General features: G+C 41.9%; 1 protein-coding gene across 4 annotated transcripts; it reads right to left on the bottom strand.

Moving 5' to 3' along the window:
* Positions 1-33349: 33349 nt before the first annotated feature.
* LOC148034550 (peptidoglycan-binding LysM domain-containing protein) lies at positions 33350-57287 on the bottom strand. 4 transcript variants are annotated; one of them, XM_087679492.1, is made up of 4 exons: positions 57042-57286; positions 56742-56801; positions 55775-56119; positions 33350-33804 (listed from the first exon to the last, which is right to left on the bottom strand). In XM_087679492.1, the coding sequence occupies exons 3-4, from the start codon at positions 56102-56104 to the stop codon at positions 33406-33408; spliced, it is 729 nt and encodes a 242-aa protein (XP_087535618.1). In that variant the 5' UTR covers positions 56105-56119; positions 56742-56801; positions 57042-57286; the 3' UTR covers positions 33350-33405. The 4 variants fall into 4 exon arrangements, with proteins under 4 accessions (XP_087535618.1, XP_087535617.1, XP_087535615.1 ...); XM_087679491.1 differs by having other exon boundaries at positions 55775-56116; positions 56742-57287; XM_087679489.1 differs by having other exon boundaries at positions 56742-57286.
* Positions 57288-72089: the final 14802 nt, after the last annotated feature.

The following is a 72089-nucleotide window of genomic DNA, read 5'->3' as shown; positions in this document are numbered from 1 at the left end:
TTGTCCATCTGTCTTTTTTATGAAAAATCTCCTAATTGGCTGAAAAAGCAACTAGCTTTTTCAATGCCATCCTAATCTAGAAGCTTTTTCTAACTTTTTCAAATTTTTACAATAAGTAATGTCAAAAATAGATTAAAATTATCCAAAAATCTAGTATTTTCGGATAATCCATGCAACTCACACTAGTACTAATGTTTCAGATCACATTGACTCTCTAGATCAATAGAGAAGTCGGATGATGATGCATTCCATACTTTTTCACATTGTGTCCTCATAACATCACGACATCCATCCCCTCTGAACCTGCACATTCTCCGGTATGTGCCAACATCCTAGTTGTCACCGGATTCTGAGTCCTCCTCATCCTCTGCAACCATATCCTTTGTTTCTTCATCTTCCATATCTTCCTAGCTAGCCCCTATATCATGGCCACTATTTTCTTCCAATTCTGGCAACTCATAGGCAGTAGATTTCCGCCTTTTGAATAATTTGATTCTTTTCCTTGCTATCGGAAGTTTTATGGCTGTCCCCTCCAGCTCATTTAATGTATAAGTAGCATTATCAAACACCTGTCTCACCACATAGGGTCCAAACCATCTTTTGGAAACTTTACGCATGGCACTATACTGGTTATCTAAACTGCTATCATAAACCAATACCCAATCCCCATCTTGTATGGTTCTTGGTCTTAGTCTATGTCTTTTGTCAAACCATTTCTTGTTCTGTATCCTTGTTGTCCTTAACTTTGTAGTTGCTGCCTCTATGTCTTCTGACTTTCTTTCCAACTGTCTAATGTGTAAGGCCAACAACTCCTCTCGATTCAACTCCTCCTCCCAAGGTAACACACTCCATGTGACTATCATCTCTTCTATCGGCATGATAGGTTTTTGACCATACATCAATTCTGTAGGCATATATCTTGTAACATCACTAGAGTTGTTCTGTTAGCCCACAAAGCATAAGGGAGCAATCGTGGCCACTCTTTTATCTTCTATCCACATGCTTTTTCCAATGCCTTCATAATAGGTGGATGACCTCTTTCACTTTTGCCATTTCCTTTAGGGTTATAGGTTGAAGTTAAAGCAACCTTTATCCCCAACCGTGCAAAGAAATCATGAGCTTCATCTACATCCAGCTCACCTCTATTTGCTGTAATTTTTCGCACATAGCCATATCGACAAAAGATCTCTTCTAAGAGAAAAGTACATACGGCATTTGTCATCTTAGCACGTAGAGCTCTCTCTTCCACTTGATTAGTCAAGTCTTCACAAGCAAGCACAAGATACCTCATTTGCCAAAGACCTGTAGGCATTGTGACCAAACCCACCACCCACTTAAAATGAAGAGATAATGGATATGTGGGTTGCAATCCATCCTGATGTCTCACAGTTGAATACATTTGGCATATCATACATGTTTCCACAAAGTGAGCAACATCCTTATACATTCCTTGCCACCAATATCTTTCTTTGATTTTTGTAAAAGTACCCCAAACACCTCTATGACCAGCCCATAAGCTTTCATGAAATTCTTGCATTACTTTTACTTATGAAGCTCTGTCACCCAAAACTTGCAATGGCATACCCTGTTTCTTTTTAGCATGTTTCCATAAGTATCCATCTTTTAAGAAAAATCCATAGGCTTTCCTCTTGATCTTCTTAAACTTCTCATCTGACCATTCATCTCTCTTTGTTAATGTACTGAGATATTGACCAATTCTCAGCCACTCTCCTGCATATTTGTATTCCAAAAACACTTCTACACAATATGAAAAAAATCTAAAGTGTCTTCTCTTTGCTGTCCAAGCTTCTGTTAATGCTGTAGCAACACCTTGCATTACTAAATTCACTCTTGCAACATCATTTTCAGCCATAAGAAAGTCATCTTCTTCCTTCTCATCCATCATTCCATCTTCATTCTCATAACGTGCTCGAGATAACATGTCTGCCACCCTGCAATATGCTGAAATTCAGGATTCAAAGATTTAATGTATGCAATCCACTAGAGCATAGCAATGTCCAGGGTAGCACAACTAGTAATCATACCCAATACCGGCAAACAATCAGTGTCAATGACTACATGAGCACCCATAAAATATTCCTTATCCATTTAAGGGTTGTCACAATTTCCCATAATTCTCTTTTAACATGTGGATATCTTCTCTGTCGTTCAGTCAATACTTTAGCACCAAAGCGAATTGCATATCTTTGTCCTTCCTCATCATCTTGCCCAATTGCCCATCCAATCCTGATTGGGCTTGTATCAACACTAATAATGATAGGCTTTCCATGTGAATAGTCAGCCTTTCTCAATGTAGGAGCAAATTTTAAGAGTTGCTTCAATTTCTTCATTGCTTTTTTATGCTTCCTTTCCCAATGAAAAATTTGACCTTTCCTTAGAAGCTGATAAAGAGCATCGACTACATGCGCAAAGTGAAAAATCGATATCAAATAGAACACACATGCACCCAAGAATCTATGCACCTCTGATACATTTGTGCATACATCTCGCATTCTATCAATCCCATCTATTTTTGCTAGTGATGGCCTTCGCCCATAAGGCCCGCACATATGCCCAACAATCAAAACCTCTTCAACTCCAAAGACAGACTTTTGTCCAGAAAGAATTAAATGCACCTCTTCTAGACGTGTCAAAATCCTCTCACAATCCACAATATGATCTGCAACAAACTGTCTGTATCCATGAGCATCCATCTCTTCATTCTTTTCATCCACTGCACACCCTTTGATTGGAACATCATCCAAGAAGGGCATAGTCAATTGTGGTATGAAATCCCTAAGTACCCTATTCATAGCATTTATCATGTGTGCCACTGAGTTTGTTGCACCCTGTGGGAGAGTACGCATCCATACTAACCCAAAGGAGTCTTCATGGTTGTGATATCCCTGCTTTCAATTGCAAGATGAAACTGATCATACCCTGAGTAAAGATCACCCAAAGAATAGATTGCTCTGCCTGCAAAAGCCTCTGCAAATTCATCAACCACAGGACCTGCACCCACATTTCTTATGGTCACTTTATTGATCGGTTGCATGCCTTGAATAAATCTCAAAGACCCATTCTTTTTGGGCACAGTAAACCAACGATTTGAGTATGGGGCTGAAGAAGGCTCCAAGATCTTTATGTGAATCTTTTCATTTAGCAAATCCATCAGCTTTGGCAAGTAAGCTTTAGGCACTAGAATAGGCCTCAAGTTCCATGGTACATGTGGCACAGTAAATATGACCATAGGAGAGACAACATTTGGATCCACACAACCTATTTCACTTGGTTGAAATGCAAATGCCTTCCCATGTCTAGCCAACATCTGAATAAAATAGTTTCTCTCAGCAGGCAAAAGAAACTCTTCTGCACCAACTTTCAATTCCTGTAATGTTTCAGATGTAAACTGATGACCTATATCTTTAGGATCCCGTAAGCTTGGCTGCCTTGGCACTTTTTCATACATACCCTCACTCTCTGGTGGAAGTGGCAAAGCAATTGGTTTCACATTTTTGTCAACTGTCTTATACTTTGTCTCCACAAGTTCTTCAGCCCATTGTAATCCTTCCTGCTGAGCAAACAATGCTATAACATCATACATATCCAAAGAACATACTGACAACACTCTGTTTTCAGCCCCATTTTCTACATGTATAGTTGCTGAAATTTCAGCCATAGTGTCAGTAATATTCAGCCCATAAAAGATGCCTGAAATGCCATCATTTTCAACTAACAGGCCCAATGATCTTAGTTTCTTAATAGCCCGTTTCATAGATATGTGTTCAACCCTACACATAGCTTCCATAGGCTTAATCCAACATGAACTGCTTGCTGTAAGCTGAGAATTACCAATAGTAAATACATGCTTCATTTTATCAAGAGGCAAGTACACACTCTGAACAGCACTACTGTAGCCTCGTATTATAGTAGTGCTTAATGAAAATCCATGTCTTTGAATTTCCTTGCATTTGGAACCAAAGGAGACTCTCAAAGCATATCACGATTTCTAGGATGATTAACAGAAACAGTAAGAAATTGGACTGCTTTTCTCCCATCCTTGCTTCTGACTCTTGCATAAGCAGAACCATCATCAAGCACCTTTGTTTCCATATGCACACCTATAATATAGGGCTGTCCCAAAATCATTGCATATGAGGAATTATCTTGCACAAAGAAGTGTTGCTCTTCCTGTACATCACCAATTGTCACTTTTACATTAGGACATGCAGCATAGAGCTCCCTTGAAGAATTATTTGCAGCCCTCATATGCCAACCATGATCAATGTCCACAGGCCATGCACCATTTTCATACAATCCCCGCTCAATGACATTTATCTCAGACCCATGGTCAAGTAAAGCAACACAAGGAGTTTCACACTCCCCTATTTTCACTACCATTTCAGTGGTAGCTCTAGCCCAATGATTTCTTGTGTAGTGACTTCGAGGAATAAATCCTAGAGTCTCTTCTCCATATTGTTGCATTCGCCTTACTCCACCATGCATATAGCTACAAGACAATGCATTTTCAGCCACTTTTTCTCTTTTCCACATGCTGTCCATTGATTAGTAGCATCCTGCATAGATAATCCAGTACTTACTTCATGCTCATATTCAGCCCGAATTCCCAACAAACCAGTTTCCTCTTCAAATTGCAGCAATGCACTAGTGGTATCACCAAGAAACTGATGCTTCCTTTTAATTATGTCAATGATGTGCTGCCCGTCCCTAAGCCTGGAAAAAGATGTATGTATGTGCTGCAAACTGTCACACCACATACATCTTTTTCCAAGCTTAGGGACTGCTGCCCGTCCCCTTTCCTCTTATTCTTTTTCATCCAATTTTGCAATGTTCAATTGAAGATCCCGCATCCCTTTGACCAATTCAAATAAGACATCTTCCCTAACAGAGGAAACAATAGCAGGTATAGCCATAGGGTTAGCCATAGAAGTAGGTGGCTTACTGGATACATCAACTGTCTTGCCCGTAACAGTGGGCAAGCTAGAGACATGCAATCTTTCTCTTCTTCTATGCTTCTTCACAAGCGCAGTAACAGCTTCCTTGACATGTCTCCACTCTACTTTCAAACCTATCTCTGTAGTCTGATCCTCCAGTAAATCATCAAGCTTCTCTTGAAGCTCAGGATCAGTTGCCTGTAGAAACAATTCAATTTTCTGACTTGCAAGAGCTTGCTGTTCTGCAAGATCCAACTACTCAAATCTACTTTCTAATTCTCTTAATAATTCTGTAGCCACAAGACCCTTATTGGGTTGTATAACTGACTCCTGAAAAGTCTTGCACGTAATGAAACTGGTGTCCTCAATGTAAAATTCTTCCATGAGTGTCTTCTTGAAGGCTACCCAGTCTGCATCCTGCGTATAATTTAGTAATATGTGCTTTCAGCTCATGAACAGTAACACATACAAAATACCGGCTCCATGCAGATTGAGCCACTCCAAAGAATTCCATCTTCTGAGCATAGGTATGTACATATGCAGATACATTCCTGCCATTGAATAACTTCACCTCACGCTCAACTACTTGTAAAGCATTCATCACAACACTTTTTGTTTGAGATGAAGCTTGCATCACTTGTTGTTGCTGTTGTACCTGCATAAGCATATTCATATTTTAAACCAACTGTTGCAAAACATCACTGGAGATTGTATTCAAAGGTTCTCTCATATTATCTTTCCTTCTTCTGTGATGACCTTTCATGTCACGTTCACCAATGTCAGAGGGGGTTTTGTCAAAAGGTAAAATCCACCGGGGATTAGAAGTAGAAGGAAGTAGGGATAGGAGATGGAAGAGAAGATAGAGAATACCCAAGTGGTAAACACGACAAAAACAAATCACAATGAATTGAATCAATATGTATTGAAAGAACCTGGAATCTTTACACTACTCAGAAGCAATCTCCAAGCATTAGTTCTCCTGGAGCTCCTTCGTAGACCAAAAACGTGAAATCTGATGGCTCCATTGGCTTCGAAAGGGGGGTAAAACCCCCGGACACTTGCTTATAGATCTTCCAGATCACTCCTTCTTCTTCTTTCAGTTCAATCTGCAGTTTTCAGCATGCTTACAGCGTTCGCGACGCGTGCGATTTCGTCCATATGTCTTTTTTATGAAAAATCTCCTAATTGGTTGAAAAAGCAACTAGCTTTTTGCATGCCATCCTAATCTAGAAGCTTTTTCTAACTTTTTCAGATTTTTACAATAAATAATATCAAAACTAGACTAAAATAATCCAAAATTCTAGTATTTTTGGATAATCCATGCAACTCACACTAGTACTAATGGCTCAGATCACATTGACTCTCTAGATCAATAGAGAAGTCAGATGATGATGCATTCCATACTTTTTCACACTGTGTCCTCATAACATCACGACAACGCTAGTAATCTCATCATCTCCTACAATTTGTCTATGTCCATCTTCATCTCTGTTAGCTCTTGCCTTGAATCAGTGCCCTTCCCTTTATCCTCAACACTCAAGCCTAATCTCTTGGTTGGTGTTGAAGCTCTCTCAAAATTCCTAGCATTGGACTCTTCTTGATCAGAGCTCTTGGAGCTTCTCTCCTTGAGCTGGTCATCCACTCTAATAGCTTCCTCAAAGACCCTTGCTAGTGCGTCTTGCTACAGGCTTGAGTTGCCTACCAAGGCTTTATAGAGCTCTTCACTTCGTATTCCGTACTGTGGACACCACTCTTTCGATTGGTCTCTCACCCATCGAAATTCTCTTGAAGAGGCTCCTCACATGGGTCACGTAATCTCGAATGTCCTCTCTCTCTCTCTCTCTCTCTCTCTCTCTCTCTCTCTCTCTCTCTCTCTCTCTCTCTCTCTCTCTCTATATATATGCTTGACGTTCATAAGTTGCACTAGCAGGTTATTAGAGTATCCACGTTTAGAAAATCTCTTAATGAAGAGATTTTTCGGGCCATTGAAATTGGCATGCTCTGCAATATCTAGACTCATGTACCAGGTTCTGACCCTTGTCACCTAAACACGGACCAAAAGCTTGTGAGCATTGACTGGGATCAGTGAGGCCATTCACCTCATAGACCTGCTTGAACTGCTCCACAAAGTTGTATGGGTCATTGTTTGCTTGGTATTTATCCAGTTGCTTTGCTACCACGGGAAATTTTTATTGGCTCTTAGAGCCTTGGCTGACTCCTAACCCTGCCAGTAGCGATGTTGCTAACACTACAGCATTTTCCTGCGTTGTTGTGTTATCTAGTAGCCGCTTCGTCAGAAGCTCACTTAGCGTGTGATTTTTGCCTGCTAGGGCTAGCACTCTCTGGATCTCTCGCATTTCCATGCTCTAGCATAAGCTCCTAGTTTGTTGATCCTGGTTATACACAACTATGCCTTGTAGAGCCTTGCGTGCCAGCTTGCTCTCTTCCTCAAGATCCGCTATGATGTCCTCCACATGTCTGCCATGGTGTTCCAACCGGGTTTGAGCATCATATTTGCTCACTAATTGTTGGATTGCCTCAAAAAAGTCTCCAAGGTTAAGTTCTCCATTGCTCCCATGGCCTGAGCTACCCTCTTCCATGTCTAAGACTTCCTGTTCTGGTAGATCCACTTTCCCAATAGTGTCGGTCCTTGCTACGTTTGGCTTTTTAGTTGACGAGGTCAGGTAGATCCACTTCCTCGATAGTGTCAGTCCTTGCTGCATCTGGATTTTTAGTGGTGTCTTGGTGCTACTTTTTGGGGATTCGGTCACCTGTCTAAATCTTGGGATCTTCTCTTAATGGTGGGTTCCTTCAAGTTTTTGTGTCTGAGTGAGTTCCTTGTTAGTTACAAACAATCCTCAACTTACCCTCACTCTGTGCGTGTGTGTGTGACTTCTTTTTCATGCACTATGTGCAATCAGGATTTTAGCATTTCTTAAGTGCATTTCCAATGCTCGAAATCAGAGCAAGTAACAAAACCAATTGTCTAAGCAGCTCTTGCACTCTCGTTTATGGGTTTGGCTTGATAGGCTTGTATGTTCGATTTTTGGCAGTCCTCGCCAGTTTATAAGATTTTCGCTGCACCTCCTACTCAATCAAGATTCGTTTGGGGTCTACGACTCCACTTGATGCCGCTAATAGGCTGGGTTGCTACATAGTTAACTAGTGTCGCCTTTACATTTGTATTTCACTGGTTTCTCTATTCCTTACATCAAAAACGTGTTTCAAGTGTTTGCGTGGCCTTTGGAGGTTCGCACGGCCAGTGTCTAGGTAGGTCTGGTCCAAATTTTAAAAATTTTGGAAAAAATTAAATTTGGCCCAATAGGTCCGAATTGCAAGGGCCAAGTAATTGACTCGGATGGGCCTAGCGGTCGAGGGCAGAGTACCTAATCTAGCCGAGTGGATGACTTGGAGGGCAGGCCGAGTTTGAGTGGGTCGAGTGACTGACTTGGATAGGCTGAGTGATCCGAGGGTCGAATGAAACTGGGCCAAATGGCCGAGGGCCAAGTATCTAATATGGCCGAGTGGATGACTCGGAAGGGCCAAACAGTTTAGGACAAGTGGGCCGAGGGCCGATTTTGGGACTCAGCCCAAGGTCAAACTACTCGGACAAGCCGAGCATGATGCATTTTTTCTAAAATGACAAAAAATTCATCACGTTGAGTGATTTTGAGCTTCACACCTACAAGCCTCTCTATGCATGAAGGAGAAGGTGTGGGTATACTTGTAGTGGGCAACAAACTTGTCGTTGGCAAGATTGAAGTGGATCCATGGAATGGAGCTTTCTCTCTCTCTCTCTCTCTCTCTCTCCCTCTCTCAACCAGGGTTTCAAATGAGCTGTCCCTTGGCCTCTTGGCTATTAGACCCCTTTTCAGCCAAGGTCTTGCCACTCCTAATCCCTCACTTATCGACCTTAATCCTATTGAGCACTCTTTCTTCTCGTTTTTCTTGAATTGTGCCTTGTTCAGGCTTATTTTACAACAGCAAACCCTATGCGTTTCCAATTGATTCCTTAACTTTAACCTACTCTAAATACAACAAGAATTGAAAGTAAAGTACTGAACTGATGTCTCTACTCTCCTATTCATCAAACCATCAAAATAACCAAAATACTTGTTGTGAAGATTGAAAACCCCAAATTTCCTACCTATGTCAAGCTCTAGTTCAGGGATGAAACCCTTACTTCGATGCTCAATTTGAAGCATGCAAGCACCTTGAATTCATTTGTCCCAGCAATGGAACCAAAATATAGAGGCAACCACCAAGACCCATGGACCGCTTATTCTTTTAAGCGTTTCAAGTGAGCACTAATGGCTACCTCTCTAATAGCCGACGCGCTATCCCTCTCTACAAGTGTAGTGAGCTTATTACCTTGATGCCCAATTGAGATGCCTTTTCTCTTAAGTACACTAGTAGCTCTATGATTCTTGATGCAAGCTCAAGAATCCTCAAGCCTCTTCCCCCAAGCTCCATCCTCCATAGCCGTGTGCAAGACAAGAGAAGAGAAGAGAAGAAAAAGAGAGGAGATGGTGGAGAGCTTTATCTCCTTGATCCCTCACCCTCATGCACTCACTCCCTCATACTCTCACACTCCCTCTCTTAAGCACACACAAGCAAGCAAAGAGGAGAGAAGAAGAGAAGAAGAAGAGTCTCTTGTTGCCACACACCAAAGAATGAGCTCTCATTCACTTTTTATATACATGCCCTAAAATCCCATGGGCACCCATCCCCTTTTTTACATGACCGGCCATTGTGGCAAGTTCCTTCTTCCCATTCCCTTTTACTTGGCCTATTTCTTTAGTTTATGCATGTCTACCCTTTGACAATTTGCAGAGGAGGGAGTTTGGTGCTCTTTTACAAAAAATTGGGGAGCCTTTCACTTAAAAATGCACTTTTGCCTTTAACTTAAATTTAGAGGCTTAGAGGCCGTCCTTGCGCCTTTGCATGTTCTTCAACCTCCTTCTTCCCTCTCGAGCTAGGGTGAACACTTCTCATTGTAGTCCTTACTTGAAGCTAGAAGTAGGTGGCCTTACAATCCTCATGGTAGCCCTTCGCAAGCCAAGCCTTCAATCCAATGCCTTTGAGCGTCCTTCCAAGCCTGAGCAATATCCATTACAAGAAGAAGAAGAAGAAGATAAGGATAGATGCAATAGAGTGATTCGCTCTATTTGTCCCTCACACACACACACACACATCTCTCTCTCTCTCTCTCTCTCTCTCTCTCTCTCTCTCTCTCTCTCTCTCTCTCTCTCTCTCTCTCTCTCTCTCTCTCTCTCTCTCTCTCTCTCTCTCTCTCTCTCTCTCTCTCTCTCTCAATGGAGAAGTAAAGAATGACGAAACCTAGAACTCACAAAATGGTACACACAAGAACGAGCTCTTCCATTCACTTTTTGGTTTTCAAAATTAGGTTTTTTTACCAAAAGCTGGGAACCTTATGCACTTTTAAAGCTTTTGATTGGTCCTTTCTAATATTGCATGCATATCACTTAGGTTAATCTAAAATAATCCAAATTGAGGTAAATAGAATTACCGAATGTATCATTTGTAGGTGTTACAATTTGCATAGGAGTGAGCATGGCTCTCACATAATGTATATACAAAGTAATAACCATATATCCACAATAAAATTTTGAAATTGCATGTTATGGATGGATAGCACCTAGGATAATAATTTGTTTCCAAATTAAGTTTGGGCAATTTACTTGTCTCCTATTTTGATGAATGACCATGTTATATTCATGGATAGTGCTTGTCAAAAAATTAGATATTAAAGGTTATCATAATCTTTTCTCTCCTCTTTTCTTGGTATTGACATTACATTTCTTCTAGATTCTCCCCTTGATATTCTAGAGTTGGGAATTCTAATAGAAGATCAGACACCTTTTGTGTTTGAGTGTGCAAGATCTTAATAATCATGTCATAGATATCACACTGACTCATTACTTATTATATTCAGGTTGTTACACCTATTTACAGCTGGCATACTTATAGCGCCAATCAACTAGTGTAGTCGGTTATGCATTGTTTGACTTAGTAGGCCACTTTCCTTTATGTTGTATCTTATCTATACTTTGTGTACATTGTAAAGTGTGTGGAAGAAGAAGAAGAAACTAGCAAGAAAACGTTTTGGCCTCCATATCTCTTCTTGTCTCTTGAGTGAGCTTCTCCTTGTGCATTTTGCGTGTGTTTGGCGCAGCATCTTGAGCAAGTCCCCCCACCACGCGATTCTTGACAAGAAAGAGCCCTTATGGCCTTAAGCAAGCACCTAGGGAATGATACCACAAGTTTGTGTTGGAGATAAAGGCACCTATGCCTAGCCGCCTATGTATTACTACAATGATAGTACCCACATACCTATATACTACAAGTGGTAGGTGTCCATCACTATCACTTCATTATTTATTCTTTGAGTGACTTTTGAATAAATGGAAGTCTAGTCACACATTGTGACTATTGGAGTTCCCACATCTTATTTCCCTCTCTTTCTTGCTCTTGCCCATTCCACCATAGCTCTTGCTTCTACTTGAGTGATTTCACTCTTGGGTCACTCCCTTCAATTGGTATCAAAGTCATTGCACCAACATTGATGAGCTCAACCAGCTTGTGGAGAATACCTATAGTTTATAGGTTTCATAGCAGCCATGGCTATGAGTCAGTGCTCTTCTCCTTCCCAGTGATCAAAGGCTGTTGAGACTTGCTCCAAGCCTTCCTCTGGCGACAATAATTATTTTTTGGGACCTCTTGTAGATAGACAATGTAAGTAGTAGTAAGAGAGATTGTAGCTTTGCACCTATTGTCCCTACTCCTCTTCATGTACCCATTTGGTATCTCCTCTAACTCCTGTATGGTTATTTGCACTCAAGCAATTGTCTCCCGCACCCTTGGCACTAACTTTTAACATTGAGCATTGGTTTTGAGTAATCAAGCTTCAACTATTGACTATGAAAATAGGGAAACCTATTGTAATACAATTCAAGATAGCACTTATCTCATTGTCTGGAGGTCGCTTATACTTCCCAGGATGTCTATTTGATGCCAAATCACTTGGGGATGCTATGTCACTTTTATGCAATGTTATTGGACTAATTTGAGCACACTTTTGGATCGATTTCCTCAAACATTTCTCTAGTGCAATAATAGGGTTGAATTTCATGTGTCTGCATCTCTCTTGTCATTTGATGCTTCTAGGGCTTGGTATGGATGCCCAAATGTTAGCTTGACACTTGGGGGTACTCAACACATATCTTGGGATTCTTTTGGTAACTGAGCTTTCATTTGCTCAATCTTAGTAAAGATTTTGCCATTGTAATATAGTGGATAACATGCTTTTCTCAAGGAACACTAAATGCCTGTTGCTCTTGAATGTCATTCGAGTGTTGCATACAAATGTATTGATACTTACCATTGGTCTATGCACTTGAATATGCTCTTGGATGCTCTTGAGCTTTGATTTTGAGCTAGGAAAGATTCATCTTAACTATGGGAGCACATCTTGGTTGCTTCAATGGGCTATTTAGTTACGGGCTTGAAATACACATTGGATTCTAGGCTTCCAAATGTATGCTCTATGGATCTAAAATGTATAAATGTCATCACCATGATGTTTTGAGCTTTATTTTCTCATTTACCATTTGACTTTTGCTTCAATGGGAGCTACTAGGCTTTATGTACTAATAAGCCACATTGGTACTTGGATGTTCTACAAAGCATTTGGTTCATGCAATTGAGCTTGAGCTTATCACAATGAGACAATGGGACTCATGGCGGTGACATGTGCATTCTCTCTTAATATTTATTGGATGTAGTTATAGTATCATGGGCTGATTTGATCTATTGGCTTGGACCTACTACTTATATCTGTTAGGGTGTTATCAATGGTATTTATATGCTTCTAGGTTATGTATTGAGTTTTTTCTCAGTGGGTTATGCATCTAGTAGTTCTCTTCATTTACCCTTGAGACCTACTACCTTGTGCATGACATCTATGTCTATTGCATATATGATTTCTTACACATTGCAGTTGTGACAATCTTCAATGCCAGTTATTCTTGGCTTCTTTACTCTTCGTTGCTCATAGTTGGTTGTTTGCATATTGTTGTAGTTTATTACAAAAACTTATCATTTCTGTTTAATGCATTCTATTTGAGGGCAATCACCTAGACTTGATAGCCTTTTGTCTATAGGTTGTGAAAAGCTCATTATTTTGGTAGTATCTCGTGTCTCCTACTTGATTTAGCAATCATTTTGGGATTGATTTGTAGGGTATTAAACCTTCTATATACTTGCTTGGTCTCATGACTATTGATTCTCATGACAGTGCTATCTTCAATATTGAGAAACTCGATGGGACCAATTATAGATATTAGACAACCCAAATATGGTAGATTTTAGTGCAAAAATTATAAGTTAGACCACTCAAAAATGAGGATGCCAAACCCAAAACATTGCCATTAAGGATTGGGATGAACTAAATGAGATAAGCAAGTCCACAATCATTTTATCACTCTCTAAACTGATTTATTACAATGTTGTAACTGGAAATCAAATTCCAAACTACATATGAGCTTTGGATGTAGATTAATAATCCTTATGACTAGTAGATTCCTACATCTCAAATGTATTGGATGAAACAATTGATGGACCTTCGCATGAAGGAAGGGACTTCTATGTTAGCACACTTAAATGAGTTTCACTCCATCATCAACCATTTAGCTTTGCAAGAGATTGAGTTCAAGGATACTTTGCATCCTTTATTTTTGCTTAATACTCTATCCAATTCAAGGACACTTTCCATATGGCTCTCTGTGCTAAGGACGGACTAAAATTGCAAGATGTTGAGAATGCCATCTTGACAAAAGAGGTGAACAAAAAGAATGCAGGCTGGCAGGATGGAAAATAAATGTGGTAGAGACTTTAACATGTCTCAGCCTTGGACACGTGGATAGTCTCACAGTAAGTTTTGTGGCCATAAGTCTGGCCGTACTTGTCATTATTATGGGAAAATAGGTCATATTTGGCCACAATGCCATAAAATGTGCAAAGATAAGCATAAGGAAAAGAGAAAGGGTAAAGTGCAAGACAAGAATGATGATTGTAGCATTGTGCCTAGCAAGTTTAGTATCAAGATTGAGGAGATCCATGTAGTATAGCTTGATATATCTAATGATGTTATCTTGGTAGCTTCTTCTTTGGATACTTCACAGTTGACTGACGCTTTGTTAGGATATACTCAGTGTTACCTGATAAATTCAAGGGTGTCCTTTCATGTGATCCCTCATATAGAGTGGTTTCAATCCTATCCTACTATGACTGGATCTGTCTCGATAATGACCTCTGGCATTTGAGATAGTTGGTATTGGTGATATCCAGTTGCATTTTGATTCAAGAAGCATATTCATCTCTTCATGACCTACATCATGTATCAGCTCTCACGAAGAGCCTTATCACTACTGCTGGCACCTTGGATGATGTAGGTTATATTATTTCTTTTGGTGATTCTTGATGGAAGATTACTCGTGGGAATATTGTTATTGCACGTGGTACTAAGTCTACTACCCTCTATCCTTTACTTGTATCTGGGTTAGTTGACCATGTTTTCATTGTGGCTGTAGTTCCACATGTATCTCTTTGGCATTATCGCCTTGGGCACAAATCCTTAAAAGGAATAAAATGCTTACTAGTTTGTAGTATCTTCCATCCCTAGATTATAAGTGTTTTGAGTCTTGTGACCATTGTTATATAGCAAGCAAACATGTAGTATGCATAAGAAGTCCAGCGTTAAGCGCATGGGTGAGCCTTTGGCTCTTGTTCATTCAGATGTATGTGGTCCCGTACCCTAGGTGGTGTGAAGTACTTTATCACATTTATTGATGATTACTCACATAAGGTCTAGGCTTACCCTATAAAGCAGACATTGAATGTCTTGTGTACCTTGCAGCATTGGCTTGCTCTTGTTGAGAACTAGTCTAGATATAGACTTAAATATATGAGGTCAAATAATGGGGGTGAGTATGTCTCAAAATCTTTTCACTAATTTTGTGTGATGAGCAAGGTATTAAGCATCACTACACCCCCCCTAGAACAATATTATTGAATGGGAGGCTCTGCAGCCGGTCCAACACTCTGGCCATGTGTACCAATTGCTGTTGCAGGCTATCCAACTGGCTGTGTAGGAGCACGTGGCTCCTCCTAGAATATAACCCTGCGTATCTGTACCACCTTCTCAAGCTGCTTATGCATCTTGTCTTCATGGAAGACTACATCATGGCTGCAGATGACTTTCCATGCTTATGGATCCCAAAGGCTGTAACCCATCTTGCCTGCATCCCCATAGCCAAGGAAAATGCATTTGACACTCTTAGGATCCAACTTAATATGCTTGTCTTTGGGCACATGGCAGAATGCCTCACATCCAAAGACACGTAGATGCACATAAGATGGAGGTTTCCTAGTCCATACCTCCTCTGCAATTTGGAAATCCAAACCACTAGAAGGTGATCTATTTATGACATGCACAGCTATACTAATTGCCTCAACCCAAAAGCTCTGTGGTAAGCCTGCATGGCTAAGCATATTGCCTACACGCTCCTAGATGGTTCTATTCATCCACTAAGCCAAACCGTTTTGGAGTGGGGTATAGGGGATGGTCAATTGACGCTTAATACCCCTCTCATCACATAGTTTCTCAAAAGCACGTGACACATATTCTCCCCCATTGTTAGTCCTAAGGCATTTCAGCCTATGCCTAGTCTGGTTTTCAACAAATGCAAGCCATCTCTGAAATACAACCAAGACATCTTAATGGGGCAAGCCCAAACTTTACGCAAAAAATCATCAATGAACGTCACAAAATACTTTGCACCACCCATAGACTGATAGGGCATGGGTCCACAGACATTTGAATGTACCAATGCCAAGGGCTCACTCATGCGTGTCGTCCTACCAGACTTCTTATGTGCATTCCTAGTCTGTCTGCCATAAAGACAATGCTCACATGAATCAAAACATGCGTAGTCAAGGGGCGATAAGTACTACAAACCAAAAAGCATTTTCATTCCCTTCAAGGACATATGGCCCAAACGGGCATGCCAAAGAGATACATGTGGGATGGAACCCACTGACAAAACATAGTCAAAAGAGGACCCATCAACTACAAGAGGATAGAGGCTGCCAGCTTTGGCACCTCTAGCAAGCACAAGTCTGGGGCCACGGGTGATATTTTAGGTAGAATCCCCAAATGAAACATGAAACCCAGCATCATCAAGCTTCCTTGCAAACATAAGATTGTGTGTAAGCGCAGGTACATGACGTACATCCTATAATAGAAAGGTACTGCCAGTAGAGAACTACAAATGTACATCCCCAATTCCAACAATAGCAAGTGACCTATCATCACCCAAGCGAACTGAACCAGAGACAATGCGGTAGGAGTGGAGCCACTCACGGCATGGTGTAACATGAAATGAAGCACAAGAATCCAAAAGCTAGCACTGCGCATACATAGAGTGAACATCGGGCAACGACGTAGCATCACAAGAACTAGCTGCAAGTATGTACTCCTCATCGGAGTCATCAGTCTGCATGACATTTATCTCCTCGATTTTCACACTGGATTTTGCAAGCATAATGCTATAATCAGAGGACTTTTCTTATACTTTTTCTTTCCCCTTCTCTTTGCACTTCTCATTGCACAACTCATGACAATGTGGGCGTATATGAACCTTTTTTCCGCAATGATGACATGTCACATTAGCATTTCTCCCACGAGACTTGCTACGCAACTTACCACGTGACTTAGACCTAGACTTCTGTGAGTCTCTGCCACGACCATTCCCACGGTCATTCTTGCCATTACCATCTCTGCCTCTAACAATCAAAGCATGCAACACACGAGAGGCATCCAAGTTCTTACGATTGATCTCTTCCTGTAGAAGAGCACTCTCTACATCATGCAAGTTTAAAATAGTAGCAAGAGCACATAAGGTAGTGCGGAATACATCCCATGACTCACTTAGAGTCCTAAGCAAAAACAATGGAGTAACCTCATCATTAAAGGTAATACCGTGCGAAGTCAAGTTCTTGAGAATAGCATGGAATTGGCTCAAATGAGCAAACATTGTCATATTCTCCTTCATGCGCAGGTCCATAAACTGCTTCAGCTAATACATCTGGCTTGCTGGAATTTTCTTATCATAGAGGTTCTTAATTTTATCCCAAAGCTGCCAAGCACTCTGTGCTTCCTCAACCACATTGTAATGCACCTATTCAGTGAGAGACAAGATGAAGATGGAGTTGCATAACTCATCAAGCTCATCCCATTTGTCATCAGTCATAGTTTCAAGTTGCTCGCCATGCATCCTTAGTGGCTTTATCTACGATTTCTACACCAATACCTGTCAAACTTGGCTCTTCCAAAAGGCATAATTTGTACCATCAAGCTTAGTGATGTTGAAGATAGCACTGTCAGTGGAAGAAGAACCCATAATGCGGTCCAAAACAATGCAGACAGTTCAAAACTGCTTGTTGTTTTCTGTTGTAAACAACCAAAAATGCCACCAAAACCAAGGCAAAATGACCACGAACTGATAGCTAATGATGTTGCCCACCATGTATCATCAAAAGTACATAAAATGAAGATGATTCAGCATGAAAATTCCACATCAGTCCATACATAAATTCTTGTTTGCATCTATATTAAAGGAAGGGTATAGGGTGTTGGAAGGATGAAAGAGAAGTAAAAGGGGGATGACCCTTAATGCATATGCCTACTTAGCCTTCATTTAATAAGGTCAAGTTCACTCTTTAAATTCTTGGGGTTTTTCAATTTTCTTTTGGCCTCTACATGCACTACATATAATGCACTCCAATGTGCACTAGACCCACACTATTGTGCACACCTTGTATCTCAATCATATGCACTAACACCACTTGTACACACTCCTTGCACACCACTATGTACCCATCTTGCCATGTCAACACTCATTCTACACACTACTATACTTGCATCTTGCACTCGTATGCACATGCACTTGCACTTGCAATTATGAGCACTTGATCTTCATACATATCCCACTACACACTATTGTGCATGGATACAATTGTAGGTAGTCACAACCAGTATGGGCTCTCGATTGGTCCCTCTCTCCTTCCTCCCTTCAATCAAGTGTCCATTGTCTCATAAGGTAGGGTCGATGAGGTAAGATAATAAGTAGCAACACACCTCTCATAGTGCCCATACGTTGTCTTATAGCACATTAGGAGCATAATAAATCACCTTGGATCACTTACACTCAAGTGTGCCCTTGTGCACTTTAATACACTTGTATGCACATATATGCTCCTGTGCACACAGGTGCACTATTGTGTTGTGTGCACTCTTATGAACTCTAGTGTACTAGCACTTGCATTGATACACCTAGCTACTCTTGTATGTACCCTTGTGTACTACACTTTCCTTTTGCACAACATCTATAATTCAAAGCACCTCTCACATTTTCCTTCTCCATGCACCTACACATCCACTAGCACCTTAGAATTTAGCTTAGTGTATTGCACATTGCACTAGCACTACCATAACCACCCTTGCACTCTAGTCAATGAGACATTGCTTTCTATCTAATCACTAGCGCAATTGTGACACACCTTTCTCTCTCCTAATAACATTTTTACACTTGCCTTCTCCATGCACTTGCACATCCATTGGCACCTTAGGATTCACGTTAGTGTACTGCACATTATGGTAGCACTACCATAGCCATGTTTACACTCTAGTGCACTTTGCAATGAGACGCGACATTCTATCCAATCACTAGTGCACTTGTGACATACCTTTCTCTCTTCCAATATTAGCCCACACCCACCCTATTTGTAAGTGAGGTTCAAAGGAGAAGTAGGGGAAGCTCATTAGGCCCCATATATGCATTTCTCTCACCAGTGGCACTAAGCTAGACATGCACTAGCATGGGCACATCCCTTTACATAAGTGCAATACACTAGCACCTTAGAACTAGACATACATAACCTCTAACATTTTTGCATACCATTGTACACTAGTTTCACCCTAGTGATCTAGGCCCAATGCACTACACTATCACCCTCACTCACACTTACATTGGCACACAAGCTTCTAATCCTAATGCATCATCGTGCACTAAACCTAACACACATGCATTAGTGCACTGTCTTAGTCCACATAATGCAACCTTGCACAACCACTCGCACATTACTCATACACCTTAAGCACACATTGTTGGCTCAAATTCACTCAAGATTCCAAGTGCACAACACTGTGACGTCCTCTCATGCACTTGTAAGGGCCTTTTTTTTTTCTCAAAACCAACCCACAACCACCTTGTTTGTAAGGGAGGCTCAAAGGGAATGAGAGAAGAGAGTGACCTCTTGTAGTTCACCAGAGTGTGCTAGTGTGCACCTACACATATGGGTATTGCCACTAATACTAGCATGCACACACATAGTAGCACTCTCACATGCACAAGCTTTAGCATTGGCACTAACACTAGCACATGCACATGCGCATGAACTCAAGTAACCTTGGTCGCACTAAGCACTCACATCTTAACCCACTTCAGGACCAATGCAATAGACCTTGCATCTTGCCTTAGTATGACCAAGTATACAATGTGCATTTAGGTACACTTAGATGCACTTGCACTAACATACATTAATACACGCTGACACAAACACATGCATATGCACACACGAGTGACACACTTGTGCTAATACCCCTAGGAACCCTAACCTATTGCACTTGTATACATGTGAATACACTAAAGAGTACTCATGTGCACTTTTGTGGGGTTGAGATCTCTTAAGTGCAGTTAGACACACATGTAGTCAGATGCACTTGCACTCTAACCTAGAAAAAATTGCACTTAGGTATACCCTCACTTAGCCACGTTCTTGCTCATATGCACTTGTGTGCACTCACATGCACACTAGTGTGCACTGTCTTGTCCCCATACACTACCTTACTTAACCTCTTGCACTAGCCTCACACACATCTAGTGCATTCATTATTAACTTGAGCTCATTAAATGCCCTGAGAGCCCAATAAACACACAACACCAAGCTACATTACATGCAAGTGCAAGAGTTCCTTTCGCCTCAAAACCAACCCAGACCCTCCATGTTTGCAAGGGAGATTTGGAGGGAAAGACAAGACAAGAGCATGACCCCTTGCATACACTTGTGCGCTTACATATGTACATACATGTGCACACATGTGCATTAGTATGCTTATGCACATTTGAGTGCAGACAAACATACACTGACACCTCATAGTTCCACCTTCATGTATACCACCCCTAGAGTTAGCAATGCACTAAGCCTCACCTTCCACCCTAGTACACTCACCACACACTAGCACAATATCCTTGCACTTGCATACCTACCCTTGTGCACTAGCCCTATACATACTGCACTTGTACTTAGGACACACATCTAATGCAGCTAACACATCCAATATAGTGCCTTGTAGTGCACATAGTCATAACACAACCTCTTACAAGAAGTCTCTTTCTCTCAAGCTCCTTGACTCTCACACTATTGGCTTAAAGGGAGTTCACAAGATGTTGTGGAAGAGGTAACTTGCATCATCACTATCCTTGAGGACTATAGTGCACACACCCTATCCACATCACCGAGTGCACATAGTGCATTAATATAATAAAATAGTGCCTCACTCACCCACTAGCATCATAATCGACCATTGTATTGCATGAGTGTAATCCATCGTAGAGCAATCACCTTGCATACAAAGCAAGAAACATAGCCTTCCAACATTGCACTATCCCCCACAAGCCACATTAGTGCCACACTAATTCACGTGCGTTCATTGGTACATCAAAGCACACATCCACAAGCACTCAACATAGAGCATTGTAAACACTAGTGTGCACACACCAACACAAACTTGTTGCATCATCCACACACCAACCTTGTCCACTCATGGTGTGTAAACCTCACATTAATACTCTTTTCGTACACACAACCTAGTGACACCATACACTAGTGTACTAAGTGCACATGTGTCCAATTGGATTGACTCATTCACACTACAACATTAGGACACTATACCCACATTCCACATCAATGCATGGAGCGGGTAATGTTAACCCCAGTGCAAAGAAAGAAAAAAGAAAATTAAAAAGACACAGGGAAAAGTGGAAAAAGGTGGGCCAACTAAAGAAATAGGTCATGGCAAGTGCAAAAGAGCAAAGTCACATTTTAAATATAAAAGTGCACTCTAAATCTTTGTAAAAGAGTGCCAGGCACCCTCCTATGCAATTTGTAAATGTAGATGGGCATGGATGAAGGAACAATGTAAATAGAAAGAGAATAGGGAAAGAAGACCTAGGCTAAAATGGTCGCTTATATAAAAAAGGGATGGGTGCCTAAGGGGAGTAGGGCATGTATGAAAAGGCAAAAGTGAATAAAGAAGCTCATTCTTATGTGTGGCTAAAACTAGCTCTCCTCTTCTTCTCCTTCTTCTTGTTCTTGCTTGCTTGAGCTTATACTTAAGAGAGGAAGTGTGAGGGAGTGACAGTGAGGGGCTGTGGTGGAGAAGCTCTCCATCTTCTCCTCTCTTCTCCATCTCTTCTCTTCTCTTGCGCACAACAATGGAGCTTGGAGCTTGGAGCTTGAGGATTGAGCTTACTTGAGTTTGTACCTTAGATCATGGAGCTACTGAAGTTCTTGAGGGAGGAGGCAACTTGATTGATCATGGAGGTGAGCTCACTACACTCGTAGGTGTGGGAGAGCGCATGGTTATGTGAGAGGTAGCCATTGCACTTGGCTTGAAGTGCTTGAAGCAATAAGCGGTCCATAGGTCTTGGTAGTTGAGCGAGAAGCTCCCATAAAAGAGATTGCTCTCACAATTTACAAGATAAGAATTCGAAAGAAAAATTACAAGATAACTCAATTACAAAAGAATGCTCACAAGAGAATGGCTTGATTAAAATACAAGACTCCATACAAGATAAGACTAGAACAAGATAAGAATTGGAATAGGGCTTACCTCACAAGAGGCTCACAACTGGTGTTGGCAAGATTGAAGGGCTCGTATCCCATGACACCTATTTATACTATAGCCTAGGGAGGTTAAGGAAAACACATGCCATTACAAGAGGATACCACATGGCATGACATACACATCAACACATGGCATGACATGCATGCTAACACATGGTATGCTAACATCAATGATGATATAAGCAATGTTACAGATATCTTCTAGAATCGTCATATTACTAGGGGGCATCCTAGCTTGTATAAAAACCAAGGGTTGTCCTTACTTGAGCATTAGTTACAATTGATCCGGGTTTTTTACAAATCGGATTTCTACCACAAAATTTGGCCAAAACCCCTATCAAGAGCCTTACCCATAGCTTAAACCCTATATCTTATCACTTTGGGTTTACTCTTCAAGCACTAGGTATACTACATTGCTTCTCGGTCATGATAACTCTAGCAAGTAGGAAAACAAGTTCTTAGGAGGGATATCAATGTAAAGGGTAAAAGGGATGGGTTATCTTAGTGAAGGTGGAAATGGATTACACCTAGGGGTTGAGTGAGTGCATAGATTTTTTCAAAGGACTAACCTCCAACTACACTTGGGTTCCACCTACATCACCAAGATTTGGAATATATCGCCATCATTAGAGGACACCTCACCCTTATACACAAGTCAATGTCCACATCATAGTGTGATTTGGATCTTACACAAAAGCTTACAAGCATGGACCCCCTCTGTCACATGCTTATATGTATATAAGGAATTAAAGTCAAAGTAGCTTTTGGAAGTATTTTTTAGTAATTTTAATAAATCCCAAGGAAAATCAAATTTCAAGAAAATTCTCACGCTACCCAACCAGTTTCGACCTGGTCTACAAAGTTGCATAATAAACTTTTTTCAGATTCTTCACCGATTTGAAGTTACGAAGACTGCTGACTGCATGAAATTTTCTTCTCTCTTTCACCCTTATCACATCAACTTCCTATTTTATCTTTCTTGCAAATATATTATAATAATGTGCTTTGGGCACCCACCTCTTGTAATCTAGGTTCCTTTTTCTAGCTTGTCTACCGCCACCCTTGGCTTCTTGCATGATAACCAAGGTGGAGACTTGTCCCATCCACTATTTCCCATATTATCAAAGATGTCATACAACATCTAGGATTATGTTAATCAAGAATATTAGCTTAATCTAATCTCTCATAGAGGCTATATAAGGTGCCCATGGAGATTTAAAGAAACGCAATCACAAGCACATGAGAGCACTCTAGATCACCAAGCCCAAAGGGGAGCCACTAATAGCACATTATGCAACACCCTCATGCTAGTCCATCTCTTTGAGGTAAGCTATGAGTGAGTCTCCTTTTTTTATGTAGCATTCCATGAATACATAATATCAAGCTTCCTCTACCTCTTCTTCTCTTGTCTCCCTCTCTTCTCATCCCTCTCCATCTCTCTCATATTCTAATATGATGTCTAGATCTTATGGTGTCTAGATCATATGTACTCTCATCTAATTCTCCCTCTACATTCATACATAAACTTATTAAGTAAGACTTACCATATGCTCTATTGGTGGGGAATCCTTATTTCCTCATGTTATATATATATATTCATAGGAGAAATTAGGAGCCATCACCTCTCTTAACCTTTCATCATCTTCATTTCCCTTAAGATGGGCTACAAATTCTCCCTTGTAAAGTTGTGTTTTGGTTCTTTCCACTCACTCAGGAAAGGGATGTCCTAGCCCATTGGCTAGATGGTGCCCTCCTTTATAGCTCTCTCAGTGAGGATTGGAGGCTGGGTGGGTAAGAGGCAACCCACTCATCTTTTCAACTCTCACAATCATCATCAAGAATGCCTTGATCAATGGGATAAAAAGCATGCTACTACTCGATATGTGTTTGCTACTAATTTTGCGATTGTGAACCCTAAATAGGTTGGTAAAATTGACCAGATTTAAGTGCGCTTTGCTAAAACAATGGTAGCAAACTATCAAACGTGTCCATAAGCCATACATTGGGCTAATTTTTACAGTCCATGAAGGGTTAACCATCATGTTCAACAAACACCCAATTTCTATAACCAAAAATCTTATTTATAGGGGGTTGGTATAAGCAGTATCCTTTACATTCTACATTATGACAAAAAAAAAAGCATTTGAATACCTTATCTTGAAATTTATGTATTTGTGCCTATGACACCATAGAATATGCCAAACAACCAAAGACATGAATATGTGACACACTGGTTTCTAGCCATTCCAAGCCTCATAAGACATACATTAAGTTAATGCTTTAGTGGGGCTATGATTCAACACATACACTACACACATAATAGCATCAAGCCAAATTTTTGGGGGCAATTTATTGTGTGAAAGCATACAATGTGCCATTTTCATCAAAGTGTGATTCTCTCTTTTAGACACACCATTTTGTTAAGGTTTGTAAGGCATAGTACATTGACGTGTAATGCCCCTTTTAGCCAACAAAGAGTTAAATTCTCATGACATTTATTCCACCCCTTGATCTATATGGAGTGTAATAATCTTGCATCCATTACCATTTTTAGCCAAGGCCAATAGGGTATTAAAGCATGCAAACACTTCTAATTTATGTCTCAAAGTATATGTCTAATAATGATAATCCATGTCATCAATGAAGATAACAAAGTACAAGTATCCTTCAATGGATTTGACATGCGTGGGTCCACAAATATCACTATGCACAAGTTGTAATTTCTAATCAACACACATACATCTATCTTTGGGAAATGAGACATGATACATTTTGCCAAGTACACTACTCTCACATACATTATGAGTAGGTGCTTTCAATGGAGGGAGGTCAAGCACCATATTTTTGCTTCTCAAGCAAAGTAAATTTCCATAATAAAGATGAGCATGAGATAAATCTAGTGTCATCCATAATGGTGGTGTCAACCTATAATGTATCCTTTAATACTCTCCTCTTATATAAATCAAGTTGATAGAGGTCATTATATAATATACCGTTGACAATGAGGGCATCCCCATCACTACAATCATCATAGACAATGCATCAATCCATGTGGAATTCAACCACAAAACTAGTACATGCAACAGTTGAAACTGAAAGCAAGTTTTTCTTTATGCCAAGCACATATAATATTTTTTCAAGCATGATAGTTTTCCATCTACTACAATAATGAAAATTTTTCTAATGCCTTGGATTGTATATGAAGCATTATTTGCACATAGAACTTCTCCCCCCTTTTGTACATTTGCATATATACAAACAAGTCATGAAAGGATGTTATGTGCTTGGAAGAAAATACCAGGTACTATTGTTTTTAGTGATTAATAAGCCATATGCATGTAAAGAAGGATTATGCATACAATGCACAATAAAAGAATAAGACTAATTAATGTCCAAAATTGCGTGCACTTGATATAACAAAGTAAGCTTATCCCAAGCATCCTTGGCCATTTTGCACAATTGAATACGTGGGATAACCTGTCGTGTATAAAAAGTGTCATCAAAGCATAAGCTTGGGTATCACGCCCATTCCATCTCAACTAATTGGCAATGAGAGGTGCAGAAGGGGCTAGAGCAAAAGATCCATTGGTCACTATGGATAAACTAAATGATTGTGTAACATTTTGTGTAGTCATGCCTATGAGGCTAACATGTTAACCACATACATAATCCCAAAGCTACTTTGCAAATAATACATGCTTTATTATGTATGCCCACATGGGATAATCAGTTCCATCCAATTTATTAGAGTTCCCAAACATGTTGAGCAAATCATTTTGTCCTACCATTCCTTACTATAAATTACTAGAATTTGTAACTAGCTGCTATTTAAAGTACAAATGGAGGGGCAACACAAAAATAAAGCAAAGGGAGACTCAAGAACTTACAATTTGATGACTTGAATGTCGATGAAGGAATTGAATGTTAAAAAATTAAAGGAATTTTCTTTTCCATGGATGTGAATGAATGGGCCTGGGTAACATTTACATGAGAAGGTAAAGGATAGCCAATAGGCTTAACATCATGCATATGAAACCACTCAATGATCTTTTGGATGTACTCCTTCTATAACGAGTAAAGGATCCCCTTAGAGCAATCGTGTGTGATGTGCATTCTAGAATATGTAAGGCATGTTCCACATTCATCTCAAAGCCCTTCTTGAATTGACCTTTTAAGGCATCCATCTCATCAGGAGCACTCCTAGCAATTAGCATATCATCTACATAGAGTACCAAAATCATAGGGTTACCATCACGGGCCTTCTTCTATATAAACATGGATCCATATCACTATGGGTATATCCCTATGAGTGCATGAAAGTATCAAACTTATGGTACCATTCCCTAGGTGTCTGCTTAAGGCCATAAAGGCTCTTTCTCAACTTACACACTAGGTATTGCATGCTATTTTTCTCAAATCTTGTAGGTTATTGCATATAAATCTTAGCATGTAAGTCTCCATGTAAGAAAATCGTCTTGACATCCATCTGATAGAGGTCCAAAGAGAGTCCAGATCAAGCTGCACAACCAAGTGTGGGGTAGTCATCTTAACGATAGGAGAGAATACAAAACCGAGCATAGGGTAGTCATCTTGATAACAAGAGGGAAGACTTCATTAAATTCAACACCATGCTTTTGCTTAAAACCCTTAACAACCACTCTAGCCTTATATAGGCTAGCTTGGAACATTAGGGATATTCTTTAACTTGTACACCCGCTTGCATAATAATGCACATTTTTCACTAGGAACTAAGAAAGAATGACCAAGAACTATTAGCACTAAAAGCTTTACAACTGTAGTGTGTCTATAACTATACATGCAATAGACATAGACATCGTGTACATAGGATATCTCATAGTAAAGAGAAGAGAGTTTCCAAATGCATAGCCCAATGAGCAAAGCTTAATGCATAGCCAAATGCATACTAACTGATATAAGTGACATGACGAGAACAATGGCCACAGCACTTAGCAGAGCTCCTTTCTCTCAAAAAGCTCTTAATACACATGAAATAAACCATTATCTCCTTTTGCAATTTATCATGTTCTTCTGAGGAGCCGCAGCCCTTCAACTCCAACAAATCCACGTGCATGTATTCTGGTGATACTTATTCCGACCTCAATTTTGTGGGAAAACTTCATTGTTTGCGTATATGGCTACAACTGGTTCCCCCGCTGTTGTATAATGGATGGCAAACATCACTGATCGATTGGCCAATGTATATAGCCTATGATAAAAACCTGCTTTTGTTCCTTTGTTGAGCAAGCTTCTCTTTGTTTCAATAAATTGCTTGTTGATGGCGGATGAGATGGTTGAAGAGGGATGGAGGGAGCATGCGGATTCCAAGGACTTGCAGCAACAGATTAAAGCCCTTGACTCTCTCACCGACCATGTCGAGGACAAGCAACTGGACTCTAACAGAGTCCAATAGGCAATGAATGGCATCTATTGTGATGTAGTAGCAAATAGGATTACACAACGGTTGGCATCTGTCAAGATCAACGCTTCAGAGGTGGAGGTGGTGGTGGTGGGCGTCTCTACAGGTCCGTCGTTCCCTTCGCCTTCTTCTCGTCTGGCTCTTTTGCTTTGGCCATTAGAAGATTGCTAGAGAGAATATAAGATTCCTGCAACCAGCAACGTACTTAGTCACCTTCACCTCTTTTGACACCGGTCTTCTCCTTCGCCATCTTCGGTAGGACGGTCCTTCCTCTTCTTCTTTGTTCGCCTTTTCAGCTTCGTCTTTTCAGAGAAGGTGATCACCAAAACGTATTCTCGTCCACGCCTTCGTCACCCCATTCAGAGCAGCATCCGTCAACGAACTTATGTTAGCCGCCTTCGTTCTTCGTTCAGCAGCAGCTTCATCCTCACATTCCCGTCCTTCGTTCAGTAGCTTTGTTGCCCCTCCCCTCCATCCGTCCTCACGATCGGCTTTTGTCATAGTAATCTCTCCCTTAATAAAGCTAAAAGCTTTCTTATTGCCTCCTTCAAAGCACGCGGTTATCGGGAAACCTGTGCTTTTAATATTTTCTTGACATTAGTAATTACGTCATGCACGTATAATGAAAACTGAATTGATAATCCAACTACATAATTGTTGATGACCATGCAAGCCTTCGATTAGGATCCTCCTCCAACGCACCATGTATCATAAGTTGCTCCATTCACGATATGCCCCTTCTTCTTCATTGCATTTTTGGAAGAAAGGCTTTTATTGTGGCTTCGCACTCCACATAGTCGATTGCATTCGATGAAAGAGCTTTCTTCCCATGGATAATCCAAGGAAGAATAGGAAAATTGATGTCTTTATGAAGAAATATTACAATCCTCAAAGCAAGCTCCTCAAGTAGGAAAACCAAATTTACCGCATGTAAAATTATAGCTCAAAAATATGTAGGTCCAATAAACTATATTTGTAACAAAAACTACTTCCCAACAGCATCAACATGGCATTCTTTTACAGATCTGTGAACTTCATTGCTAGACAAGTATCTTAAGTGTTACAGATTCAAAAGACATAGAAGTCTCTTGACTTGAAGATGGAGATAATCTTAAAGTTAGTTCTGTCATTGCATTCCCAGCAATACCAAAAGCCCTTTGCATAAAATCTATGGAGGCAATGATTCATGGCGGAATTCATCACTCCATAATATGTATTTCTCCCCTTGTAGTAGCTCCCACAATATTATTAAAACAGAAAAACATAAACGATCAAAAATAAATAAATTCCTAATGACACTAACTAATGTATTCAAATTCTTGGCGAAAAACTTCGCCTTCAAATTCACAGTGATGAATGTGCAGCGTTGCGACAACGGTCTCTTTAAGAAGATTTTTCACGTCCCCTTTCTAAACTTAGGTAAAATGCTTGGACATGTTCACCACTTCTTTCAAATGATTCACTCTGCATATTGATCTTTTCTCAATGATTTGGAGAGACACCAACTCATCAAAATTTAAAAATGGCTTCCATACATACAAAAAAGTGACATGATTTTTAGGCCGCCTCGTTATTAAGGCCATCCAAAGTAGATGAAACTAAATCATCATCATGAGGCATTGCATCAATAGCTGCTAAGGCATTTGCAATGGTTCTCAGCTTCAAAACATACTCATTTACAAACATCTTTCATTTCTTTAAGATATTCAACTATTGCTTGAGTTGAATCTTTCGTACCTTTATGCTTATTGAAAACATATTCTCGAAGATTGCCCAAGCTACGTATGAAGATTCTACATTGTTTATATATATACCCCAACATAGTATTATTAATGACTATAGATGTCCTATATATTACCTTTTTATCTTTTGCATTCCATTCTTTCTGCACCTTTAATTATTTTGCAATCGCAAGATTACTTAGCTCTTGCTCTTTTTCTTCAATTGAACATTTTTCAATAAAAAAGTTTGACACACAAAACTTCCATGATTTGTAGTTGTTCTTGTCTAGCTTCTCAATGATGGGTTTTTCATTATTATTTACCATTATCACAAAATTAATACAAAACAGTAAGCAAGTCCTTTGCAACCTTTCACAACAGTGCATAACAGTATATCAAGTAACGTTTTTCACTAATTATTCAAAAATACATACAATCTATAACTTGTTAATAGATGAAACTTATATTTGCTTCTAAGAAAACACCTCAAAACTTACAAATTTAAAATCTATAACATGTGTATCCACTTTCGATCGACACAACAGAAATCATAGTATATCCTGAAACTATTGTCGCAATCTTGTAGGTCTAAAATAAGGCCAAAACGGCCTTAGACAGCCAAAAAAACAATGGGAGAGCTCTAAGAGGACTATCTATAAAATATACAATGCCCTGCTCCTGCATCAAATTTCACAACAATCTGAGATTTTCTTTACCCTGCTTTCGATGTCTCCACAAGCACTATCCAAGAGAAAGAATTGAAAAATTGGAGAGCTTATATGTTGCTTGCTTACTTAAATCCTTGCTTTTTCACCTTCACTTCAAACTTCAAGACTAGTCTCTCTTAGTAGCATTGCTCTGATACGATATTATGAATCACATGATTGAAGGCTTACTTAAGCTGATGCGCCAAACATATACCATACACACGAGAAATTTCATTAAAAAACACAATAAGAAATATGGAGACCAAAATGTTTTCTTATTGGTTTTTTCTTCACAAGGGTAAACTTGAACTATGCCATTGGACTTGTGAGTCCATTTATATAGATAGCTAGAAAGTCTCCTTTGGAGATATTTGCATTATGAAATCTTTTATGAGATAGGTAAGAATGTACAAGTGTTTGAATACATGGATGGAGATTGTGTTAGTAGCATGTCCAATAGAAGATCTACGAGTGAATTCAATGTTTCTCTTCATATTGCAACGATTACTAAGAACAGTAAAAAGTAATCAATAGTTAATTTATCAAGTATAGAAAGTAAAGAGGGGTTATCATAGCAACATGTGTAAGCTAATATGCCTACAAAAGTTATTGGGTGATTTGGATGTGTATGAAGATAATCCAGTTCTCATTCAATGTGACAACATAAGCAACATACAATTGGCGAGAAACCCACTGTTCCATGCTAAGACCACTTTGAGGTGCACTACTATTTTGTAAAAAAGAAGATACAAGTGAGATCAACTTACTATATACCAAGTACACAAGATCAATAGCCCACATGAACCCAATGTTTATACTAGAACAACACACATTGAGATGCACTACCATTTTGTGAGAAAGAAAGTACTTGCAAGTAAGATCAACTTGGTATTTATCAACACACATGATCAAATAGCTGACATTTTTACCAAAGCACTAGATACAATGAAGCTTTGAGAGTTTCAAAGCTTACTTGAAATTGTAGAGATGCAATTGAGCTTGAGAGAAAATGTTGAGATGATAAGCTTAACACATGCAAACATTGATTAAAAACTACCTATTTAGATAAACCCACACATCTACACTTAGCACGTCGATCATCATTATGATCCTCACATGGCCATTGCCTTGTCATTTATTGCATTTGGTTGGTTACACGGACTTAGAACTGGTATAGGTATAACGCAAGTGAATTAGTATAGTCAGTTATACACTCTTTAACTTAGTAGGCCACTTTTCTTTATGTTATATTGTACATATACTTTGTGCACATTGTATTTCTTGAGAAAGAAGAAAAAAAAAACCAACAACACATTTAGGCCTCCATCTATCTTCTTGTGTTCTTGACTTAGCTTCTTCTTGCATGTATCATGTGTTTTGCAAAATAGTTCAAGGAAGTCCCTCTGTTCCACACAATAGCTAAAGCAAGTACCCCCCGACCCCCCTCCACATGATTCATAACAAAGTCTACATCATACTAAGATAATCCTTCAAGAGTATACCCACGTGTATGTTTTGATTCAAAAGAGGCTGGTCAAGCATCCTCCATGTTTTGAGGTTCACTACACATCTAATGCACTGAAAGGAGTCACAACGTGAGGGGCCATGGTGTTAATGGGAGAGTGGTGTGAAAAGTCAAGAGGATTAGAGAGAGTACAAGGTGCAGAAGATTATTTTAGAAAAGAATAAGCGGACAAAAGATGTTTGAGAGATGAGAGCTAAGAGATTAGAGACTGCTAGAATGACAATAAACAGTCCACATTTAATGCAATTTGTACTAAGTTACTTCATGAACACCATGACCAATGCTATTACCGCCCATTTGGATGTCCAAGAATGAAAGGACGTCTCTCATATATAGCCTCTCTATCCTCATAAGCATGAGTATAAGCTCCATTGCATATCCATATATTTTTGCACTTGTACTTCATAATCCATATATTTATGGTTGCAAGAAACAACCAAAATAATAGCTGATGGCTAACCATAAACTTTGAGGCTGTCAATTCAAGACCAAGGGGTGACTATGGCATCTAAATTATACTGTCCAAAGTTTCTGCATAGTCAGTTCAAGACCATGCCTTGGGCCAGAGAAGAAGCTTGAGAGGAAGGGGATGAAGTTCTTTGTAATCACAAACTTACTGCCCTGTTTATTCCAGCAACCATGGAAGCTCAGTGGAGCTACTTGGCCTCTTCCTTGCATTCACCCTCGTTGCCCAATCTTTTGACTTCTATAGTGAAACCTTGGTTAAACAATGGAAGCTTGGAAGGAGTGTGGAGCTTTGATGGAGTCCAACAAGCCCTCCTCAAACAGCGCCGAAAATAGTCAAATCAAAGCAATTGGGAGACCATATATCAAAGCCTTGGGTTGAATGACAGAAAAGCTTTGGGACTCCAAAGCATGGGATCCAGCTGATATTGTAGTTACATTGACTACCAAGATTGCATATTTAAAGGCATTCAAGGCCTTTAAATATGCAAAGAAATCACCAACCTTTGATACTTGAATTCCATGGCAAGGAAGAAGTGGAACCCAAAATGAATGTCACTTATGGCTGATTCTGGTTTAGAAATTCATGCTTTTGGATTTGTAAATGATGCGTACTGACAATATCTGCCTGTTATGAGTCCCAATGTGGATGGCTTTATGACCAAAATCCTGCATCTCTGAAAGAATCGGCTCTCAAAACCATCTCACACAATGGGGCAAGCAGTGACTTTCCTGGCTGCACCTTGCTTGCTTACACAAGGAGGTTGAAGCTGGAGCAACTTTATTGAGATTGGCCTATCCAGATGATGAAGGACACAGTTTCTATCATAACTCACACGCATTCACCTCCTGAATCAGACTGCCACCTATTTGCAACCAATCCTGAATCAGACTGCCGTCTATTAGCAACCAAAAGTAGGCATGCTAGCATCAAAACCAGACATTCACTAGAGCTGGGCTTTAAATCTTTAAAACCCTTTACCTCAGAGATCATGCTACTTATGTTGCACTACATGTTACAAGGTGGACCGTAAACTCCGAGACCTACTATTAATTTCAGATCCTGCACATGCTACTGTGAAGCTGCAGTGAGGGCCTCATATGGAGAGGGGAACAGACCCATCATGTACTGTTTGGGCCAAAAGGCAAGAAATAGAGAAGTACTGATGACACCACTAGCTGCAATTTTGTTTAACATGAACAAAACCGATCACAAACGAGCTAAAAGTGTAAAAACTCTATAACGTCCCCCACTCACTCAGTGATGGGGTCACATCCAGAAGCTGATCTACACAGGTTCAGGAGTCTATGGCATAACAAATACCCGAATGAACAAAAACAAGCACCATCTTGTAGGTAGCAATGCCTTAGAATACTGTATACCAGCTTAGGTAAAGATTTGTCAGTCGCTTTGCAAATTGCACATGCCAGTAATCAATAAAACATGTGTTGCATGGGTAAAAAGATGACTACTCCTGGAGAACTAATGGTAGTCTTATGAATAAAATATAAATAATTCTTGATGTCAGTCATTACATCATGTCCATTAGCTAAAACAGGGGAACCTGCGCTGTGCCCTAGATCTTTCCCACCTCAAATCCTCGTTAAAACGAGAGTATGCCTCCCTCACATCTCCTCCTGCTAATGACAAGTAATAATGCACAGTTGCCTCATCCACCTGTAAACTTCTTTTCATAGAGTTTAGCACTTCTCTTCCAAACCTTTGTGCAGATTTTGGCTTAGCTTGATACAACGATGCAGTCCAGATGGGTGACTCATCATCCAAATACAGAACTGCCACCTCTCGCTTGGCATAGGGATCAACTTCAATGTAGCAGGTCTTTCCCTCAACCATTTCAGGTCCAGAAACAGGAATTAATAAGCGTTCACGAGAGTAGATGCCATGCTCACTCAGCATGTTGTTCAACCGCTTGATTTCAATCACCTGTATACAGAATGAAGAATGAAGACACAAAATAATAACACACAGTGAAAAGTTACAATTTTCTCCTTACATGGGAAGCTTAAGAGTTCTTAAACCGAATCAAAATAACTAAATCAGCCACTTCCAATATCAGCCGCATCTCAGTTCATTCAGAAGTGCACTTGGTGTTGACCCTTTCTCCAGTAGGAATGTAGCAGCATTTCTATATTTCTAGTCCAAATTACATAACATTAGCAGTGAGAAAGGCATTTTAAGTAGAGTTGCAGCAGAGAATGTGTATTTACTAGAGCATTAGAGCAAGACTACAACCAAAAGCAGCGGAGTCCAAACAGTATACATATTCATACAAAGCCACCAACACAGCTGTATAAGTCAGCCTGGCAGCATTAAAAGCAGCTAGCAGCGTATCTCCTAAGATTCTTGCCACCAAATACTAGTGTAATGCCATAATCAACAGTAGTTTTGTATCCATCTCCTCAGCCTGCTACATCAGACCTCAAAATAAGCCCATGAAGTGCAATCTGTAAATCAAACTTCAACATTTTGAAACATACATGATACACTTCTGCTCGGCCTTCAGCATTGCATCAGCTGCCTTTTTACTCAACTTCATGTCACACATGCACCAAGTGCTAGCAGATATTTTCAATTCCTGTGTGAGGCTGTGCATGTCCCAATGGGCTAAGCATTTTTTCCAGTCATGAATGTGGTTTTGGGTGTCAGATTATTTGGGCCTAATTTTATGGCCGACTCGTTTATGTGGCCCTTTATTTGCTGGCTGGAGTCCATGCCAGTGCCCATGCAGCCAGTAACTCAACTATTGTTTCTGTACTCTCTCGTCTTAGTATTATGGATTTCATTTCCTGAGCATTCTTCTTCTGAGTTCTTTTGCAATGTTGTTCTTTTCTTTGCACTGTTTTTCCTTTCTCTTCTCTCTCTTGTGTTGTGCAGTCTATTACATTAGATTCCTCTGCTTCCGTCATTGCACCCACTTCTCACATGGTAGTAGATGTCCATGTTAGGCCCTGTGGTGCTGATTTCTAGTGCTGCAAGTCAGAATTTACTCTCTCTTGTTGCTGATTGTCCCTTTTTTGGACTCCTGCAATTACTCTCCAGCCAATGCGACAACTTTCTAAGCCAAAAAGGCCTGTTTGCTGACCTTCCAGCTGTTGAGCTAACACAAGGATTACATGCTTAATTAATCAAAACCCTAAAATGGTGCACCGTTCGAGAGAGTTTTAAAATAGTTTGTATTATGAGGTCCTGAAATTTCTATAAATAGGCAATCTGCCCTCCATTCAGTCCAATCTTGTTATTGCAGGTTTCACGCCCTCTAGCTTCACTGTCCACACCCCATTCGCAAAGGACATCTCATCCAAAGCTGCCCATTTTTTCAGCCTTGCCTTTTCAAAACGCAGCAATACATAATCACCCTGTGCAAACTGCAAAGCACGTCTATGGCGATCAGCTGCCCTCTTCTGCTTTTCTTGCGATCTCTGAAGTGCATATTTTATCTTTGCATAGGCTACATCCAAGTTTTCCACATAACGATCAGCCTCAAAGATCTTATCCTTAGTTTGCAAAATAGGTGGTACCTTCTTGCCACCCTCAACCACTTCAAATGGAGCTTTGACCGTAGAACTATGCACTATGTTGTAAGCAAACTCAACCAAGGGCAAATATTGCTCCCACTGTGTCTTGTGGTCTGAAACATAGCACCTCAAAAGATCTCACACTGTGGAATTTGCTTCCTCATACTGACCATCAGTCTGCGGATGGAATGATGATGAGAATTTCAGCATAGTACCCATATTCTCAAACAAGCCCTTCCAAAATAAACTGGTCATCCAGGGGTCTCAATCACTAATGATCGACTCTGGCGTACCATGATACTCAAAGATATGCTCCAAAAACAATTGTGCCATATGATTAGCCTTTATTTTCTTCCTCGCCGGAATGAAATGGGCTTGTTTGCTAAACCTGCAAATGATAGTCCATATCCCATCATTCTGTCAGAGTGCAGCGGTGCGGAAGCATAGGACTGAGAGAGAGAGAACGCAGAGAGAGGAGAGAGAAAGAGACAGTGGAAGATGAGGATCTGCTGTATAAAGTGTGCTGAATACAAAGATATGCAGATATATACACGGGCGCAGTGCACTGGACTGCGTATCTCCACCTCGACGATGCAACCTGCTGTTCACCTCGAAGTCTGCTGCAGTCTGCACTGTCTCCTGTCTGAAATCTGCGAACAGAGACGGAATCTACGCATGTCACCGGTCTGTAATCTGCGAGCAGAGAAGTGTAGGAGACTGCTGGGAATGTCGGCTATTTATAGCCAGAATCTGCCAAAAAATAGGGCGCCAGAAATACCCACTGCCTGCACAGGTCGGACTGCCACGTGGCAGTCCGACTGTGCAGTCCGACTACACACTGTCCGACTACACCTGCCTGCCTGCCTGGCTGTGATCTCTAACACCCCCTCTCAGAGCCTGGGCAGGGCAGAAGCCTGAGGGATCTGGAATGTCTCCGAAGTAGAGCCTGGGGAAGTGCCTTCGTAAACAAATCCGCAAGATTGTCCTCCGTCTTGCAGTACTCCACTGTGATGGTCTCATCCAGAAGCTTCTCTCTGATGAAGTGGTACTGGATCTCTATGTGCTTCGTCCAAGCATGAAAAACAGGGTTCCGTGCCAAGGCAATGCAACTCTCATTGTCACATTGCAGCAAAGTAGGACGAGTCTGGGGGGACCCAAGCTCCTCCAATAATCTCCGAAGCCACACAGCCTCACATGTGGTGGAAGACGTGGCCCGATACTCCACCTCAGTAGACGAAAGGGCTACCGTGGGCTGCTTCTTGCTACTCCATGAGATAACACCTGCACCCAAGGTAAAACAGTAACCTGTAGTAGACCGCCTGTGGTCCACATCACCGGCCCAATCCGAGTCGCTCCAACCTGCAAGTACAAGATCTGAACCATCTGTCCTGCGGGATAATGAATCCCTAAATCAGACGTCCCCCTCAAATACCAAAGTATCCTCTGAGCAGCCTACCAATGCACCGTCTTAGGTTCACTCATGAACCCTGCCAAGAGCTCAACAGCAAAACATAGATCAACCCTAGTGTTGAGAAGCCAAATCAAGAACCCAATCAACTGACGATAGCGGGAAGCATCCGCCAAAGGAGAAGCTGAATGGGAAGTGGCCTTCCAATTCGCATCCATAGGAGTAGAAAGGGCCCGACAATCCTCCATCTCAAAAGACACCAAGAGCTCCTGTACATATCTCTGTTGAGAGATGAAGATCCCCCTCTGAGACTGATAAATCTCATGGCCCAAAAAGAAATGGAGTAGACCCAAGTCCGTCATCTCGAAAGTTCGATGTAAAGCTGACTTCGTCTCTTGGACTTGCTGTGCATCACTGTGCAAAACCTTTAGCAACAAGGCGAGCCTTGTGCTTATCCAAAGAACCGTCGCTAAGGTATTTGGTCTTGAAGACCCACTTGACGCCAATCACCTTCTTATTCGGAGGCGGGGCACGAGTGACCAAGTGCCATTCCTCTTAATAGCCTTCAACTCGGCTTCCATAGCTTTCTTCCATGGTGCGGACTGTAAAGCCTCCTTTATGGAGGTGGACTCTCGATCCTGCATAACACGGGTCATCAAACAATAGTTAGAGCAAACAAGCTCCGTAGAATGTGCCTGGTGCCGCCGTGACCGCCGCGGACCATCCTGCGGTCCCCACTCCTCAAGAACCCCCTCGATCCCTGAATCACAGAGTGTGTCACGGGCCCAACGAGGAGGAGGCCGAACCTCCCCTCGTCTCTCTCCATTAGCAGAGGACTCTGAAATATCCACCGGTGGTAACTCCTCTGAGGTGACCGATGGAACAGTAGACTCTGTGTCAGAAACCGAATCATAATCAAAAGGCACGGGCTCCAGTGGAACTGTAGAAGGAGCCCAACTCTCCCCTAGATCTCCAAGAACGGGATGCTCCTCACCCGTTGAGATAGCCGGAACCTCCACAAACCGCACATCGCGGCTAGTGTACACATCCTGCTTGACGGGATCATACAATCGATAGCCTTGGGACTGAGAGCTGTAGCCAACAAATACCTGTCTTCGGGAAGCTGCTTCAAATTTATCACGGTGAGCCTTGGAAATGTGAATATAGGCATCACACCCAAAGACCCGGAAGTAAGAAACATCTGGCTTCGTCCCAAAATAAGCCTCAAACAGGGTCATCCCTTCCACGGCCGAAGTAGGGGATCGATTAAGGATATGGACGGCAGTAGCCACAGCCTCGGCCCACAGAACCTGAGGGGTCTGTCGGTGCTCCATCATGGTGCGCGCCATCTCGATCACACTGCGGTTCTTCCGTTCAAGAATGCCATTTTCTTGAGGAATGTTGGTATTGGCAAACTCCTGGTGAATTCCTTTATCTACACAAAACCGAGCAAACTCATTAGAAACAAATTCACCGCCCTTGTCGAATCGCAAGGTCTTCAACTTCCGGCCCGATCAGTTCTCCTCAAAGAGAAGCCAATCCTTGAAGTGTGAGAAAGCTTCTGACTTTAATACAAAAAAATAGGCCCATGTCATCCTGCTGTAGTCATCCACGATCAGCATGAAGTACGAGCTCCCATGCAAGGACTCATTCCTCATAGGGCCACATAGATCCGTAGATACAAGCTCCATCGGTGAGGTAGACCGCCGCGAAGCTGTGTGGGGAATGGCATCCCTATGCTGCTTCCCCTAAATGCAGGAGACACATGGCTGCTGGCTCACCACTATATCCAACAACCCTCGAACAAGCTGTCCACGTGACGCCCTCCGAAGATAATCATAGTTCAGGTGACCAAACCGAGCATGCCATAACTCTGACTGTGAATGAGAGGTAAGAAGAAGAGTAGAGAGGGCGGTGGAAGACTTCAGTTTATAAATGTCGTTCTCCTCATATCCGGATGAGAGAACCTTCCTCGATCCACGATCAAGGACTCGCACCGTAGTACTGTCAAACTCCACCAAAAGGCCAAGGGAGCAAATCTTATGAACTGAAAGGAGATGGTACCGGTACATGCAAAACCTCTGAGGTATGGGTACCACCTCGTCCATCGGGAATAAGCTGCATCTTACCCCGACCTTCAATAGATACTGAAGAGCTGTCTCCAATGAGAATCTGCCCACGCGAGGGTCGCAATTGGGCAACACCATCTGATGAAGGAGTCATGTGCCGTAAGGCACCACTATCAACGATCCACTCTCGAGCCTGGGGAGCCGTCATCGCAGCATCAGAAGCATTCGGTGAAGCGTCCTCAATGACAGCTAGATGAAGAAATGCAGCTGATAAGGGTGCAACCACCGCTCCAGAATCCTTGGTGTCCTTCTTATTGGTGTCCTTCTTGTCTTTGTCAGGGCAATCATTCTTCCAATGGCCAGTCTTTCCACAAATATGGCATGTGGAGTCTTTGTCCTTGTCCTTCTCCTTGTCCTTCTTGGACTTGTTATCCCCCTTCTTCTTCTTTTGGTCCTTCCCCTTCTTCTGAGAGGCTTGACCTGTCAGCACCTCCGACTTGGAAGCATTCTGTCCCTTTAACTGTTTCTCTTGGTCCAAGACCATAGGAACCAACTCTTCCCACCGAAGAGTAGACTCTCGCCCCGAAGCAATAAGGGCAGAGTAAAAGGTACCGAATCGTGGCGGCAACTGGGACAAAAGTGTGATCGCCATGTCTTCGGAGGAAATCGGCTTCCCCGCGTTCTGAACCTGCATCTGAAGCTGCCTTAGCTTGTTAATGTGCTCCCGCAGCGAAGAAGACTTGTTTACGGACAAGGTCCGCATTTGTACCTCCAAAGAAACCCGCTTCATAAGGGTCATCCGATTGTACATCTAATCAAGCTCCAGCCATATCTCTCGAGCCACCGTCAAGTGCTCGATGTGAGCGATCACGGCTATAGTACATGATAGAAAGAGAAAGGAACGAATCCTGGCATTCAGTTTGTCCCAATGAGACTGAGCCTTGGCCAACTCCGCACGAGCATCGGAAGAGAGTTTGGACTCATCTCTTACCGAGGGCCGGTCGATCTCCTCCTGTACCAGCTCCGCCAAATCATAGGACTCAAGGATGGCCAACATCATGACGCGCCAAATGCGGTAGTTGTCGCCGTCGAGCTTCTAATCTGCAGGAAGAGCCGGTAAGACAGGCACCTTCCGGTCCATAATCGACTGGAACTCCAAGTCAATCTCTGTAGACATCTTCACCTGTAATGCCTTCACAAACGCAAAAGCAGCCCCCTCTAACTGGGAAAACTCAGCCTGCTAAGGCTCTTCCGTGTCCTGAACCTTCTTCACCCGCCGGAGGCGATGAAAAAGCAAAACCTGCACTTGTAGGCTGAAAACTCAAACTTCCTCCGCGTCAAACAGCAGCAAATCCACCACCTGGACTCCTTTCCTGCGCGCCCACACTCGCTTCTGCCTTGTTCCAAGGTGCAACCCTCCTGTCTGCCCTTAAACGCAAAAAAACGCAAATGTGTCGAGATGGAAACTCCTCTTCAGGTTGATTCTGTGCTCAGTCAGCCCTCTAACACTGCTCTGATACCATGTCAAGTGTAGCGGTGCGGAAGCGTAGGACTGAGAGAGAGAGAACGCAAAGAGAGAAGAGAGAGAAAGAGACAGTGGAAGATGAGGATCTGCTGTATAAAGTGTGCTGAATACAAAGATATGCAGATATATACACGGGCGCAGTGCGCTGGGCTGCGTGTCTCCACCTCGATGATGCAACCTACTGTTCACCTCGAAGTCCGCTGCAGTCTGCACTGTCTCCTGTCTGAAATCTGCGAACAGAGAAGGAATCTGCGTGTGTCACCGGTCTGTAATCTGCGAGCAGAGAAGTGTAGGAGACTGCTGGGAATGTCGGCTATTTATAGCCAGAATCTGCCAAAAAATAGGGCGCCAAAAATACCCCGTCGGCTGCATTAAATGCAGCCGACTGCCTGCACAGGTCGGACTGCCACGTGGCAGTCCGACTGTGCAGTCTGACTGCACACTGTCCGACTGCACCTGCCTACCTGCCTGGCTGTGATCTCTAACACATTCCGTGTAGGTCTCTTAGGAAGCTCAAAAATAAAGTCCATTGCAATGCTCTGCCAAGGCCTATCTAGAATAGGCAAGGGTTGCAAGAAACCCGGCATCTTTTGTCTATCATGCTTTACCTTCTGGCATACGATGCATGTCTTAACAAAGTGTTCTACATCATGCCTCAAAACGGGCCAATAAAAGAAATGCTCCACTGCCTTGACCGTGGCATCAATACCTCTGTGTCCTGCATACGGAGAAACATGACTTTTAGAGATAACTCTAGGCCTTAACTACTTTGTGGCACATAGTCGTCCATGCATCATCAAAAATCCATCTCTTAACACGAAGTATTCATGCCTTTAGCCATTGCAAAGCTGATCATAAAGATTAGCAAAGTCCAAATCAGTCACATATTGCTCTTTCATGGTATCCAACTCAGTGTGATAAACCATGCTGACAGCTGAAATCCGTGGCTTGCGTGACAGTGTGCATCAGCCACAACATTCTTTTTACCATCAATATATACAATCTGAAAATGAAACATAGAGAGAAAATTTGCCCATCTCATATACTTTTCTAACAACTTTGTTTGCGTACCTCAAAGTTTGATAGTCTGTCTGCACTGTAAAATCAGCCTCCAATAAATAATGTTTTCACATACACAATGCATGAATTATAGCCAAGAGCTCTTTCTCATAGACCTACAAATTATTTTCTGCACCGTGGAGAATTCAGCTCTCATAAGCCACAACTCGGCCATCCTACATAAGAACAACCCCAATGTTGTTACCACATGCATCACATTGAACTATAAATGACTTCCTTAGATCGGGCAACACAAGCACGGGATCTAAAGTCAACTTTTCAAATGTTGAAATTTCCACTATTGTCCATCTAAATGATACATCCTTCTTCTACAGGGTATGCAATGGAGATGCAATTTCAACCAACCCGCATATTTACTTCCTGTAGTAAAAACATAAACCCAAGAAGTTGCAGATCTCATGCACATTCCTCAAAGGTGGCCATGATCGTATTGCCTCAACCTTTGCAAGGTCCATACAAATACCATCAACTGATACAATATGTCCCAAAAAGTGGATTTCATGCAAGAAGAATTCACTTTTCTTGTCATTGATAACCAATCTATGCTCATGCAGTCCATTGAACACGATGTCCAAGTGTTTTCTATGCTCTGCCTCGTTTTTTAAATAGGCAATCATGTCATCAAAGAAAGTGTCCACAAATCCTCTATATGGCCTGAAGATACGATCCATCATCCGATTAAAAGTGGCAAGAGCATTTGTAAGTTCAAAAGGCATAACAAGAAACTCATACAATCCAAAAGATGTCCTAAAAGCTGTCTTAGGCACATGTTCCAATCTAATGAGTATATGATAATACTCACTTTTCAAATCTATATGGCTAAATATGGCTGCTCCTTGCAATCTATCCATAACATCATCGATCCAAGGAATCGGAAAGCGATTATTTATTTTGATCTTGTTCAGAGCACGATAATCAATACACATACGCCATAAAGCATCATTTTTCTACACCAAAAGCATTGGAGAACAAAAAGGAGATGAGTTGGGCTAAATCAACCCTTTTTCTAACAACTCATTTACTTGACTCATAATCTCCTCTTATTGGGCTGCACTGACTCTATAGGGTAGCTTATTAGGTGGGCTACTTCCAGGGACAAGATCTATGCCATGATCCTTTGGCCTTTCAGGCGGTATCTGCCCTGGAAGTGGCTGAGAGAAGCAATCAGCATACATTTTCAGAAATGACATGCGATCCTTCTCTAACTTAGACACGTTCCCGACATTCTCACTATCATCTTTATCCTTATCACCTGCAGGACATTGTCCACCCTTTCCGGGATTTTTCTGAGCATTCCTGGCATTTTTACCAGCATTAAATGCTGGTCGGATCAGCATTAAATGGTGGTCGGACATATTTATGGCCTCAAATTTCAGGTCGGCCAGTTTGTGGGTTTTTTGACTATTTATAGCCGTTTCCGACTTGGCAGTCAGTGCAGATTTTCTTCCTTCATTTTCTGTTGTCTCTCTCTCCTCCTCTGTGTTCGTGTTCTTCTTCCGTTGCGCACTCTCACATGGTATCATCGCCTGACTGAGAGCACGGAGGACCTAATCTTGTGGAGAGATACCTCACCCCTCTTCTACTGCTGTCGCCTCATCTCCAACTGCCTAGGCGGCCCCTCCAGATGGCCATTCTTCTTGCGTTTGCTGCAGACGACTACTTCTGAGGCTGCCACGTCATCAAACGACACCTCCTGCTTGCGTTTACCATTAGGCGGCCCCTCCTTCAACTGGGCGACACATCATCAGGCTGCGTTTTCCTGATCTGGTGGTCGTTTCCACTCTTGGGAGCTCATCTCTTGCTGGCAGCCCACTCCCAAGCTGCGTTTTGGTGCTGGCGGTTTCTGTTTTGGTGATTTTCATCAGCAACCTTTGCGTTTTGCAGATCCAGGTGTTTGTAGACTATCACAGCCTGCGTCTTGGTGGTTGGTGACCAGACTGCTGGTCCTACTTCGGCTTCGGCACAGTTTTCTTTGATGTTTGGTGTTTTGCAGATTGGAAGATGTCTTTTCATCAGTTTACGGGCTTTGATGACTCAGATGACGAGATTTTGTCTCGACACTCATCTGAACGGAGGCGTGATTTCTATCACGAGGATCGTCGTCCGGAGTCTATTCCTCTTTCCCATCCCCCTTCTATTCATGTATCTCGGCGATCCCCTTCCAGTGGGCTGAAGATGCAGCCTTTGGTACCCCCTGTACAGGTACCTGTACTTCCTCAGCTGCCCAAAGAGGACCAATTGGATGGCTCCAACTTTTCTCTATGGTCCTGCAAGGTGGAGTGTATCTTGGACTCCTTCGATCTTTGGGAGCTTGTTTCTGTTCCTATTGCCCGGCCTAAGGTGGATCCCGCAGATGGGACATCTATGGATCGTGTAGCCTTATGGGATCGGCTTAATTCTAAAGCCAGATCTTTCCTCTTTCTGAGTTTGCAGGATTCTGTCCTTGTTCATGTTCACCGGTTGAAGACAGCAGCAGACGTGTGGATAAAGCTCGCGTCTCTCTATCAACAGAAGACGTTTGCCCACCGGATATCTCTCGAAAAGAAGTTGCAGATGCTCGCTATTGATGATAGTCCTTCCATGAAGGACCACATCAACAAATTACAGGATATGAGGGATGAGCTTGCATCCCTCGGTCGGACGATATCTTCTGAAGACATGGCTATGATTCTTTTGACTTAGCTACCATCGCCTCGGTTTGATGTCTTCTACACCAGCCTTCTTACATCGAGGACCCGTGAGAAGCTTCTATGGGAGGAGCTATCCCCACTTGTCTTGGAGCATGACGAGCGACTCAGAGAGGTCAGTGCTAGTGGATCCGACTCCACTAGAGCCTTTGTTGCAGGTTCGGGAGGACAGAAGAAGAAGAAGAAGACGAAGTCAAAGGCTACGAAGAAGGACAGTTCTTCAGGCTCTGACTCAGATTCAAAGAGACTGAAGTGCCCACACTGTGGGAAAGGGACACATCCAGAGGAGAAATGCTGGAAGAAGTACCCTCACCTTCGTCCGGGAGCGAAGGGTGGATCTACATCGGAGCCTTCTTCTACCTCTACACCAGCTGTTACCCATGAGTCAGTGTTCCTTCATATCCATGCTTTGGAGGAGGATCCTTCTTCCGTGGCTGCAGTGTCTTCTGCGCAGCCTTGGTTAGTGGACAGTGGTGCTTCGAATCATATGGCTCCTCGAGGTGATTTGTTACAGGATCTCCGTCCATCAGAGGGTTCAGTCACTGTTGGTGACATTTTATCGGTGTCTATTAGTGGTGTTGGCACATTGCCTTTGTTTATCGACCGACCTTCGAGCTCCTTTTCACAGGCCCTACATGTTCCGGATTTGGGCCTTCCCCTCCTCTCAGTTTATGGCCTTACGAGGCTTGGCACACGAGTGATCTTCACCGAGCATGCCATTGTTATTGAGCATTCTCTTACAGGAGCTGTCTGATCTACAGGTTGGCAGGAGCGCGAGCTTTACAGGCTTCATTCCCCTTCTTTGATGTAGGGTCCTCCGAGGTAGTATATTGCTACACCTGTTCCCGCTTGTGCACCTTCTATTCCACAGGTTTCTTCCCATCCCCCACCTTCTCCTCCGGTGGTTCCCTCGTACCCCCCATCCCTTTCAGAGGGGGACGATCTCGGTGATGCGGCTGTGGATTTCCTGGCCCCTAGTGTTTTAGAGGGGGATTCCCAGAATCGTGAGGAGCTCCTTGAGCGGCAATCTACATCGACGGACTTCATTGACCTTGGCATTCCTCTTGCCACCCCAGGATCCGTTTCTCCCTTGGCCTTCAGCCACATCCAGGATCTTAGAAGGGGTGTTAGCAGTCATGTTTGTCATGCCTTGTCATCTCCTGCCTGTGAGCCTCAGTCTGAGTCAAACGAGGACTTTAGGAGCTCTGAGTTGTCTATCACTTGTTTTGATGGAGGAGGTAGCTCATTCTGGAGCACTCAGTTTATTGCATTTTCTCCTCCAGTCGGGATTTTATGTGCATTTCCCGGGGCAGTTTCTGCATTCTTCAGCCTGCCTCACCTGCCGGACATTGTCCACCCTTTCCAGGATTTTTCTGAGCATTCCTGGCATTTTTACCAGCATTAAATGCTGGTCGGATCAGCATTAAATGCTGGTCGGACATATTTATGGCCTCAAATTTCAGGTCGGCCAGTTTGTGGGTTTTTGGCTATTTATAGCCATTTCCCACTTGGCAGTTAGTGCAGATTTTCTTCCTTCATTTTCTGTTGTCTCTCTCTCCTCCTCTGTGTTCGTGTTCTTCTTCCGTTGCGCACTCTCACACCTTTCCCTTATGCTGAATAGTGATCTTTTTGCACAAGAATCAATCACTGCATGCATACGGTGACACCACAGCATACCAAGCAATACATCACAAACCCTCAAGTAGAGCAATGAAGAACTCTTCGCTATCCACATATCCTTGTATGTGCAACCGAAGCTTTCAAATGAGCGGTGTGACAAGCTCTACATGGCCTTTACATGCCATTTCAACTTCCCCCGTGGGTCCCATCTCATCCTCTATGATGCCTAGACGGGCGGCCATGTCAACAAAGATGAAGTTTTTTCTCGTGCACCATTATAGAAGAAAATCAATGCATGTTGATCCCTAATTTTGTCCCATGCTTTGCATAACTCAGTAGCATCATCATTGGGCTGATCACTAACAACATCAAGCACCAATCCCACTAGTGTTTTGGGCTTCTTTCCTTTAGAATCTCCCTGATTTTCTAATTTTTCAGCTTACTACCTATTGGGACAGTCCCTTGCAATATGACCCTCCTGTGCACAAATAAAGCATTTATTTGCAGCCATCAATTTCCTACGTTGTGCCAATGTTTTCGAGCCCTTTCTTTGTTGTTTTGGCCTCTTTTCAAGCTGAGCTTCAAATCTGCCCCTTTTCTCAGCCTTAAACACCTTTTTATTCGGCTTCTCCCCACTCTCTAGGAAGCCCAAATCCTTTCCATGCAGCAAAGCATCGGCTGTAGCAGCAGTCTCTATAAGTTGAGACATGCTAGACACAATGGATTTAATGCAAAAATCCCTGATTCCTTTGCCCACAAACATATTTTTCCACTTGCTCATGAAGGGGTACGGAGCGATAAGAAGTAATAGACAGCAATGCATCCCAAAACTTCTTATTATATTGCTCCAAATTCTTACATTCCTTAGCATCCAGCTTATTCCAAGCTGTCATGATGTCCACCTCAAAGGTACTTGTCAACCAATTCGATGCAAACAATTTCTTGAATTGTACCCACGTTGACGGTGCTTTACCTTACATCAAAAGAGTGGACCACCACTGTAATGCATTCCCTTTTAAGAAAGTGGCTGCTTTTTGAATCTTTTGAGGACTCCGTGAAGTTCCCCCCTTGAATAGGCTGCATCAAACTATTAAATGAAACCGCTGAAGGACTTAAACTTCACTCCTTTTCCACCCTCATCATAGTCTTTTGTTGCTCCTTTGGGTGTCAAGTTGTCATACACTGGCTGTTGCAAAAAGGGTGCATTTGCTGAATTTACATCGAAACCAACGCCAAACAGAGCATTTGCATGATTAGCATTCATTCCTTGAACCCCATAAGCATTCGGGGATGCAGATACAGTACCAAACATGCTACTTTGTGCCCCAAGCATCAAGCCAATGCTACCATACATAGGGTGTTGCATATTTCTAGCCATACCCAAATACATTGGGCCTTGCACTCCATGCATTGGTTGCTGCATACCATAGGGATTTGTGCCATACATTCCCGTATGCAATCCTTGCCCAACCATAGCATGAAAAATCATGCTTCCACCAAAATATCCTGGCTGCCCCATCATAGCATGCACGCCTAGCTGTCCAAAATTCATTAAATTGACACTTCCGTGATGGCCATGCATAGATACCAACTGTTTGATTTCATTAGCATCTTTGGGAGCTTCAAATGAAGGGTTTGGCATTATCTTCGATGCATCTTGCTGTTCCGAAGTTGTAGAAGATGTTTTATTCTTCTTGCCTTTGTTGTCCTTCTTTGGAGCATTCAAAAATTGGGTAAATTGAGGATCCTTTGCCAATTCAACAAAGAGATTTGCTACTATCCTCATCCGATTCTTGAACTGCTCATCAAATTCGTCTTCACTTTGCTAGTCATCAGCCTTCTTATGCCCTAAAGACCGTGCATCTTGCCCAATAGCAACATTTTCAACTTGTTGTCCATGGTCTGAGCCTTGTCCAAGGTTAGGCATTGCATTACCTTCATTCCCATGTGAACGTTCATATTGAGAGGCATCATCACTGCTTAAGTCCATCTCACTGTATGAAGACATATTGCTGGAATTTCTCAGCTGAGAGTAAAAATCAGCACTAGCACAAAGCTTTGGCTTGCAATCAGGTGCCTCGAGCCCACCAAATCAAGGGATTGAGTGGTATCCCCGCAATGGAATCATGTAACCAGCCTTCCTTCCATGGATGGGTGGTAAATACCTGATTACAACTTAATTACAATAGCAGACAGTTAATGCAAATCTTAAAATACAAATTTACCTACTAATCTTGGACAATACACACCCGATTGGCCCCAAAATTGGCGCCCCTTTCAGTATTTCTTTAGCTTTATTGAAGAAGAAGTTGATTTACAAAGGGATTCTCCCAATCCCTTTTGGTATTGCACCTCCCCTTGTAGTTAAAAATCACCAGTAAGTCTTTAATCTGATTTGCCCCTTGATTTGGGCAATCGATTGGCCTTCACTTGCTTTGATGGGAATGGAAAATGCCCCAAATTCAATTATTTGCTGGTCCTTCCACTTAAATAGGCTAAAAACAACTTTAGCCCTGTCGAATCCAAGTCTTGGAGCTTCCAATTTTTGGCACACTTCCCGAGGCTGCTGCTAAACCCTAATTTCTATTGCAGATTAGGAATTACAATAGAGAAATCTGAAATTTCTCAGCCTCCAGGGGTCCAAATGCTAAGATCTTGAGAAATGGCTCGAGGACGAGAGGGAAAGCTGTAGAGAGAGAAAATTCAGAGTTTTGTTGCGAAGAATTAGCAGAAATCAATTAAATGCAGCTGCTGCCCTACCACAATAGCTTGTAGATGCAAAGAACTGAAGAAAATCAGTCACTTACTGTTGTGCTAAGAATTGCTCTTAGCTACTTAAACAGCCCCAAAACATGCTTATTTTAGCCAACACCCTAAAACGGGGAGCGGATGGAGAGAGTTAAGTGGAAGAGGATCTAGAACCCTAATTTTCTATAAATTGGCAGTCAACCCTCCACTCTTCCTTGAATCTCGTTTTTGCATATTTCAGGTATTTCAGCTTGCTACCCACACCCCGTTCACGGAAAACATCTCAGCCGAAGCTGTCCATTGCTGTCTCCATCAGTTGGCGCCTAATTTCCAGCCCTCTTTACGCAATTTGGAGCTGATTCCAGCTAGGCGACTACTGTTCCTGCGCAGACCTACTGCCGTACAGCTTGCCACTGAGTTTGCTTCCTGCAAGCTGTCCTGCCTACATTTTTATTCTTTCTCTCACCTACTGCCTGCGTTTTTAGTATTTCTCTCTCCTCATTGCTGTCTACATCAGATCCAAATTCTCACTGCTGTGTAATTTCTAGCCCTCTTCACGCAATTTGGAGCTGATTCCAGCCAGGCAACTACTATTCCTGCGCAGACCTGCTGCCGTACAGCTTGCCACTGAGTTTGCTTCCTGCAAGCTGTCCTGCCTGCGTTTTTATTCTTTCTCTCACCTACTGCCTGCGTTTTTAGTATTTCTCTCTCCTCATTGCTGTCTACATCAGATCCAAATTCTCACTGTTGTGTTTGCTGGTGTTCGACATCCGGAGGCTGCCTTGCTGCAATTCGAGATCCGTTCAGAGTACGACACACTCTCCAGCTCATTACCCCTGCCCTGATCCTTGAGATACAGGAGTTCGAGATACAGTATTCATTCACTGCTTAGTGTGTTTTCTGCATGAGCATCGTATTATTAGTAGTCATATCATTTCATTTATTCACTGGGTTCATTGTCTCTGAGTTACCTTAATTGTGTTCTTTTATCAGTCTGTGCTTTGTCGATCAGTTGCCTCCACAATTTGCCTCCATGGCATTGCCTAGTGGACCTTCTGGTCATCCTGCTATGTCCCAGCCTCACTTTGAACAAGGCTACCGTGTCCCAGTGCCTCCACCTACACCAGCACCTTATGGAAACATTCATGTTCCAGTGCCTCCGCATCAATCAGCACTCATTGGACACTCACAACCTACTTCTGCCTATCCACCTTTTCCCTCTCTCTTTTTCTCTTATCAAACGCACCCATCTCCACCATCTTTCCCACCATCATCTTACACCACCTACCCGACACCTCATGGTTCTAGCTCATCTTCTGCCAAGAATGCATTTACTGACAAGACTCGTTTTAACAGGTCAAACTTTACTACTTGATCAAATTTGATGAGACATGCCCTTGACTCACAGAACCTATGGGATCTTGTGCAAGGGTTGAAACCCCAACCCGATCCCGCATTTGTTCCATACGAGGTTGTCCGCTCATGGAAGGCTAGGAATGCCTCTGCTATTGTCGAATTGATACAGGGCTTATTGCCTAAGTTTCATTCTCAGCTCCAGCATTTTGACTTAGCATCAGAGCAATGGGCACACTTAATTGACCGCTATGCGGCTCAGGATAGAACCCGTCGTATTAATCTTGACCATGAGCTTCAGCTTTTCAAAATCACTGACTAGTATGACTTGAAAGTTAAGTTGGCTGAGTATCAGCATCTCCTCGCTAAATTCTCCACTACGGAGACTCCTAAGTCCTCAAACGATCAGGTCACATTGTTCCTAAATAAACTCCCAAAGAAATACTTTAATTTTGTGGAAGGAATAGTTTCAAAGCCTACCATGTCTACATTCTATGAATTTGAGTGTCAACTTTTGCGTTACGCACGGTTGTTCAATCAGTTTCATATGAATTCCTCTTCAGAGGAGGCTCTTCTTGCTCATTCTCAGAAATGGCAACAAGGGAAGGGAAAACAAAACCAAACCTCCACTTAAACTCAAAATCAAAATCAATCTCAAAAGCTAAATCAATCTGGGGATTCTCAAGGAAACTCCCAGTCACAACTTAAACCAGGGTGGCAGAATGTACCTAAAAAAAATAGGTATTGTCAACATTGTCAAAAGGCTGGCCATTTTGACAACAAGTGTTGATCAAAGGCACGAGACACAGCACCAAAACCTAAGTCTCAAACCCCCGCCCCACAGTCGCGGGCAACCCCCGACAGGGGAGGCAGGGTGATGGCAAGGGGTAGTTTAAAGGTCAGACTCACACTGCCACTGCACATAACTACAAACTTCATTTCAATTGAGTTTATAAATTTATGTTTTACATAAAATATCTTTATTATAATGTTGATACGCATACACATGGACAAACATGTGGTTTCTTTTCTTACATGATTATAAACATATTAAATTTCTTAAAATTATCATGGTTGTGTTTTCTTTCTTGATTCTTCATGTATCTGTAGTTTTGTAAGGTACCACATATACTTTACCTAGTCACATACTTTTTGGTATCGTATTGGATTGTTTTCTAGATGAATGTTATTTGTTACATTATAGGACCATTTACGTGATACAAAATATTCTCACGTTACTTTTTCAAGTGCTTGTTTTGTTGATCTTCATAAGAAGGACATTTATATGTATCTACATATGTGTATGGATCTCCAATACACATGTTTCAAGCATGTTCATTTTTGTGATGTTATTGAAATTGTACTATTGTTCTTGCATTGATCGGTTTCTTTAAACATTATTATGTGATCACAAGATTCAATAAAATGATCCGATGCGAGTCTCGTTCACATCTGTGAGTTGCCTCCTGCAAGGTTACTCTAGAGGCCCACTCATCACAATCGAGCACTTTAGCTCCAGTTTGGATTGTGGACAATGGAGCTACACATCACATGACTTCTATAGAGGACATTTTCCGTACCCGAGTCCCTGCAGCCAGACGGGTCCCTGCAGCCAGACGGGTCCGTGTAGGAAACAACTCCTCGGTCAAGATTCAGGCTCAAGGTTGCATCAGTTTTGCCACTGACAAGGGTCCGGATCTGGCTTCGCTGGACAATGTATATCATGTCTCTCAGCTTGGGGTGAACTTGTTATCTGTTAAGCAGATTTGCCGGTTGGGGCGAGCAGTTTTCTTTACAGCGACCACAGTCAATCATACCAATTGGATTTGATTTCAAGAAGCCAATCATACCAATTGGATTTGGAGTTTATTTTGACCAGCCAAGGATCAATTGGAGGACAATCCCCCACTAGATCAAGGGGCAAATCAGTTTGAGGGTTCACAAGTCATTTTTGATAGCCAAAGGTATTGGAAAATGAAAGACATTGGAGCCAAATCTCAATGTTCTTTGTTCAATCTTAATAGAAGCTAAAGAAATACTACAAGAAGGGGCACCAATTTTGGGGCCAATGGAGTGTCCAATGTCCAAGACTAATCGGTAATGTTTATATTTCAGTTTATGTAAATTTTGTGCTTGCTGTAATTAGTGCTTAATCAAGTCATTTACCACCCTATTCGAGAAGGAAAGCTAATTTCAGCTTGAACTCTTGAGATTATTGTGAGTCTATCATCTTGGCACACACCTAATCCTCACTTTTCCTTGTCTTATTTTATCTTCTTTATATTTACCTCATCATGTCTCCTCCAACTTCTACTACTAATGTCCAACATAAAAACAAGTTTACTCATTTGTGAGTATTCTATTGGAGATTTGTTGTGTTCAAATTCAAGTTTCAATGAGGATGTTATCTCTAGGTACTCCATGTATTCTAGCTTCAAAGAGAGGTAACATACAGATGAAGAAGAAGAAGTCACAATGCTATTATTGTGGCAAGAAGGGATATCTCCAAAAGGATTGCAGGACATTAGCAACATTGTAAAAGGAGCGGACAAAGCGGACAAGTCACAACTCTATCAACAAGTACTCATCAACTATAGGTCCTAGTCCAAGCTCACATGAAGGAACACTTAGGCGCTCTGGCCAAAGGAGAGGAATCCATGGTCATTAATGCACTGCAACATTGGTGACAAGACGGTAACATGTGCTACTTTAAGTCATTGTCAATAGGCATTGAGAGTTACTATGATTCCTTTCTATTTTCAAAAGCCGGTATGGTCAACATTGGCATTAGGTTCTCTCTAAGGCACCTTGGTGATGGGTTGGCCACCCATTGCTTGGGTATCCATTGTCCTATATGAGTGCCATTGTTGCATGTACTATGATGAGTCATTATCATTATACAATGTATTGTTCACCCATGATCTGAGAGAGGATGTTAGTGGATATTGTCAATTCATGTTTGAGACTATGAATGTCCTAGTGGGCTTTTTCCACTCGTGATGTGGTTTTGGGCACCAGATTATTTGGGCCTGGTTTGTGGCACATTGGCATTCTTTATGTGGCTGATTGTATTTTCCTGGCCCTTTATTTGCTGGCCCACCAGTCCTAATTGGGGTCTATTTACAGGCTAGGGCTTTCTCCTCCAGTCTCAATTCAACATACACCTATAGCAGGTTCCGTTGGAGAGAGGGAGTCCATGCCAGTGCTCACACAGCTGGTGACTCACTGTTGATTCTATACTCTCTCTTGGTATATGGATTCTGCTTCCCTGTGTTGTGCAGTCTATTACAGCAGATTCCTACAGCATACACTTCCATGCTGCACCCACTTCTAACACTAGGTTGACTGTTTGCAGCCTTATAATACATTTAAACTTGTTTGTTATTCCTTAAACTTCATCTATGTTTCTTATCCCTCATGATTTTCATTTTTGGATCAAATCTTTTCACTTTTTGTGGCTTGATCCCTACCCTCCATAATTTGTACAAAAGAATCTCTTTTTCTTTTCTTTTCTTAAAGTTAATACACTGGACTTGAAAAAGAAAGAAAACCAATAGACAAGCTGAGAAAATAAATGATAAAACACTTTCCTTTAATTCCCTCACTACTATGTATAAATTCAGCATGTTGTCCAATCCCATACATGTGAAATCCTGCTAGGAGCGATACAGAAAAGTCCAGATCAGCATCACTCCTCAACAAAACCGGTTCAGTTGCTGCTGTTCTCAGTTGTTTTCAGTTGCCTCAGGAGTCAGGCTGCATGCACTGCCAAATTTGCAAAGCTTGTTGTTTTCCCTTTCTTGACCTTGACACACACACATACTCTTAAAAATCCAAGGCATTAAATACTATTGGTACAATCCAGGCAGGTGGCCAGAACAAGAAGTTTAAGCTTTCTCGTTGTTGTGTTGCTATCTGGGTCAAGCATGAGTGTAGATCTGCAGTTCTTTATGCATTTATTGCCACAGTTTCCCTATTTACAGCAGTCATGGACAATCTGAGAGTTGAAAATGACCTGTCCCAGCCTTTGATGTTCTCTTTCAGACATGATCATCAGCTTCACTTCCCACATTGCAGTTTTTGACCAAGCAACAACATAAATTGATCACCTTGAAGTAGTCGTGGGCAGTCAGGACAGTTGTAAGTGTTCACAGCAGACAAGAAGTTGCCCATGTGGCTGATTATAGATAGAGGACATGTTATTTTGGCCTTTTTAATGCAGTCGCAGCCTTTCTCAACAGCCATGACACAATTTTTGGAAGTTATGATCAGCCTTTTCAATTATTTTTCTTTTTTTCGGATGAAAAATTAAAAAATTTTATCATATCCTTGATTCCCAGGGTCTTCTTGCTCTGATACCACTGGTAGATCAGGTATAATGGATAGCTGGTTTGATCTGTAAATGAAAGTTGCAGCAATTGAACACACATACACACACACAGAGATGTGTACTACATCTCCAAAAAGCTAGAAGGCCTATAAGACGAAAGAAATAAGTACATCTGACCATGTGGCCTCCACTCAAGAACTGTGAAAATGAAAATAACTAACTATGCTAATGTTTACAATCCTAAGGACTGCAAGCATAGGCTGCTATCATGTACAAAACAATGAATGAGACTCTCTAAAAATATTGTATCCTCCACAAAGCAAGAGAGAGAGAGTAAAAAGTGTGTGAGCTACACAATTCACCTCCAAGCCATAGCACGATCTTATTTTATTAATTATGACCTTAGTCCTCATAATGTTGTTCATGCCTTTCACATCACCCGCACACTTGACTCTAGCTCCCGTGCATATGCACATTAACCAGCCCCGCACTTAAATGGCCTAAGCCCTTGGTCAAACATGTTGCTTCTGTTTGCTATTGATCGTGCACCCCTAAACCCCATTCATGTATATTCTAGAATACACTCACAGTCATGACCTCCCCTGAGTCTATCCAACCTCCTTTAAGTTGTAAAGATAACAGAATATGCCTCAAATGCACCACGACATTGTACTCTCCCAACCCTTGGATACATAATCACCCCTGGGTTCTCAAATGTGCATTGTACTTTGCCATGGTCTGAACATTCAGGTTTCATTAAGTGCCTCTTTTGCTTATTTGCACTTACCTCTTCCCTTCAGTTACCACAGGACAACACCTTGAACACCATATCTTCATCTCTCGGCGAGGTTGTACTTTGCACTGACTTTCAATCTTTGGCAGCATTCTTCGTTCTTTCTTCGGCATCTTCTCAATGTGCATAGAAAAACAGCAAGACAATCTCATCATTATGTTCACATAGTTTTGTCCAAAAAGGACTCATGGAATTCAACTTTCAGAGCTAAAGCCTTGTGGTGACAAAGTAAGCACAGCTAGAATCATGAAAAGGACTGCACATAGCAGGCCAAGTACATAATTAGAATCTACTTGAATTCACTGCCCACGTCATATATTCTTCTAAATATCCTTCCTAATCCAGCTCCATAAAACTTGTTAACCTCCATTTTTTGTACCACACTAGAAGTTGTTCAGCATCAGTTATTTAACCCCTAGTCATAAGGTCCAGCAATAAGGAGAAACACTACATGCCAGCACAAAACTGCCCTTCACCTCTAGAAATTGATCAAGAGATTACTAGATTATGAACTGGAAGACCAAATAAAACTGGAAAAGCATGAAACATTGTGCCTCATACTCCTTACAAACACCTAGTATTGAAGGTGAGACTTATTCATATTGAAACAACAAAAAGGAACGGAATAAGCACATATACTTATTTCATTGCCAGGTCTGCACATTGACCAAACCCACCCCAAACCAAAGACCAAAAAAGGAAACCAGCTACTGTTGTGAACTCTACTATATTTGATGAGATTGCAAGCTTGAAGAAAGTACGCACATGTACTTTATACTTCACTGCCAGGCCTGCAACAGTGTCCCACCGCTGTACTGTGTGAGAAATTGCAAAGCGGCTAATAGAGTTGTCCCTCCAAAAGAGTGTTGATAGTGGCCTTCCAACAACACCAGCGAGTTTCCAAGCCTCCTTGAACCTGTTGGAGAGCACTGTAGGGTCTGCAGCTATGGAATGCCAAAGGCGACAAACACATGCTGCCCGTGCAAGAGCATCAATTGGAAGCTTCTGCAAAATTATTTGCCACAAGTCAACTGTGACAACATGGATATGGCTTGACTGAGAAGTAATGCTCAATTTCTGTAAACTGACATCCATTCTTCTATGGACCTCCTGTCACAAAAAACAGGGCTCTAACTGTTTTAGGCACTTTTGATAGCTCAGTGAGAGAATACGTCCATAAACTAATAAGTGCCAGCTTATACGCAGCAGATTTTGCAATCAAAAGAAAGGATGATATAATCTGCAGAGTTTTGCTAAACGATCCTGTTACCTCAAGAATAAAAGACAGGCAATGAATTTTTCTCAAATAACAAGGTTGGACTTGATAAAGTTTTCTTCTATGACAAGATTTAGAACTCCGAAAATGTTAACCATGCTGTTTGTGACGATTATGGCAAAAGCTACAACATATCACGGCAGAAAAATAGAACAAATCAGCATTACGAAGCAAATACAATCAGACAAGACTAGATGAGGTTTCTCTGACTTGGCATGTGCGATGATTGGCACGAACACAACAGGTATATTGCACGCAGTATCTAAAAGGTGTTCCACATCAGAGTACACCTTCGGATATGCTTGTAAACAAGCAATATGCAGTAAGAGCTTCCTCTTGCAATAATGAGACATGTAGTTTCGACGTGGTTGATATCACAGAAACTGTCAACTCAAGCTAATATGATCTGTAATTGCCTCTCTAGTTTCTGATAGCAGCGTGTAACAGGACACTTACTGATGATGGAAGCAGGAAGACTACTTGAACGAGAGATTACGATCAGCCTCTGGATGCAGACTTCAGATATGCCGGCACATGGAACGACAAAATCTCTAAGCAAACGGACGGATGATCACATCTCTTCACCATAAAATTCAAGACCAAAACACCAGATTGTGTGTCGATTGCAGAGCAGATATTTATGACAGTTGACATCTCCCATTGGTGATGCTTCCAAAGGAACGGGCAGACGCGAAGAAGAAGATGATGATGACCAAGACGAAGAAGAAGCAGAAGAAGGATTGGATGAATTCGTACCTTGGTCGCAAATTCCAATCGACAGGTGAAGCAACCACAAATGAAATGGTCACTCAATTAAGCAACCAGGCGTAGGTGTAGGGGCTCTCTCTCTCTCTCTCTCTCTCTCTCTCTCTCTCTCTCTCTCTCTCTCTCTCTCTATCCATAATTCCACATCAGCAGACAACACAAATGCAATGGCCAAGCACACGAACCGAATGGGATCCGGCATCCTTTATGAAAACGTCTAAGAATAGATCCAACAAAGAAGGACGAGAGGCAGGACCGCCATGACCAGATATTGCCACTCATAAGGACCTGGGCCCTGGTCACCCCACGGTGAGTGGGCCTCAGCACTATCTCCCACGGGGACCCCAGGGAGTTGGGATCAATGGCTGTCGTTGACCCTAGAAAAAGGCATGCATCCGAACCGCTATTTTTTGCAAAAGTAAACCCAACCACATTTAAAAACTCACCCAGCAATCGGAAACCCAACCAACCGGGAAAATGGGAGTTGACGAAGGAACAGTGTCTCAAAATTCGGGGTTGTTTGCTGCCACAAACAAAAGTAAACCCATCCCAGGTTTATAAATGCAATCAGCCGGTGAAATTGATTGCATGGGCTACCAATATAAGAAGATAATAGATTCTGCGGGACCCACTATCTCTAATACAAGTTTTTGAATCGTAGAACAAAAGTAAACCCAGCCATTATAGTAAACCCGGTCTTGGAAGTAAACTGTCCCGACCTGGAACTGAAAGCCGAAAAGCTCTCGGTATTACCCATAGGAAAATCCTGCACGCAGGGCGCATTCATGTGATGTTGTGAACGGAGGTTTGAGGCCCATATTGCTACCGCATACAAGCTCACGAGATCATTGGAACAAAGGTTTGAGGTTCATATTGCGATTTGTTGCTCATGGCTTCCACTACAAGGTGCATATCTCTCTCTCTCTCTTCCTCTCATATTTGCATTGGATGCATTGTGACATTGGAATGATGTTTTGGTGATATATACGTATGTAGTCAACACGCATGGATTATGGAAAGTGACATTGAGATCGATGATCTCAACACCAATGAAGAGACATCAGATGGATCATCAAGTGATGAGGTTGAGATGCTTGATTTCTTAAGTGGAGACAATGATTCGGCACCACAAGAAAGCACTATCAATGCACCAAGCCCAACTACCTATACCTCATCGAAGTACTTCTCTTTCAATAGAGAGATTTACGGCTTGATGGTCAGTGATTTGAGCGGGCAGAAGGCCATTACATTGGAGGTGCTCAAGCAACTCCATAGGAGGGAGTTGCTCGACTTGAAGAAGTGGAGAAGAATCAGAGAAGGTCTTTGCATTGGTAGAAATGGCAATGGACACATTATATTGGCCTTGAAATCAGAGCCATCATTGCTCATTGCATGTATAGAGGAGTGGGAGAGCATATTCCTTGAAAATCACATAAACAAGGTTACAGGTGCTCACGAGGGTATCAATGTTACAATTGATTCCATCAAATCCACGTGGTATACTGACTTGAGAAGGCATGGCATTCCTCTTGCGTATGTGAGAGATCTCATCGATGGGTGTACTTGCAAGGTGTTCACAAGGCCGCATGGTTATAAAGGCCCATTTCTATTTCATGGAAAGATTCTGGAAAGAAGAGCACCCATCTTGGAGCTTACTGTAGATAGATCTCTTGTCGAGCGGAGGCTTCAAGAAATCATGCTTGAATACAAAGTTAGGTTGGGCAAGGTCCGCCCGACCAAAAAGCATGGTTTAGGGAAGACAATAGTGGAATATGCATGTCATCGCAGTGGTAGAGCAACTCGAAAGGGCTCCCAAATCCGTAGGTTGCGAACCTCGAAGAAATGTGGTTGCCCTTTCAAGGTGCAGATCGAGTACAAAGATGATCTCCATGATGTCACTATACGGGTCCATGGACCACACGAGGGTCATGTACCTGGATCTCGTGCTAACTTGTATCACTTGTCAGTGCATCCAACTGTGATTGATTGCTCCAAGAATGACCTGTTTGACATTGGGATATGTCGCCACGTCGCCAAGATGAGCCTAACCAAGGAGCGATTTCATTTGAAAAATGTATCTCCATTGGATCGTGTCATTTATAGGTTCTTCATGATACCAAGGGAGGTGCAGACACTATCATACCAAATGCGAACTGAAGGTATGTTACCTTCTAAGCCATTGCTCTATGATATTAGGTTGCTTTTGAGCATCAATGTTCTGCGTGTCGTCCTACTGCAGGCAAACTTTAGAAGGATGATTGGACGGCAATGTATTTGGAGGCTCTTCGTCTACAAGATCAAAACAAGGTATTTGTCATATTCTCATTAATGTTTATATGCTGCGAAAATTAGTACATCTATTTGATAGTATCATCTACATGGTCCTTTAGGTACTCTATTGCCAACCATACAATCCTCATGCAAAAGAGGACAATGACAAACCATTCGTACTGATAGTCCAGGATGAATGGATGTTGCAAATGAGTAAGAGGTTCTCAAAGAACAATGCTTGGGCAATTGATAGCACATTCAAGACCAATGTGTTTGGTCTTTCGCTTTATGCGGCAGTTTTACCAAACCAACATGGGGTGGGTATCCCTATTTGGTTTATGCTATGCACTAGTGACAATGGGTCAAACCAAGAGATTATGGCTTTGCAAATCACCATAAGACTAGTCCTCTCTAGGATGGGAGATATTCGCCCTGCTACCCTAGTGATTGATAAGTCCCAGCCAGAGCTGGAGGCGCTCTCGAAGGTTGTTCTGGAAGACCCTCATTGTTGGACCACTGACTACCTTGGTGGCAACAAACATCAATATGCATGCCATATTATTCTATGATGGTTCCACACAAAGAAAGCATGGGTTGAAAATCTCTTGCCACAGGTACAACTTTTCATAATCATTTTACTTTTAAGCGTTACCTTTTTGTGAATTCCATGAGCTTGGTAGTGAGTACTTCACATGTTCTTGCGTGAATCAAGGTCCCTACAGATGAGCGCGATCATGTGTATGCCTCTTTGTCCAATCTTATGCATTGCCCTACAGAGTCGCAGTTTGATGATATGTTTGAGCAATTGCTTCATCATTATTCCGCTCATCCAAATGTGGTCCGATACGTTATTAATGGATGGTGTGGGAAAGATTGTATTTGGCGTGCAAGATGGCCCAAGTTTGGTTGCATGTTTCCACGTAGCAATGTCGAGACAACTTCAACCTCATTGAGAGACTTTGGCAATATATCAAGTACACTCTACTTGATGCTAGGATCAACAAGTCCATTTTGGATCTGTCGCACACCCTTGTCAGTGACTCGTCATCAAGGTCTAGAATGGGTGGATCGGCTCTGGAGTTTTTCAAGCAAAAGCAAGAGATAGGTAATGTGGTCAATTTCCATTATATTTCCACATTTGACCTTTCCTTGAAACGCATTGTTGTCTTATACATGTTTTTTATGCCAGCCGATTCTGAGCGCTTCAAAGTCCATGGGTCAAGCAAGAGTCATACGGCTAGATTGGCAGCAGGGGAGAAGATTCTTTAGCGGTATGAGCAAGACCCCTTCTCTCTTCAAGTCATTAACAAGGGGACCATGCTGTTTAAAATAGTGAGCACAACCCAACATGCAAAATGGTATCATGTAAGTGTACAATCAAACTACTGTGATTGTCCTGATTGGTCGACTGAATGTAAACATCTTCATGGTTTGAGGCTCATCTTGAAGAGCATTTTCCTCACCTTCATGAGGTTCTCCCCATCATCGATAGTGCGCATGCCTTTGATGACATGAAGGAAAGATCAGGTGGCAACAAAATCCCAGAATTGGAGAGACGAGGTTCCGATGGTGGTGTGCAGGAAGGGGATCTCATGTTCTCCATTGCAAACTTTAGAGGGCTCCTTCAGAGGATCGAGGATGGGATTCCATCCTACACAGCGGCACAGATGGATGCTTATATGCACCAATTGGAAAGTGCTAAAGAGTCTCTTGTTCACATGTTCACTCCATAGGAGATTGACATGCCTAAAAAGGGCGGGATCTATCAGATCTAGAAAAATGTCACACAGACACGCCTAGGGCATGGCAAGGATCATCGTCATCGTCCTAACGAGAGGGGGGAGTCTTCATCACAACCCAAGTGTCCATCTATCACAGGCGTGTTAAGGCGCAAGCATCAACGAGGGAGGGGCCGTGTGAGGTTTAGCCCAAAACCTTACATATATTGTCCTCATTGCTGCACCAAAACATTTTTGGTGGACCCTCTGGCAATGTATTCATGCCATACTTGCCATGCACTGCTCCCTCTATCCTTGTGGTATGCTCCTCATCCAGCAGAGTCTATCTTGATCGGCAGGGCGGTGCGACTGTATGGTGAGTCTTACATTGGCACTTGTCGTATTTTGTATTGCACCTACACCAGTGAGAATGAGGAGTGACAATTTTCTCTCTCATTCCCTAATGGATCCATGATCACAGAAGTTTTGGCATCTAGGTTCAGAATGTTTGCATTGTACACATGATTGTCCATTTAAGTGAAATCCCATTGGCATCTCATTGTTGATTTTGGTGTCTCATTCTTGCATCTGTTCTATTCATTGTCCAAACACTAAAGCCTAAACCATTACCCTAAACTATTAACCCTAAACCATATCATAAGATCCTAAAGCATTAACCATGTGCTCGTTGCGCGAGGATGTGAAGATGTTTGTTACTTTCATTGCATTCGTTCTATTCATTGACATAATAAACCATGACATAATAAACCTTGACACAATAAACCATGACATTGTAACGTTCGCATAAAACAACCTGAGGAAAGTGCGAAGGATGGGCCATGGATCCGTCCTACGGTTGGGTGATCCCGGTTGGCCGGGAACTTTTCTCAAATCACGAGTAACAGCGGAATGATCGTCAAAGGGCACGAACAACAAAAGCGTTGACCTAGAGTATGTCTTAACCCGATTTACGATGTTTTAGGGGAACGGAATGGGACTATGCCTTATGGCAGAGAGGTTGAGCTTTGCATCCCTCTCGTTTCCCATTCTCCTTGAACCAAGTGCAACGTGAATCTGCTTTGGACCTGGCGTTTCTGCGTAAAGTAGTCCGCTTGGGTCCGACGCTAGTTGCTGTTAGGAAATGACCAATCAGGAAAATCCTAATTCTGGTCGATCCTAAGTGGGAACGGCCGAAATACTTTCGCTACGTGGCAGACGTAGAAAGCCCTAGATCGCAAATCCCGTAACATTCCATGGAAGTGCCGGGAGAACCTTTCTAGACATCCTTTCCGATGGACTGCTAAGACATGTCCTGGATGATACTAGTGGACACGTTACAGTTGGTATCAGAGCCGACCAACAACGGAATTGTTTTTATGAAATTATAATAAGATGAAGTAAAGCAAATGTTGTTGTCCAAACATTTCCTTACCTTCAATGTTGTCTTGCAGAATTACGAAGCGTGGAACAAGTTCTTAGTATTTCGAATCATGTTTATGACTGCAATGCATTCTCCGTATTATCGACAAAGGGTTGAGATGATGAACATCCTAGAGCAGATCTATAATCCATCACCTTTGTAAATGGAACGAAGGTGGACGGGTGCTTCAGGAATCTACTATATAGCCGCCTACCGGTTTGCTTATCTACAGACCAACCTAAAGAGGATCAAGTGGTTGGAAGACCTGAAAATCGTGAAGCTGTTCGTTTTTGTGGAAGCTCACGTAAATTCAACTTTACATATTCGAGGTTGGAGGGTTGAGATGAACTCATATGTATATGAGGAAGTAACCTGTGTAATCCCCACCGACAGGATTAAAGTGTGGGGCCGCCATGAGAAGTATGGATTCCAACGGAAAGGATATCCTGAACTTCCAATGATTTACCGATTCCTGAAGATCCATGACCCGAAACCTTACTATTATACAGTCCCTATAGATAAATGTAATACAACATTGTTCTTCCCAAACTAAATGTAACAGTTGGCTTATCATCGCATGAAATGTTGTATTAAAAAGGGCTATGCCCATATAAATACAAATAAAGACTTCTTTTTATCAATGTCTGGTTGTGCATAAGAGTTGATAAAAAGTTAAGTAGCTACATTGTTACGAGATAGCTGAATTAAAGATGTAATATAAATCAATAACGATTATCGTATACTAACGTTAAGAAACCTTTATCCAGGCACAACCCCAGGTACAGGTTCCTAATTCGCCTCCTACATCAAGTACTGCTGTAATCGAGGAGAAGAAGTTCCTTCTCAAGCAAATTAAGCCACCCGAGTTTGACGGGAGAGGCAGATTCGTCCAAGCTGATGCTGAAATTTAGATTGAATCCATGGAAGATTACTTCGAAGCAGCTGGTACTGCACCCGCCAATCAGGCTATACTCGCCAAGTTAAATCTCACCGGCGAAGCCAGACTTTGGTGGAAGCAATGGTGTAGGGATCAAGGGATCGCAGAGGGATCCGTTACCTGGGAGAAGCTTAAGAAAGCCGTGCAGGGAAGATACTTGCCACCTGCATATCGCACTCAGAAGATGAATGAGTTCTACGAGCTAAAACAGCTAGGACTCACTCTTGATGCATACTACTCTAAATTCGTCTCACTTTTAAAGTATGCGCCACAAATGGACATGACACAACATGTGTCCAAATTTTGTGCGGGTTTAAATCCACCAGTAAAACCTTGGTCTAGCTTGCATCTCCTGAATTATAGGCGCCGCTTGAATGAGTGCATCCTGAATATCTGATGGACACATAGATTCGAGATGGGTAATAAAACTTGGTCTTATAATGACCCGAACAGAGGAGCATTCAGACCTCAAATGAAGAGAGTTCAAGGTCATAATCAGGGACAAAGAAAGAAAGCAAGGACGAATAACATCAATAACTCTGTTCCTACTCAAAGTAATGGTCGAAACCTCAGTTGCTTCCACTGCAACGAACCCGGTCACTTCAAGAGGCAATGTCCCAAGCTTGGTGGAGGACATCGCCAAGCACCTTTCCAAGGAACAGGCCGTGATCAAGGAGCCGCTACCCGAGGATGAGGAAGAACCGCCTGCGTTGCCAATAGGCAATTGTGCGAAGAAGAAGAAGAAGAAGATCCGACCATGGAAGCAGAATTCGAAAGGGCGACACTCCATGCCTCTTTACACAAGAAAGGGCCGAATCGCCAGTTCTCGGTGATTCAGACACCGTCGGACTATCAAGGTAAAGGTTTGAAGACCTTGATTGATTGTGGCAGTACACATTCCTTTATCTCACCAGCATGTGCAAAAAGATTAGGAATAGCCATAGTAGAAGCACCTACCCTGCTTGTGGAATTGGCAAATGGTCGTGAGGTTACTTGTACCAGGCAAACTGCTAAGGTGAAATTCTTTCTGGGAGGAAAGAAGACTTCGGTCAAATTCAGAGTCATGAATTTAGGTATCCATGAGTGTCTACTCGAAATGGATTGGCTTAAGCCTAACGACGCCCACATTCACTATGGAAAGGGTCAAGTTTCCTTTCGAAACTCTGAAATGGGACTAGTCACAACTCAAGGTGAGTCAGGAGTGCCAAGAATCCAATTGGCCAAAGTATCTCGGATCATAAAAGGAGTCAGAAAAGGATTACCTATTTACTTGATCAAACTCAATAAATTAGATCAAAAGCAAGAGTCTCATGAAGGACCTTCTTGGCTAAAGGAATATGCGGACGTATTCCGTGAAGAGTTGACTGAACTTCTGTCTCGAAGAGAAGTGGATCATGAAACTAGGTTAGTACCAGGAGCTGCGCCAATTGCAAAGAGACCTTATAGAATGTCCATACCAGAAGCAATTGAGCTGAAGGAACAACTCAAGTAACTTTTAGATCAGGGCTACATTCGGCCTAGCAGTTCTGATGCCAGGAGGCATATTCCACGGTGGATTCCGTGAGGTTTTACGGTGGATTCCGTAAACTTAGATGACCGGGGCTCATACACAAAGAGGATTCTTTGTGCGAGAAGTTGATGGGGACGCCTGTCCTTTTCGGGCGTTTCATTAATTTAGTGTGTACATGGGTGATTCCATAGCGGGTGATTCCGCAAAATGCATATTAAATTAATAAACGTTTATGAGTTTAGAGTGCGCTAAATCACTCGTAACTCATAAACGTTTATTAATTTAATATGCATTTTGCGGAATCACCCGCTATGGAATCACCCATGTACACACTAAATTAATGAAACGCCCGAAAAGGACAGGCGTCCCCATCAACTTCTCGCACAAAGAATCCTCTTTGTGTATGAGCCCCGGTCATCTAAGTTTACGGAATCCACCGTAAAACCTCACGGAATCCACCGTGGAATATGCCTCCTGGCATCAAGTTCACCCTGGGGAACTCCAGTACTATTCCTGAAAAAGAAAGATGGGACATTTCGAGTATGCATTGATTACCGTGGGTTGAATCAATCAACAGTCAAGAACAAGTATCCTATTCCTAGAATAGATGAGCTTCTTGATCGTCTTCAGGGTGCAAAGATCTTCTCCAAGATTGGTCAGGTTACTATCAGATAAGGATCAAGGAAGAAGATATCCCAAAGACAGCCTTCAATACAAGATATGGGCACTTTGAGTTCCTAGTTATGTCATGCTTACGAATGCACCTGCCACCTTCAATAGGTTAATGCAGGATATCTTTAGGCCATATCTTGATGATTTTGTGCTTGTCTTCTTCGATGACACTTTAGTCTATTCTAAACAGGAAAAAGATCATGAACCTCAACTTCGGATTGTCCTTGAGACAATGAGGTCACATAAGCTGTATGCTAAAATGAAGAAGTGTGCATTCTTCAAGCGTCAGATTGAATATCTAGGATTCATAGTATCAGAAGAAGGAATCTCAGTGGACCCAGCCAAGGTCAGAGATGTGCTTGAGTGGCCAATACCGGTATCCATCAAAGAGATACGTAGCTTTCTTAGATTGACAGGATGGTGTAGGGTCTTCATCAAAAACTATGCCTTGATTGCAGCACCTCTGACGGACTTACTGAAGAAGCAAACTTCCATTGCATGGTCAACTCCCGAACAAAATAGCTTCGACAGATTGAAGCAAAGTTTGGTATCATCACCTATTCTAAAACTTCCAGACCTCAATAAAGCGTTCTAGGTAGTAACTGATGCTAGCATACTCACCTTGGGGTGTGTACTTATGCAGGAAGGTCATCCAGTAGCATACTCTTCAAGGAAATTGAAGAGTCATGAAAAGAATTATGCTACGCATGATCTGGAATTACTAGCTGTCATCCATGCTCTAAAGCTTTGGAGACACTACCTGTTGGGTAACAAGTTTACTCTAGTAACTGACCATAAGAGTCTCAAATGGATCTTTACCCAGAATGAGCTTAGCATGAGGCAATGTCGGTGGATTGAAGTGTTGGAGGAATATGACTTTGAAATCAAGTACCGACTAGGGAAAGAGAATGTAGTTGCCGATGCACTTAGTTGCAAAGCATTCCTAAATTCCCTAATCTTGCAGAATCCATCAATGGCCAGATCTCTAGCTACAAAAGTATCTATGCCAAACAACCCTATACTTGAGTTAGCTAGAGAGGAAGCATGCCATGATTTGGCCTACCAAACAATGCTAAAGGAGATCTCTATCAAGGAGCAGAACCAAAAGTTGCAGGCTAAGTATCAGGAATTTTCCATTAATAGTGGACTTGTCTACTATAGAACAAGGCTGTGTATACCAGCAAGCAAGTCACTTAAGCAGAAGATATTGTGGGAAGCTCATGATTCTCGTTTCGCAGGACATCCTGGCTATGCTAAGACTCTTAATGCAGTTAGGAAGAGCTACCATTGGGAGAGGCTCAAAGGTGACGTTCTCAAATACGTCACTGAGTGTTTGTCTTGCCAACGTATCAAAGCCGAACATGTCATGATGCCATGGAAACTGCAACCACTTGACATTCTCCAAATGAAATGGGAATTCATTAGTATGGATTTTGTTGTAGGCCTACCCCAAGTCCAGGGAGGATACAACTCCATCATGGTTGTGGTTGACATGCTTACTAAGGTTGCACACCTTATTCCAGTAAAGACAAACTATAAAGCCTCAGACATTGCAAGATTGCTTATCAAGGAGATATTCAAGCTACATGGTTTACCCAGAAGAATCATTAGTGATCGTGATTCTCTTTTCACATCACACTTCTGGAGAGCTATCTTTGAAGCTATTGGGACTCAACTCTGTTTTAGTACCGCCTACCATCCCCAAACGGATGGCCAAACAGAGTGAGTAAATCAAGTCATCGAGGATATGCTTAGGGCATACTGCTGTCGAGAGCCGAAGAGGTGGATTCAATACTTGCCTTTGGTAGAATTTGCATACAATGCTTCTTACCAGCAAAGCATTCAGATGACCCCTTTCCAAGCATTGTATGGTCATGACTATCGAAGTCCCCTAAGCTTTTCTGATCCAACCGTAAGGGTTGAAGCTTCAAGACAGATGTTGGAAGAGATGGATGACCAAATTAAGTCAATAAGACAAGACATACAAGCAGCTAAGGATAGACAAAAGGCATACGCAGATTTGAAGCGTCAAGAAAGGGTCTTTGATGAAGGAGACATGGTCTTCATTCGCGTACGCCCTAAAAAGAGTTCTCCATCCTTAGGAGATTGCAAGAAGCTAAGTCCAAGGTATTGTGGGCCATACAAGATCCTCAAATGCCTAGGACCTAATGCTTATAAACTACAACTTCCTGAGAACCTAAAAGTTCATAATGTATTCCACATTAGCCTATTGAAAAAGTATGTACCTAATCCTAACCATGTACTTGACGACTAACAAGTTGTAATGCCTAGTCAAGGAGTCCTTGAACTAAGGTCTGACAGGATCTTAGATGTTAGGGAGAGACAATTAAGATCCAGAACCTTGAGAGAATGCCTCATCCAATGGAAAGATTATCCCGAAGAGGATGCCACTTGGATAAATGAAGGCACTCTCAACCATCAATATCCCCAGTTTTACCTCGAGATGAGGACATCTCGATTCCTCTAAGGGGGAGAGAATGTAACGGTCGCATAAAACAACCTGAGGAAAGTGCGAAGGATGGGCCATGGATCCGTCCTACGGTTGGGTGGTCCCGATTGGCCGAGAACTTTTCTCAAATCACGAGTAATAGTGGAATGATCGTCAAAGGACACGAACAACAAAAGCATTGACCTAGAGTATGTCTTAACCTGATTTACGCTGTTTTAGGGAAACGGAATGGGACTATGCCTTATGGCAGAGAGGTTGAGCTTTGCATCCCTCTCGTTTCCCATTCTCCTTGAACCAAGTGCAACGTGAATCTGCTTTGGACTTGGCGTTTCTGCGTAAAGTAGTTCGCTTGGGTCCGACGCTAGTTTTGCTGTTAGGAAATGACCAATCAGGAAAATCCTAATTCAGGTTGATCCTAAGTGGGAACGGCCGGAATACTTCCGCTACGTGGCAGACATGGAAAGCCCTAGATCGCAAATCCCGTAACATTCCATGGGAGTGCCGGGCGAAGCTTTCTAGACATCCTTTCCGATGGACTGCTAAGACGTGTCCTGGATGATACTAGTGGATACGCTACAGACATAATAAACCATGACATTAAAAACCGTAACACTAAAGCCTAAACCATGACCCTAAAGCACTAATCCCAAAGCATTAACCCCAAACCATAGCATAAAAGCATTACCTTTAACCGTGTGCTCATTGCGTAAGGATGTGAGGATGTGGCTTGCTTTCGTTGCATTCGTTCTATTCATTGACATGGGCACACAAACTTTGATGGTAGAAAATTTGCATATGATTGCATAATGTATGGCAAATGACAACAATTCATCATGGGCACATAGATGTATTCGTCTCTAACAATGTGTATGGCAAACTTTGCATTTGTCTCTAACAATGTGTTCACACAAACTTTGATGGTAGAAAATTTGCATATGATTGCATAATGTATGGCAAATGACAACAATTCATCATGGGCACATAGATGCATGCAAGGAAACTTTACATATGCAAATGCCACTCTTGGTCCTCTTTTTTGGCTAAAAGTATACAACAATATTCATCTCCAAGGATAGGTCATAATTTCAATATAAGCCTAGTACTTAGATAGCTCTAGAACTTTAAGACTTGTATGTAGTTTTCAAGTTCTCATTTGAGCCAAAAGAGGATTTAGGATTTCTTCTTAATCTTGAGTTTTGGAAGAGTTAAACTTCCACACCTTATTTATGTCCATGTACCTCTCCTCCTTCTTTCTCATGCAACTCTTCATTAAACCTTGGAAAAGCATCATCTTTCATTTTGCACTTGAGTATTTTGGTTCATAGCTCTTTTTAGTTTACCTTATTTCATGTTTCATGGTTGGAATTAGCTTAAAGATCAAGTGTTCAGGAATGTGTGTTAGCTTATGGGTGTCCCAAAGCTAATGTTGTGCCTCAAAAGAGAGGCAGCTCAACCCCCTCACTTAGCAATTCTAAATCTATCATCCAATTTTAGCCATGTACATGAAACAAAGAACTATGTTGAAGTGAGTTGAGTAAGACTATGTCAAACAAAAAGGCACGAACAAGAATGCGGCATAAGATAATGTCTCTTAATATTCAATAAGTGTTGCATGAAAATAAAAGCATGTAGATGGAGGAGAATAGCTCCACGACATTCTAGTCACTTTACTCTAATTGTCCCCAACTCCATGACCAAAAAGCAAGCAAAAAAGGCCCACAAAGCAAAAAGTAAAAGTAAAAGACAAAAGGTCCTAAAGTATGGGAAACCCTATTGCTTTGGAAAAGGACCTATACTAGTCCAAAAACAAAAGAGAGTTTGAGCTTGCCTAGCTCTTGGCCTTAAAGTGGTCATCCATGGACCATTTCCCCAAAACTAAGCATACTTGAAGTGTGATGGCCTCAAGGTTGAAGTACAAAAGGAACAAGAACCAAGTGGTCACAAGCTAATGTTGGCTCATCCTTATGCATAGACAATCTCCTTTCTACTATCATCATGCTTTCACCAAAATATGAAAGCATCACATAATGATGGCTTTCATCATCAACACATGGCATCAATTAAAGCATCACTATGAAGCATTGTTAAAGTGATGCTTGTAGTGCACTAATGTGTCACATAGACAACACTATGTCGCATGCCTTGTGTGGCCCAAAATCACATTAGTGATATAGAGCATTTTTTGGAGCATGCATTTCTTATATGATATCATGCCTGATTAGTTTCTTAAGAGATGCATTGTGATATGTTTGAAGTTTAGTGATGGCTCTCTCTCTCTCTCTCTCTCTCTCTCTGACATAATAAACCATGCAATAATAAACCTTGACACAATAAACCATGACATTAAAAACCGTAACACTAAAGCCTAAACCATTACCCTAAAGCACTAATCCCAAAGCATTAACCCCAAACCATAGCATAAAAGCATTACCTTGACATAAAAAAACTTGACATAAAAGAAACCTTGACATGAAAAAACTTAACAAAAGAAACCTTGCACAAGTATCATTACATAAGAGACCATAAGACATTGACAAGTGAGTACATGTCTGCTGCAAACCAAGTACATGACCATAAGTGAGACCATAAGTCCATGACTGCCACAAACCAAGTAAATGTCCATAACCATATAATCCACACAAGATCACATCTCCAACACTCCAAGTGCCCATTGGTAAAGGTCCTCCTTCAAAGATGTAACATATGCGGCATTGAACCATTTTCTTGTTAACTGCAATACGATAAGTTGATTATGGATTGACCTATGCACACTAGACCATTCAAAGTTGCATAGCAAAAGCAATTATACCAGTATAGTCTTACTCAATTATTGGTTGATTTCCCAACCATGCCACCCTCGATGAGTAGTCTTATGTAAGCCATCACGTAGAATCCACAGTCTACTGCATTTGTTTGTTGAGGGGCCTATGAAAAGAAACGCTTCATCTTTATGTGAACAACCCTATGTTACATTTCTAAGTGACAACATTACTTTAACACTATAGTGGCACACCTTAATGTGGACGAGCTTCATTTTATCCACGTCCGATAGAAACTTGGCACACGTTGGGTCTGTACAAGCCTTGATAATGCAAACACGGCCATGAAACACAGACACAAAAGCAATGAACAAAATACATATGTGACACAACATATTACATGTATGCATATAGATTGTTAAGATACCTGTGTACATAGGGTAGACAATCCATGAAATCAGTGCATTCCAACGAGTCAAGGCACATGATGGCACCCTGATCACCAGGTAATTTATCAACCCTTTTTAGCATAGGGTTGAAGACCACAAATAGGCACCAATGTGACCTGTACATCAAAGATTGCTATTAATCAAAGGGCTATGATTTGTCATTTCCATTAAGTATGCATGCAGGAACTACAAACTTCACAAGCACTGGAAGAAATATAAATGTGGCCCTTGTGGGATCCCAGCTATCAAAGTAATTTCTCAATGACACACCATCGTCTTGTGGCTCAACTATATTGATATATGGAAACCACAGACTATCCACGAAACATACATCATGCACGTGCTCTCTTGGAATCACATACTCCATCCAACTATGAATGAAAGCCAAAATTAGTTTAGTAAAATAATAAAACCCCTAGTCCTAATCATCAGGCAACCACTAAGAAAGCTATAACCAGTTTAGTAAACTTACATGGCGAACAAATTCATAGTATGGGTGGATGCTTCCTCTACGTATCGCAATGCATCCACCAACAAAGCATGGTCGACATCCACACAGAGTTTTGAACATAGAGCCACGAACCCGGTATGTACGAAACTCTCTAACCTAAAATAATACCAGAAAGCAACCACACACAATGTAACCAAGCACAACTACAAGAAATACAACACATAGAAAGCATTACAATTAATAAGAACGCACCTTGAGGTGGTACTTTTTTGCCCCCTCGTCTTGACAGGAGAGCCATCCTTAAATATGTCAACCGAACTACATCCAATCGTGAATATGCAACGGGGTGCGTCGCTTGGATACTCAAGAGGGGAGGAGATGG

This window comes from Lygodium microphyllum, chromosome 6, assembly GCF_053477565.2.
Source record: "Lygodium microphyllum isolate KBCC chromosome 6, Lygodium_microphyllum_v1.1.10, whole genome shotgun sequence".
NCBI classification, from domain to species: domain Eukaryota; kingdom Viridiplantae; phylum Streptophyta; class Polypodiopsida; order Schizaeales; family Lygodiaceae; genus Lygodium; species Lygodium microphyllum.
Note: the sequence above shows the minus strand (reverse complement) of the source record. Positions and strands in the feature narration are given on the sequence as shown.

Coding starts and splice junctions, on each gene's coding strand:
- LOC148034550 (XM_087679491.1), bottom strand. CDS start 56,104: ATGGATGTCAGTTTACAGAAATTGAGCATTACTTCTCAGTCAAGCCAT. Junction 33,805..55,774: donor CAGTGAAGTATAAAGTACAT/GTGCGTACTTTC, acceptor TTCTGTATACAG/GTGATTGAAATCAAGCGGTT.